Genomic DNA, 72,089 nt, shown 5'->3' with positions numbered 1-72,089 from the left:
TACTCAACACATATGATCTATTACATCACAAAACACTACTCAACCCGTATGATCTATTACATCATAAAACAATACTCAACCCGTATGATCTATTACATCATAAAACACTACTCAACCCGTATGATCTATTACATCATAAAACACTACTCAACCCATATGATCTATTACATCATAAAACACTACTCAACCCATATGATCTATTACATCATAAAACACTACTCAACCTATATAATCTATTACATCATAAAACACTACTCAACCCGTATGATCTATTACATCATAAAACACTACTCAAACCATATGATCTATTACATCATAAAACACTACTCAACACATATGATCCATTACATCATAAAACACTACTCAACCCGTATGATCTATTACATCATAAAACACTACCCAACCCGTATGATCTATTACATCATAAAACACTACTCAACCCGTATGATCTATTACATCATAAAACACTACTCAACCCGTATGATCTATTACATCATAAAACACTACTCAACCCGTATGAATCTATTACATCATAAAACACTACTCAACCCATATAATATATTGCATCATAAAACACTTTTCAACCCATATGATCTATTACATCATAAAACACTACTCAACCCATATGATCTATTACATCATAAAACACTACTCAACCCATATGATCTATTACTTTATAAAACACTTTTCAACCCATATGATCTATTACATCATAAAACACTTTTCAACCCATATGATCTATTACATCATAAAACACTACTCAACCCGTATGATCTATTACATCATAAAACACTACTCAAACCCGTATGATCTATTACATCATAAAACACTACTTAAACCAGTATGATCTATTACATCATAAAACACTACTTCAACCCGTATGATCTATTACATCATAAAACACTTTTCAACCCATATGATCTATTACATCATAAAACACTTTTCAACCCATATGATCTATTACATCATAAAACACTTACTCAACCCATATGATCCTATTACATCATAAAACACTACTCAACCCATATGATCTATTACATCATAAAACACTACTCAAACCATATGATCTATTACATCATAAAACACTACTCAACCCGTATGATCTATTACATCATAAAACACTACTCAACCCGTATGATCTATTACATCATAAAACACTACTCAACCCGTATGATCTATTACATCATAAAACACTACTCAACCCATATGATCTATTACATCATAAACACTACTCAACCCATATGATCTATTACATCATAAAACACTACTCAAACCCGTATGATCTATTACATCATAAAACACTACTCAACCCATATGATCTATTACATCATAAAACACTACTCAACCTATATAATCTATTACATCATAAAACACTACTCAACCCGTATGATCTATTACATCATAAAACACTACTCAAACCATATGATCTATTACATCATAAAACACTACTCAACACATATGATCTATTACATCATAAAACACTACTCAACCCGTATGATCTATTACATCATAAAACACTACTCAAACCATATGATCTATTACATCATAAAACACTACTCAAACCATATGATCTATTACATCATAAAACACTACTCAACACATATGATCTATTACATCATAAAACACTACTCAACCCGTATGATCTATTACATCATAAAACACTACTCAACCCGTATTATCTATTACATCATAAAACACTACTCAACCCGTATGATCTATTACATCATACAACACTACTCAACCCGTATGATCTATTACATCATAAAACACTACTCAACCCGTATGATCTATTACATCATAAAACACTACTCAACCCCTATGATCTATTACATCATAAAACACTTTTCAACCCATATGATCTATTACATCATAAAACACTTTTCAACCCATATGTTCTATTCATTCATAAAACACTTTTCAACCCATATGATCTATTACATCATAAAACACTTTTCAACCCATATGATCCATTACATCATAAAACACTACTCAACCCATATGATCTATTACATCATAAAACACTACTCAAACCATATGATCTATTACATCATAAAACACTACTCAAACCATATGATCTATTACATCATAAAACACTACTCAAACCATATGATCTATTACATCATAAAACACTACTCAACACATATGATCTATTACATCACAAAACACTACTCAACCCGTATGATCTATTACATCATAAAACAATACTCAACCCGTATGATCTATTACATCATAAAACACTACTCAACCCATATGATCTATTACATCATAAAACACTACTCAACCTATATAATCTATTACATCATAAAACACTACTCAACACATATGATCTATTACATCATAAAACACTACTCAACCCGTATGATCTATTACATCATAAAACACTACTCAACCCGTATGATCTATTACATCATAAAACACTACTCAACCCGTATGATCTATTACATCATACAACACTACTCAACCCGTATGATCTATTACATCATAAAACACTACTCAACCCAGTATGATCTATTACATCATAAAACACTACTCAACCCATATGATCTATTACATCATAAAACACTTTTCAACCCATATGATCTATTACATCATAAAACACTACTCAACCCATATGATCTATTACATTATAAAACACTTTTCAACCCATATGATCTATTACATCATAAAACACTTTTCAACCCATATGATCTATTACATCATAAAACACTACTCAACCCACATGATCTATTACATCATAAAACACTACTCAACCTATATGATCTATTACATCATAAAACACTACTCAAACCATATGATCTATTACATCATAAAACACTTTTCAACCCATATGATCCATTACATCATAAAACACTACTCAACCCATATGATCTATTACATCATAAAACACTACTCAAACCATATGATCTATTACATCATAAAACACTACTCAACCCATATGATCTATTACATCATAAAACACTACTCAACCCGTATGATCTATTACATCATAAAACACTACTCAACACGTATGATCTATTACATCATAAAACACTACTCAACCCGTATGATCTATTACATCATAAAACACTACTCAACCCGTATGATCTATTACATCATAAAACACTACTCAACCCGTATGATCTATTACATCATAAAACACTACTCAACCCGTATGATCTATTACATCATAAAACACTACTCAACCCGTATGATCTATTACATCATAAAACACTACTCAACCCGTATGATCAATTACATAATAAAACACTGTTCAACCCGTATGATCTATTACATAATAAAACACTTTTCAACCCATATGATCTATTACATCATAAAACCCTTTTCAACCCATATGATCTATTACGTTATAAAACACTTTTCAACCCATATGATCTATTACATCATAAAACACTTTTCAACCCATATGATCTATTACATCATAAAACACTACTCAACGCATATGATCTATTACGTTATAAAACACTTTTCAACCCATATGATCTATTACATCATAAAACACTTTTCAACCCATATGATCTATTACATCATAAAACACGACTCAACCCATATGATCTATTACGTCATAAGTCTAATAAAACGTATACACATATGATGTCACAGTGAATTCATGACATGTGGATGAACAAGCCTTTTCATACTGTATAATATGGCTATATATAGACTGAACAAAACATAAACGCAACAATTTCAACGATTTACAGTTCATATATGTCAGTCAATGTCAATACATTCATTAGGCCCTGATCTGCGGACTTCACATGACTGGGCATAGGCCCACCCACTGGGGAGCCAGGCCCAGCCAATCAGAATTAGTTTTCCCCCTCAAAATGGCTTTATTACAGAGAGACGTTCTACTCGGTTCCATCAGCTGTCCAGGTGGCTGGTCTCAGTCTCCCTCAGGTGAAGAAGCCGGATGTGGAGGTCCTGGGCGGGTGTGGTTACGCATGGTCCAGGTGGCTGGTCTCAGTCTCCTTCAGGTGAAGAAGCCGGATGTGGAGGTCCTGGGTGGGTGTGGTTACACGTGGTCTGCATTTGTGAAGCCGGTTGGACGTACTGCCAAATTCTCTAAAACGACGTTGGAGGCGGCTTATGGTAAAGGAATTTACAGTACCAGTCAAAAGTTTGGACACGCCTACTCATTCCAGGGTTTTTCTTTATTTTTACTATGTTCTACATTGTAGAATAATAGTGAAGACATCAACTATGAAATAACACATAAGGAATCATGTAGTAAACAAAAAAGTGTTCAACAAATAAATATATTTTATATTTGAGATTCTTCAAATTAGCCACCCTTTGCATCGATGACAGCTTTGCACACTCTTGGAATTCTCTCAACCAGCTTGATGAGGTAGGCTCGTAGAATGCATTTTAATTAACAGGTGTGCCTTCTTAAAAGTAAATTTGTGGAATTTATTTTCTTCTTAAGGCATTTGTGCCAATCAGTTGTGTTGTGACAAGGTAGCGGTGGTATACAGAAGATAGCCCTATTTGGTAAAAGACCAAGTCCACATTATGACAAGAACAGCTCAATTAAGCAAAGAGAAAAGACAGTCCATCATTACTTGAGGGTCAGTCAATCCGGAAAAGTTCAATAACTTTTTTAATGTTTCTTCAAGTACAGTCGCAAAAGAGCTATGATGAAACTTGCTCTCATGAGGACCACCACAGGAAAGGAAGACCCAGAGGAAAAGTTCATTACTCAAATTGCAGCCCAAATAACTGCTTCACAGAGTTCAAGTAACAGACACATCTCAACATCAACTGTTCAGAGGAGACTGCGTGAATCAGGCCTTCATTGTCAAATTGCTGCAAAGAAACAACTACTAAAGGACACCAATAAGAAGAAGAGACTTGCTTGGGCCAAGAAACACAAGCAATGGACATTAGATCTGTCCTTTGGTCTGATGAGTCCAAATTTAAGATTTTCGGGTCCAACCGGCGTGTCTTTGTGAGACACAGAGTAGGTGAACGGATGATCTCCACATGTGTGGTTCCCACCGTGAAGCATGGAGAAGGTGGAGTGGGGGTACTTTGTTGGTGACACTGTCTGTGATTTATTTAGAATTCAAGGCACACTTAACCAGCATGGCTACCACAGCATTCTGCAGTGATACACCATCCCATCTGGTTTGGGCTTAGTGGGCCTATCATTTGTTTTTCAACAAGACAATGACCCAACACACCTCCAGGCTGTGTAAGGGCTATTTGACCAAGAAGGAGAGTGATGGAGTGCTGCATAAGATGACCTGGCCTCCACAATCACCCGATGCTCAGCATATGTGGGAACTCCTACAAGACTGTTGGAAAAGCATTCCAGGTGAAGCTGGTTGAGAGAATGCCAAGCTGTCATCAAGGCAAAGGGTGGCTACTTTGAAGAATCGAATATATATTTAGATTTGTTTAACACTTTTTTTGGTTACAACATGATTCCATATGTGTTTTTCATAGTATTGATGTCTTCACTATTATTCCACAATGTAGAAAATAGTAAAAATGAAGAAAAACCCTTGAATGAGTAGGTGAGTCCTAACTTTTGACTGGTACTGTACATGAAATTCCCTGGCAACAGCTCCAGTGGACATTCCTGCAGTCAGCCAATTGCCCGCTCCCTCTGAGACATCTGTGGCATCGTGTTGTGTGACAAAACTGCACATTTTAGAGTGGCCTTTTATTGTCCCCGGCACAAGGTGCACCTGTGTAATGATAATGCTGTTTAATCAGCTTCTTGATATGCCACACCTGTCAGGTGGATGGATTATTTTGGCAAAGGAGAAATGTTCACTAACAGGGATGCAAAATTTGTGCCCAATTCAAGAGAAATAAGCATTTTGTACGTATGGGGGAAAATTCTGCTATCTTTTTTTTCAGCTCATGAAACATGGGACCAACACTTTACATGTTGCGTTTATATTTTTGTTCAGTATAGTTGCTATCAGTTTTAGAAACATATGATGTCATAGGTTATTCATCACATGAGAATGAACATGCCTTTTCAAACTCTATGATATGGCTGTATATAGACTTACTATATATAGTAACTATCAGTTTTAGGAACATCTACCCCAAATATTTCACCTTATTTTTTACTTTACCCAAAATATGACATCAACGATAGTCAACATGTTGAAAATCTGTGAATGTATAAATAAGAAATTGGTCCATTTAAACAGCATGTGTCGAACCCTTTCAACAACGGGGAGATGTTACTGATGTGCTTTGTGCCTTCGACGTAAAAACTAGTTTTGGACTTCCACACAAAAGGTCCCATTTACTTATTTTTTGTTTTTATTTTTTGTTTTATTTTTTGCATTCTGTATCATACATCTATGAAAGTTATATATTTAGAACCACCTGCTCGATTGGAATCCAGCGACGTCTGTGTCTTCAGTGTCCTAGAACTGTTTAGTTTTTTTGTGTTCTGACTTGTAAAACAGAATGAATAAAACAAGTAATGTAAACATATTATCAGTAATTACCAGGAAGCTCTACAATATTTGTTTTAAAATCACACTAAGATTGTTAAAACTGGCCTCAGGTTATTGAGGGATCTGATTAGGATTTACCCTCGTAGCAAGGCCGTTTTATCATGTGGAGGTTTCATTCAGGTCTCTATTTAAATGAACACTCTGTCTTTAGCAGGAGAAAGACCAGACTCAGAAGAACCAGAGCCAGGGACGTCCAAACCAGCAAGAAGACACCAGTGTTCCCACTGTGGAAAGAGTTTTAACCAGAAAGGACACCTGAACCAACACGAGAGAATACACACAGGGGAGAAGCCTTACCACTGCTCCCAGTGTGGAAAGGGTTTTAACCAGAAAAGCTACCTGAAAAAACACGAGAGAATACACATAGAGGAGAAGCCTTACCACTGCTCCCAGTGTGGAAAGAGTTTTACCCACTTGTGTAATCTGAAAACACATGAGAGAATACACACAGGAGAAAAGCTGTACCGCTGCTCCCAGTGTGGAAGGAGTTTTACCCACTTACGTAACCTGAAAACACATGAGAGAATACACACAGGGCAGAAGCCTTACCATTGCTCCCAGTGTGGAAAGAATTTTACTCACTTAAATAACCTGAAAACACATGAGCAATTACACACGGGGGAGAAGCCTTACTGCTGCTCCCAGTGTGGAAAGTGTTTTAACCAGAAAAGCTACCTGAAAAAACACGAGAGAATGCACACAGGAGAAAAGCCTTACCACTGCTCCCAGTGTGGGAAGGGTTGTAACCAGTTAGGTGACCTGAAACGACATGAGAGAATACACACAGGAGAAAATCTGTGCTATTGCTCCCAGTGTGGAAAGGGTTGTAACCACTTAGGTGACCTGAAACGACATGAGAGAATACACACAGGAGAAAATCTGTACTATTGCTCCCAGTGTGGAAAGGGTTGTAACCACTTAGGTGACCTGAAACGACATGAGAGAATACACACAGGAGAAAAGCTGTACCACTGCTCCCAGTGTGGAAAGAGTTTTACCCACTTACGTAACCTGAAAACACATGAGATAATACATACAGGGGAGAAGCCTTACCACTGCTCCCAGTGTGGAAAGAGTTTTATCCACTTATGTAACCTGAAAACACACAAGCAATTACACACAGGGGAGAAGCCTTACCACTGCTCCCAGTGTGGAAAGAGTTTTAATCAGAAAAGCTACCTTAAAAAACATGAGAGATCACACACAGGAGACAAGCCTTACCACTGCTCCCAGTGTGGTAAGGGTTGTAACCAGTTAGGGGACCTGAAACAACATGAGAGAGTACACACAGGAGAAAAGCTGTACCACTGCTCCCAGTGTGGAAAGGATTTTACCCAGTTAGGGGTCCTGAAACGGCATGAGAGAATACAGACAGGAGAGAAGCCTTACCACTGCTCCCAGTGTGGAAAGGATTTTACCCAGTTAGGGGACCTGAAACGGCATGAGAGAATACACACAGGAGAAAAGCTGTACCACTGCTCCCAGTGTGGAAAGAGTTTTACCCAGTTTTTAAACTTGAAAACACATGAGAGAATACACACACAGGGGAGAAGCCTTACCACTCCTCCCAGTGTGGAAATCGTTTTAATCAGTTAGGTAACATGAGAACACATGAGAATAAACACACAGTAGATAAGGATGTAGGCTACTGAACAGTAGGAAACAGGACAGATTTTAGGCTGCTGAACAGTAGGATAAATATATGCCTCTGAACAGTGGGACATAGGAGAGGTGCCCTATACGTGGTGGGAGGCTGCAGAGACTCGGGAAATTCGTGTTAGGTATTGACTTTCCAGTGTTTTCACTACTGCGTGTATGTTTATGTAAATAAACCGTTATCTCAGAATGATGTTGGGGATAATTAAGTACTGGTGCTATAATGTCTGGCGCCGCCTCCACTGGCCAATAGGGATGTGTGTCATAGTATCATAGGATATCATTGGGATGGGTATTATAGTATCATAGGGAATCATAGGGCCGTGTATCATAGTATCACAGGATATCATAGGGATGTGTATCATAGTATCATAGGATATCATAGGGAATCATAGGGCTGTGAATCATAGTATCACACGATATCATAGGGATGTGTATCATAGGGATGGGTATCATAGGATATCATAGGGAATAATAGGGCTGTGTAACATAGTAGTGTGCTGAATAACTGATGAATAAGTAGTGGTCCTATAATGTAAACTCTCAACAGGAAATAAATTCTAATGTATAACTTCAAGATCATTTTCACTCTGGTTTCAATTACATTTTCATCCAAACTAACAAGCAAATACTTTATGCATTTATTGTTACAAATCAACTTGCAAGGTTCCACAGATCAAAAGGGCAAAGCCTTGCAGATTGATGGCTGGGGTCCATCTGATGATAAGAGTCTGGGAAGATCAAAGCCTTGCAGATTGATGGCTGGGGTCCGTCTGATGATAAGAGTCTGGGAACATCAAAGCCTTGCAGATTGATGGCTGGGGTCCGTCTGATGATAAGAGTCTGGGAAGATCAAAGCCTTGCAGATTGATGGCTGGGGTCCGTCTGATGATAAGAGTTTGGGAAGATCAAAGCCTTGCAGATTGATGGCTGGGGTCCATCTGATGATAAGAGTCTGGGAAGATCAAAGCCTTGCAGATTGGTGGCTGGGGTCCATCCGATGATAAGAGTCTGGGAAGATCCAATAGCCGTATTTGCCAAATTTGTTAGAAGTAGTGTAAGATAGTAGTTAATAGTGTAAGAATTTGAGTTGTGTAATTTTGCCAAATCAAAATGTATTGGGGGTATGTGAGACAATGAAGATGTACCATAGTTGTTTATTATATTGTGATTGTCTTGTGTATATATATATATATATATATATATATATATATATATATATTAGGGATTGATTGTTTATATATTAAGGGTATGTTGTTTATTATATTGTGATTGTCTTGTGTATATATATATACATATATATATATATTAGGGATTGATTGTTTATATATTAAGGGTATGTTGTTTATTATATTGTGATTGTCTTGTGTATATATATACATATATATATATTAGGGATTGATTGTTTATATATTAAGGGTATGTTGTTTATTATGTTGTGATTGTCTTGTGTATATATATATATATATATATATATTAGGTATTGATTGTTTATATATTAAGGGTATGTGAGACAAGGAAGACGTACCATAGTTGTTAATTAGGAAAGGAAATTGTATTAATTATCGGATGTTGTGAAACAAACAACAATTGTGTCTGTCATTGTCTGTTGTCTTTACAATCGCCGCCTAACCTTGTTGTATTTCCCCTTCCCCTTTTGAAAAGGACCACCATGTAAATATCTGTTAAGCATTATTGTGTTATCCTTCATGATTTTCTTAAATTGTATGTGTATGCGTCACCAGCTGGAGCGCCCTTATTGTATGTATTTTATAAACTGTCAAATAAATTCAATCAATATACATGTTCATATTAAGCTTATACTTCTGTGTACAGGAAAGTATTATTTGTAAAATGGAAGAGAAAATATATCAGCTTATTGTTAAATTATTATGACGTTATTTCCAATACAAAAAGTGTAGTAACTGTTGTTTCCAATCTGCGTTACCCACTCCAGCCAGCAGATGGCGATATGCGTCTTTCAGCTGACTCTTCATGCGTGACGTATAATCTTGTGGACTGAACGCTTCTTCAGGAACAACAACACGGCTACTCTTTCAAACGCCTCGGTAGCTTGCTAGCTAATTTAAATGCGATACATTGACGCTTTAGACCATGTTTATGTACATTAGCTAATCTCAGTGTTTTAAACACAATTCTGTTGACGTTTCTACTGGTTAACTTTAAGCTAATTTGGTTGTTCAATTTGCAAACTTGTTAAAGATTGATACTGAGCCTAGCACTAGGCTAGTCGCTAATGTTAACTAGCTAGCTAACTAGCTAACATCCCGGACCATGAGCTCACTAAACTACTCGCCCCTTGCTAAAGAAGAGGAGGTCTACTGGACGGAGAAAGAAGCTCTGGGAATGAACATTGTCGTCAAAGAAGAAGAAGAAGAGGGTGTTACAGTGAAAGAAGAGAAATCTCCGTTTGGAGAGGAAGAGGGGATAGAGGCTGTCACAGTGGAAGAGGAGGAGGAAGAAGCTTTCAGATTGAAAAAGGAGGAAGAGGAGAATATCACACTGAAAGATGAGGGTATTACAGTGAAATATGAGAAAGAACATATTGTAGTGAAAGAGGAAGAGGGGATAGAGGCTGTCACAGTGGAAGAGGAGGAGCTAGACACTTTCAGAATGAAAGAGGAGGCAGAGGAGGCTGTTAAAGTGAAAGAAGAGGATGTTGCTGTGAAAAAAGATAAAGAACCTTTAGGAGTGGGAGAGGAGGTAGAAGATTTCAGAATGAAACAGGAGGATGTTATAGGGGAAAAAGAGGAAGAACCTTTTAGAGAGGAAGAGGAGGCTGTCTCAATAAAGGTGAAGAAGGAGGTCATTTTGGGAGTGAAAGAGGAGGAGACAGAAGATCAGATTAACAACAGTGAGTACTGTTTTAAACAGGGGCACAAACTCTGCCATTGTTGAACTAATGTGGGGTTTTAAAATTCAATATTGGTGCATAATTTATACTTAAAAGGAATGCAAAACTCACCCAATTCGTGGAACGACCCTTTTACATTTGCATCACAAAAAATATTTAATAAAATCATGATGGAAGTGTCCATTTTGGGCCCTTTTTAGACATATTAATGCCTCTTGTTAGACCCTATGATTGTAATAGAAGATCATAAGTTTACAATCTGTTTGATGTTCTCGTTCACACAGGAGAGAGACATGACTATCGTGGATCCTCTGGGGAGCCTCAACAACATCCTGATGCTGACGAGTCAGAGAAGAGTCTCTCCAGATCACAACACCAGATGGTACAGTTTGGTCTGGTCTAGCATACATCTTGCTCTATCCGGGGCTGGTTTTCTGTTAAGCACTTTATGACAACAGTGACATCAGCATCCATAATGGTCTGTGTCCCCTCTTTAGTGTTACCAGGACAACGCTAGCCCTTCCGTCCTCCCGGAGTCCCCGTGTTGTGCCTCTTCTGGTAGCGCCTTACTGCTGGGTATGAAGAGGTTGTCTGTGCTGCTGGTGGACTGCAGGAAAACAACGGGTCTGAGTGGAACTGTGAGAGGAGGAGGAGAGAAGAAAGGATCAGATTTGACTCATCAAAGTAAGTGCTGTAGTTTAGTTTGAACAAATAAAATAGATCTGGTATCTGTTACCAGGACAACCAGTCTTGAAGGAGTTCCCACATATGCTAAGCACATGTTGGCTACTTTTCCTTCACTCTGCGGTCCAACTCATCCCAAACCTTCTCAATTGGGTTGAGGTCGGTTGATTGTGGAGGCCAGGTCAACTGCTGCAGCACCACATCACTCTCCTAATTGGTCAAATAGCTCTGGGTGGCGGGTGCTCAGACGATGTGGAAGTCCTGGGCTGGCGTTGTTATACATGGTCTGCGGTTGTGAGACCGGTCGGATGTACTGCCAAATTCTCTAAAACAACGTTGGAGGCGGCTTATGGTAGAGAAATTAAATTAACATTCAATTATCTGGTAACAGCTCCAGTGGATATTCCTGCAGTCAGCATGCCAATTGCACGCTCCCTCAAAACTAGAGACATCTGTGGCATTGTGTTGTGTGACAAAACTGAACATTTTAGTGGCCTTTTATTGTCCCCAGCACAAGGTGCACCTGTGTAATGATCATGCTGTTTGATCAGCTTCTTGATATGGCACACCTGTCAGGTGAATGGATTATCTTGGCAAAGGAGAAATGTTCACTGACAGGGATGTTATCAAATTTGTGAACCAGATTTGAGAGAAATAATCTTTCATGCGTGTGGAAAAATTCTGGGATCTTTTATTTCAGCTCATGAAACATGGAACCAACACTTTACATATTTACATTTTTGGAACATCTACCCAAAATATTTCATTATTTTTTTACTTTACTCAAAATATCATGACATTAATGATAGTCAAAATGTTAAAAAAATGTGTGAACTTCTAAATAAATAAAAAATGCCTTTTTTTTCACCTTTATTTATCCAAGTTCTCATTTACAACTGCGACCTGGCCAAGATAAAGCAAAGCAGTGCTACAAAAACAACACAGAGTTACACATGGGATAAACAGATAAACAAACGTACAGTCAACAACACAATATAAAAGGTCTATGTACAGTGTGTTCAAATGTAGTAAGATTAGGGAGGTAAGGCAATAAATAGGCCATAGGCCAATTTAGCATTAACACTGGAGTGATAGATGTGCAGATGATGATGTGCAAGTAGAGATACTGGGGTGCAAAAAAATCTAAATAACAATATGGGGATGAGGTAGTTGGGTGTGCTATTTACAGAAGGGCTGTGTACAGGTAAGCTGCTCTGACAACTGATGCTTAAAGTTAGAGAGGGAGATATAAGTCTCCAGCTTCAGTGATTTTTGCAATTCGTTCCAGTCATTGGCAGCAGAGAACTGGAAGGAAAGGCGGCCAAAGTAGGTGTTGGCTTTGGGTGTGACCAGTGAAATATACCTGCTGGAGTGCGTGCTACTGGTGGGTAAGCTGATGGTGACCAGTGAGCTGAGATAAGGCGGGGCTTTACGTAGCAAAGACTTATAGATGACCTGGAGCCAGTGAGTTTGGCGACGAATATGTAGAGAGGGCCAACGAGAGCATACAGGTTGCAGTGGTGGGTAGTATATGGGGCTTTGGTGACAAAACGGATGGCACTGTGATAGACTACATCCAATTTGCTGAGTAGAGTGTTGGAGGCTATTTTGTAAATGACTTCGCCGATGTCAAGGATCGGTAGGATAGTCAGTTTTACAAGCATATGTTTGGCAGCATGAGTGAAGGAGGTTTTGTTGCGAAATAGGAAGCCGATTCAAGATATAATTTTGGATTGGAGATGCTTAATGTGAGTCTGGAAGGAGAGTTTACAGTCTAACCAGACACCTAGGTATTTGTAGTTGTCCACATATTCTAAGTCAGAACCGTCCAGAGTAGTGATGCTAGTCAGGCGGGCGGGTGCGGGCAGCAATCGGTTGAAGAGCATGCATTTAGTTTTACTAGCATTTAAAAGTAGTTAGAGGCCACGAAAGAGTGTTGTATGGCATTGAAGCTCGTTTGGAGGTTTGTTAAAACAGTGTCCAAAGAAGGGCCAGATGTATACAGAATGGTGTCGTCTGCGTAGAGGTGGATCAGAGAATCCCCAGCAGCAAGAGCGACATCATTGAAACAGTTGAAGTCGGAAGTTTACATGCACTTATGTTGGAGTCATTAAAACTCGTTTTTCAACCACTCCACAAATTTCTTGCTCACAAACTATAGTTTTGGCAAGTCGGTTAGGACATCTACTTTGTGCATGACACAAGTAATTTTTCCAACAATTGTTTACAGACAGATTATTTCACTTTTAATTCACTGTAGCACAATTCCAGTGGGTCAGAAGTTTACATACACTAAGTTGACTGTGCCTTTAAACAGTTTGGAAAATTCCAGAAAATGATGACATGGCTTTAGACGCCTCTGGTAGGCCAATTGACCTCATTTGAGTCAATTGGAGGTGTACCTGTGGATGTTTTTCAAGGCCTACCTTCAAACTCAGTGCCACTTTGCTTGACATCATGGGAGAATCAAAAGAAATCAGCCAAGACCTCAGAAAAAAATTTGTAGACCTCCACAAGTCTGGTTCATTGTTGGGAGTAATTTCCAAATGCCTGAAGGTACTACGTTCATCTGTATAAACAATAGTACGCAAGTATAAACACCATGGGACCACGCAGCCGTCATATTGGCTCATTCATCCCCCTCTTCTCCCCTGTAACTATTCCCCAGGTTGTTGCTGTAAATGAGAATGTGTTCTCAGTCAACATACCTGGTAAAATAAATAAATACAGCTACGGAAGGAGACGCGTTCTGTCTCCTAGAGATGAACGTACTTTGGTGCGAAAAGTGCAAATCAATCCCAGAACAACAACAAAGGACCTTGTGAAGATGCTGGAGGAAACAGGTACAAAATGACCTATATCCACAGTAAAACGAGTCCTATATCGACATAACCTGAAAGGTCGCTCAGCAAGGAAGAAGCCACTGCTCCAAAACTGCCATTAAAAAGCCAGACTCCGGTTTGCAACTGCACATGAGGACAAAGATCATACCTTTGGTCTGATGAAACAAAAATAGAACTGTATGGCCATCGTTATGTTTGGAGGAAAAAGGGAGATGCTTACAAGTCGAAGAACACCATCCCAACCATGAAACACGGGGGTGGGAGCATCATGTTTTCATCTTTCTTTCCAAGATGGCGTAGCAGTCGGACGTGTGTTTGTCTTGTCCCGTCTTGTCCCGCGTAAATAGTCCTCGTATTTTTCGTATATATTTTAATTTCACTTTCCATCTAGGAACTGAATATACATTCCTGCAACCCGCCTCACCCAATGTGGTACGGATCTGCTATTTTTTATACTTTAGAACCGTAACCCCAATCAGAAGCTAGCCAGATAACTAGCTACTAGCTAGTAGTCAGTTAGCCACTGCTGCGGTCTTCACCCTTAACTCGGACACCAGCCAGCTTCAGCTCGGGCCAATACCTGCCAGTCTGCAGGCGCGATATCAACCCAGAGCATATAGGACTGCTTTTTCTCTACCACATCACCGGATTCCTGACGCAAGCTCTGGACAATTACACCGGATCATCGTAGCTAGCTAGCTGCAACCGAGTGGCTACTACTGGCTAACACCTCTGTCCCGAAACAAGCACCAGTTAGCCTTGAGCTAGCCTCGAGCTAGGCCCATCTGCCGGCTAGCCGAAGAGGTCTACCAGCGAATTCTTGGGCTACAATACCTCTTTTGCCAATTGGACTGGACCCTTTATTGCCGACACGGAGCCCCGCCGATCCATCACGACTGGTCTGCCGACGTAATTGTCCGAGGTGGTTTCAACAGGCTTTTCCATTGCGACGTTTCTGAATACCCATCTGCTAATTATTAGCTGTCTTATCGGCTGCTATCTAAATAAGTATACCGGACAATTTTTTTCTTTTTTTTCTTGGGTCACTATATCTATTTTGCCAATTGGATCGATCCCCTCTACCACACGGAACCCCACTAATCTACCGACGGAAACGCACGAGGTGACAAAAAAAATAAATAAATAAATAAATACACCTCCATCCTATGTTATCTTGCTACCGATAGCCAGCTACCCGGCCAGCTGTCTGGATCGCCGTGACCCCAACCAACCTCTACTCACTGGACCCTTATGATCACTCGATTAAGCATGCCTCTCCTTAATGTAAATATGCCTTGTCCATTGCTGTTCTGGTTAGTGTTTATTGGCTTATTTCACTGTAGAGCCTCTAGCCCTGCTCACTATATATCCAACCTTTCAGTTCCACCACCCACATATGCGATGACATCACCTGGTTTCAATGATGTTTCTAGAGACAATATCTCTCTCATCATCATTCATTACCTAGGTTTACCTCCACTGTATTCACATCCTACCATACCTTTGTCTGTACATTATTCCTTGAAGCTATTTTATCGCCCCCAGAAACTTCCTTTTACTCTCTGTTCTAGACGTTCTAGACGACCAATTCTCATAGCTTTTAGCCGTACCCTTATCCTACTCCTCCTCTGTTCCTCTGGTGATGTAGAGGTGAATCCAGGCCCTGCAGTACCTAGCTCCACTCCTATTCCCCAGGCGCTCTCTTTTGATGACTTCTGTAACCGTAACAGCCTTGGTTTCATGCATGTTAACATTAGAAGCCTCCTCCCTAAGTTTGTTTTGTTCACTGCTTTAGCACACTCTGCCAACCCAGATGTTTTAGCCGTGTCTGAATCCTGGCTTAGGAAGACCACCAAAAATTCTGACATTTTCATCCCTAACTACAAGATTTTCAGACAAGATAGAACGGCCAAAGGGGGCGGTGTTGCAATCTACTGCAAGGATTGCCTGCAGAGTTCTGTTTTACTATCCAGGTCTGTTCCCAAACAATTTGAACTTCTACTATTAAAAATCCACCTCTCTAAAAACAAGTCTCTCACTGTTGCCGCCTGCTATAGACCACCCTCTGCCCCCAGCTGTGCTCTGGACACCATATGTGAACTGATTGCCCCCCATCTATCTTCAGAGCTTGTGCTGCTAGGCGACCTAAATTGGAACATGCTTAACACCCCAGCCATCCTACAATCTAAGCTTGATGCCCTCAATCTCACACAAATTATCAATGAACCTACCAGGTACCACCCCAATTCCGTAAACACGGGTACCCTCATAGATATCATCCTAACCAACTTGCCCTCCAAATACACCTCTGCTGTTTTCAACCAAGATCTCAGCGATCACTGCCTCATTGCCTGCATCCGTAATGGGTCAGCGATCAAACGACCTCCACTCATCACTGTCAAACGCTCCCTGAAACACTTCAGCGAGCAGGCCTTTCTAATCGACCTGGCCGAGGTATCCTGGAAGGATATTGATCTCATCCCGTCAGAGGACATTTTGCAGGGCTCTGGCAGTGCACCTCCTTGCACAAAGGCGGAGGTAGCGGTCCTGCTGCTGGGTTGTTGCCCTCCTACGGCCTCCTCCACGTCTCCTGATGTACTGGCCTGTCTCCTGGTAGCGCCTCCATGCTCTGGACACTACGCTGACAGACACAGCAAACCTTTTTGCCACAGCTCGCATTGATGTGCCATCCTGGATGAACTGCACTACCTGAGCCACTTGTGTGGGTTGTAGACTCCGTCTCATGCTACCACTAGAGTGAAAGCACCGCCAGCATTCAAAAGTGACCAAAACATCAGCCAGGAAGCATAGGAACTGAGAAGTGGTCTGTGGTCACCACCTGCAGAACCATTCCTTTTTTGGGGGTGTCTTACTAATTGCCTATAATTTCCACCTTTTGTCTATTCCATTTGCACAACAGCATGTGAAATTTATTGTCAATCAGTGTTGCTTCCTAAGTGGACAGTTTGATTTCACAGAAGTGTGATTGACTTGGAGTTACATTGTGTTGTTTAAGTGTTCCCTTTATTTTTTTGAGCAGTGTATTTAGAACCACCTGCTGATTGGAATCCAGTCTGTGTCTTCAGTGTTCTAGAACTGTTTAGTGTTTTGTGGTCTGACTTATATAACAGAAAGAATAATAAGTAATGTAAACATATTATCAGTTATTACCAGGAAGCTCTACATCATTTGTTTTAAATTATGAAATGTTTGAAAACTGGCATCAGGATATTGAGGGATGTGATTTGGATTAAACCTCAGCAAGGCAGTTTTATCATGTGGAGATTTCATTCTGGCATCTCTTAAAATTAACACTGTCTTTTGCAGGAGGAAAACCAACCTTGGAGGAACCAAAGACGTCCGAACCAGCAAGACGACACCTCTGCTCCCATTGTGGAAAGAGTTTTAACCAGTTAGTTAGCTTGAAAAGACATGAGAGGGTACACATAAGAACGAAGCCACACCATTGCTCTCAGTGTGGAAAGAGTTTTAAGCGGTTAGACACCCTCAAAGCTCATGAGCGAATACACACAGGGGAGAAGCCATGCCATTGCGCCCAGTGTGGAAAGAGTTTTACCCAATTAGGAAGCCTGAAAGAACACATGAGACTGCACACAGGGGAGAGGCCTTACCACTGCTCCCAGTGTGGAAAGAGTTTTAACCAGTCAGGAAGCCTGAAAGCTCATGAGCGAATACACGCAGGGGAGAAGCCTTACCACTGCTCACATTGTGCAAAGCGTTTTATCCAATTAGGAAGCCTGAAAGAACACATGAGAGTGCACACAGGGGAGAAGCCTTACCACTGCTCCCAGTGTGCAAAGCGTTTTACCCATTTAGGAAACCTGAAAGAACACAAGAGACTGCACACAGGGGAGAAGCCTTACCACTGCTCCCGGTGTTCAAAGCATTTTACCCATTTAGGAAACCTGAAAGCTCATGAGCGAATACACACAGGGGAGAAGCCTTACCATTGTTCCCACTGTGGAAAGCGTTTCAGGGAAGCTGAAGGAACACATGAGACTGCACACAGGGGAGAAGCCTTACAAATGCTCAGACTGTGGGAAGACATATTACTCATCACAGTCACTTAAACATCATGTGCGAATCCACACAGGAGAGAATAATTACCTCTCCTAGTGTGTAAATTTATATTTCACATCACATTAACTTAAAATTCATCAGAGGACATACACAGTGCTCCAATTGTCTTATATTGTTGCCTGAGAATGTGTTTACCTGTTTGTACCATATTAAATGAAATGGTTCAAAGTATACTCAAATATATGTTTTTGTAATAAAACATGAATTGAATATGGAGTATGTCAGTTTGAATATAGAGTAGATCAGATTCCATGTGTTTAAATGGTCATTTCTTAAACTCTGACTATGTGTGTGTTTATCTGTGTGTCATTCCTCCAGCACTACAGATAATACAGTGATATTTGGATGTGATGCATTTGTTCCGTTGTTTACATTTGCAATGTTGGCCCACTGATGATTTAATGAAATGAAAATGTTCACAGACTCTGTAATGCAAAATGTTAATTGTATGTGTCCACATATCTGCGTATGTGACTAACCTTGTGAAACTGTTCCTGGGAGTATCATCCTGTGTTGCAAACCAGCTGCACCTGTGTCCTTGTATGAATAAAGTCCCGCCCAGGAACAGGAAACTATAAAGATATGTGCTCATCACCCAATGCTTCAGGAATTCAGACTGTCTACACTGCGCTGTGTAACTCTGTTATTCTCTCTGAGCTCAGAAATAAAAAAATCTTGGTTTGACTTGGATTCCAGCAGATCCTTATTTTATAATATCCACCACAACTCTCCCACGGATTGCTGTTTATCATTGTCTCAATGATGAGTTCTTTGTTCCACTTTCCTGGGGGCATTTACAAGCCTCCCACTGGTTGAATAAATGTTGTTTCCACGTCATTTCAACAAAACAAATCCATGTGATGATGTTTGATCAATGCAGAAAACTGATTGGATTTGTAAAAAGCCGTCAACATCAGGAATCTTTATTTTTCACCCAACTTGTAAGCTAAATCCAATGACAGGTGACATTTTGTGTTGATTTCATGTTGAATTCACGACTCAAAGAAATGTAAATAGAAACTAGATGTTGAACTGACGTCTGTGCCCAGTGGGCTGGTTTGAATAAGCGGCAGGTGTTGGATCAATATCCACCTTAGTAGCTAAGTTTCCGTGCAATTTGCGACAGATTTTCATGTGAATATTCTCAAATATGTACATAACAATATATGCATTTTCCCACCAGAAATGTTTCTTTCAAACAGACTAATTGCAGACATAAGGCTTTGTGTGACAAATAAAACAACTTTTGCTGTTAAAATCCCATATACCGTATGAAAAATACAAGTTAAATGGGTTTCCATCACATTTTCAACTCTACTGAGGGTTTAAAAAGCTGTTGTATTATATAGCAAACGTGCTCTTGTCCCGTGTACTGTAGTCAGCAGCTCACAGATACAGTGCTGGTAGGCTACCTACATGATGAGATTATTATGGACGAGAGAGATATTATTTTATTTGTCAAATGGAAACCAAGCATCAATCATCATGTCACCAGAATAAGACCCTCAAATGTATTGGAAAGGAGCATCAAGCTCATCACATGCAGTTTCACCACCCTGTGAAGTTCATAACTTATTTCATCTGTAGCCTAATAAACTGCATGGGTTCCCAAGTCGTAGAGGGAGGACCACACAACATATCATCGCGTGACTCCAAGTTAACTGAGATGTGATGGTTATTATATAAATATTTGCACATAAAGGAGTTTCCATCGCCATTTCTCATTCATACATTTTTACTGACACAAAAAGACCCACCATGTAAAACAAACTAACAAATTGTCTGTCTGCATTAATAAAATTGTACAGGCATATCCTGTTTCCATCAGCCCGGTGATTACTTTTGAAATGGTTGGATCAATATCCACCTTCATGATATGGATGAAGCCTGATTTGGAATGTCTGAGTAGTTCTATATGATGTCATAATACACTCCTCTGATAATCAAGTGATATTTGGAATGTCTGAGTAGTTCTATATGATGTCATAATACACTCCTCTGATAATCAAGTGATATTTGGAATGTCTGAGTAGTTCTATCTGATGTCATAATACACCCCTCTGATAATCAAGTGATATTTGGAATGTCTGAGTAGTTCTATATGATGTCATAATACACCCCTCTGATAGTGATACATTTGCTCCATTGTTTCCATGTCAGTTGGTTTCCCACTCTGATGATTTATATCTGACAGAGGGGCTTTAAAGGTATAGTATGGTGACATCTTAGTGTGGCTTGAAATAAATAGTATGGTCACATTTACAGGTTGTGGCTCAGTATTCTTAGTATGATGTGAAAAAATAACAATCAACTATTTATTGATAATGTATATTCCTATTCAGCTTCTACATCTGCATAGAGGCAAACAGTATCTTAAAGTTGATTAAATAAATATATATATAAATTGTACACTTCTATTTTCACAATTTGAATTATTATTCATCAAAAACTATACCAACAATACACTGCAGCTTTGAGATCAAGAAGAGAATGGGCTGATGGGTGGTGGTGCTACTCTATAGGTAAGGCTGTCCAATATGAATATTCAATATAGGTTGATCGGTAGCCAGATAGCTAGCTGCTACAGTCCAATATGAATATTCAATACACACAATAGGTTGATCGGTAGCCAGATAGCTAGCTGCTACAGTCCAATATGAATATTCAATACACACAATAGGTTGATCGGTAGCCAGTTAGCTAGCTGCTACAGTCCAATATGAATGTTCAATACACACAATAGGTTGACTGTTGACCAATATGAATGTTCATAATGAGGGAAAAATAAAGGTGGGCTCTCCTGTCAACATGGGGCTCCTGCTGCAGGTAGCCTAGCGGTTACTAGTGTTGGGCCAGTAACCGAAAGATCTCTGGTTTGAATCCCAAAGACAACTAGGTGAAAGATATGTCATTTTGCCCTTGAGGACAGCAGCAGCAGGAGCCTCATGTTTCTCCCATTCTTCTCTGCAGATCCTCTCAAACTCTGTCAGGTTGGATGGGGAGTGTCACTACAAAGCTATTTTCAGGTCTCTCCAGAGATGTTAAATCGGGTTCAAATCCGGGCTCTGCCTGGGCCCCTCAAGGACATTCAGAGACATCTCCCAAAGCCACTCCTGCATTGTCTTGGCTTTGTGCGTAGGGTCGTTGTCCTATTGGAAGGTTAACCTTTGCCCCAGTCTGAGGTCCTGAGTGCTCTGGAGCAAGTTTAAAAAATTATCTCTCTGTATTTTGCTCCGTTCATCTTTCCCTCGATCCTGACGAGTCTCCCAGTCCATGCCGCTGAAAAACATCCCCACAGCATGATGCTGCCAACCCAATGCTCCACCGTAGGAATGGTGCCAGGTTTCCTCCAGACGTGATACTCATGGTCTGATAGTTGTTTAGGTGCCTTTTGGCAAACTGGCTTTCATGTGTCTTTTACTGAGGAGTGGCTTCCGTCTGGCAACTCTACCATATTGTCCTGCTTGGTGGAGTGATGCAGAGATGGTTGTCCTTCTGGAAGGTTCTCCCATCTCCACAGAGGAGCTCTGTCAGAGTGACCATTGGGTTCTTGGTCACCTCCCTGACCAAGGCCCTTCTCCCCCGATTGTTCAGTTTGGCCGGGCAGCCAGCAGTAGGAAGGGTTTTGGTGGTTTCAAATTTCTTCCTTTTAAGACGATGGGGACCTTCAATGCTGCAGAAATGTTTTGGTCCACTTCCCCAGATCTGTGCCGTGACACAATCCTGTCTCGAAAGGAGTATATCACATCAAATACAGGCTACTTAAAGTTCATGAGAGAACACACATATGCTCGTACACTTGTCTCATTTTTACAAAAATAGAATTGTGCTTTTGGTCATGCAATATTTTCTTTATATATATATGTACACTGATCATACCAAACATTTGGAGATAAATAAACGTCCTAATATGGACTAGGAACCTCCTCCTTTTCCCTCAGAAGAGTCTCAATTTGTCGGGGCATGAACTCTTCAAAGTGTCCAAAGCCTTCCACAGGGATGCTGGCACATGTTGACTCCAATGCTTCCCACAATTGTGTCATGTTGGCTGGATGTCCTTTGGGTGCAGTGAAGGCTCCTCAGAGAAGGATGGTCTTCCCCTTCCTCCTTTGAGAAGCCTCCACTGCACCCAAAGGACATCGAGCCAACATTACATAATTGTGGGAAGGGTTTTTCAGTGAGTTTCAGAAGAAAATAAATTGGTAAAACATTCAAATAAAATCATTTTTGGATAAAACTATACTAAATATAATCACATCACCAAATAATTGAATAAAACATACTATTTTGCGTCCTCCTCTGGGTACATTGACTTCAATACAAAACCTAGGAGGCTCATGGTTCTCAAGGCTTCCATAGACTTAAACAGTAATTATGACAACTTCCGGAGGACATCCTCCAACCTATCAGAGCTCTTTCAGCATGAACCTTCTCCGCTGTGCAATGTGGTTTTCCGAGCTGGTCATGGGTGCACCTCAACCCCGCTCAAGGTACTAAACGATATCATAACCGCCATCGAGAAGAGACAATACTGTGCAGCCGTATTCATGGGTTGGCACCCCCCATTGGGATGTGCCATGGCGAAGATCTTTGTGGGCTATACTCGGCCTTGTCTCAGGATGGTAAGTTGGTGGTTGAAGATATCCCTCTGGTGGTGTGGGGGCTGTGCTTTGGCAAAGTGGGTGGGGTTATATCCTGCCTGTTTGGCCCTGTCCGGGGGTATCATCGGATGGGGCCACAGTGTCTCCTGACTCATACTGTCTCAGCCTTGAGTATTTATGCTGCAGTAGTTTATGTGTCGGTGGGCTGGGGTCAGTCTGTTATATCTGGAGTATTTCTCCTGTCTTATCCGGTGTCCTGTGTGAATTTAAGTATGCTCTCTCGAATTCTCTCTTTCTCTCTTTCTTTCTTTCTCTCTCTCGGAGGACCTGAGCCCTAGGACCATGCCTCAGGACTACCTGGCATGATGACTCCTTGCTGTCCCCAGTCCAGCTGGCCGTGCTGCTGCTCCAGTTTCAACTGTTCTGCCTGCGGCTATGGAACCCTGACCTGTTCACCGGAGGTGCTACCTGTCCCAGACCTGCTGTTTTCAACTCTCTAGAGACAAACGTTTCTTAAACAGAAAAAAACGGGATAAACATACCTGAATTTGTCAAATAAAATCAAACTTTATTTGTCAAATGCGCCGAATACAACAAGTGTAGACCTTACAGTGAATTGCTTACTTACAAGCCCTTAACTAACAGTACAGTTCAAGAAGAGTTAAGAAAATGAGCAAATGACCAAAAGTAAAAAATAATAAAAAGTAACACAATAAAATAACAATAACAAGGCTATATACAGGGGGTACTGGTACCGAGTCAATGTGCGGGGGGTACAGGTTAGTTGAGGTAATTTGCACATTTAGGTAGGGGTGAAGTGACATTTCATAGATAATAAACAGCAACTAGCAGCTGTGTACAAAACAAATGGAGGTGGGGTCAATGTAAATAGTCCGGCTGGCCATTTGATTAATTGTTCAGCAGTCTTATGGCTTGGGGGTAGAAGCTGTTAAGGAGCCTTTTGTTTCTAGACTTGGTGCTCCGGTACCGCTTGACGTGCGGGAGCAGAGAAAACAGTCTATGACTTGGGTGACTGGAGCATCTGACAATTTTTTGGGCTTTCTTTATAATTGTCCTGGATGGCAGGAAGCTTGGCCCCAGTGATGTTCACTACCCTCTGTAGTGCATTACGGTCAGATGCCGAGCAGTTGCCATACCAGGCGGTGATGCAACCGGTCAGGATGCTCTCGATGGTGCAGCTGTGGTCTTTTTGAGGATCTGGAGACCCATGCCAAATCTTTTCAGTCTCCTGAGGTGGAAAAGTTGTTGTCGTGCCCTCTTAACGACTGTCTCGGTGTGTTTGGACCATGATAATTAGTTGGTGATGTCTTCAAGACTGTCTCTCACCTATAAAACATATCTCGACCTGTGTGCACCTACGTTCTAAACTTTCAGTCATAGCCTAGGTTATAGCAATCTCATGATGGGTATAGGGAAAATTCTAGTATCATGTAGTAGCCTAAACCTATTGCTGTTACATTGAACAGGGTGAATGGAATATGAATGACAGTCATCCAATATGCTGTAATAGAATTAAGGCCATGCTTATGAAAAAACAAATCGTTCTGCCTCATCTTAAACACCACTGTTTGGGTGGTGGATGATTCTTGGTACACATGGGAAACCGTTGATCTGGAAAACTCCAGCAGCGTTGCAGTTCTTGACACAAACCGGCGCCTGGGACCTACTACCATCCCCCGTTCAAAGACACTTAAATATTTTGTCTTCCCCATTCACCGTCTGAATGGCACACATACACAATCCATGTCTCATTTGTCTCAAGGCCTAAAATGCCTTATTTAACCTGTCTCCTCCCCTTCATCTACACTGATTGAAGGGGATTTAACTAGTGACAACTAGGGATCATAGCTTCCAGCCCCAACTAACACACCAGACTCCACTAATCACCTAATCATAATCTTCAGTTTAGAATGCAGTTTGATTAATCAGCTGTGTTTGCTAGGGAGGGAGAAAAAGTGTGACACCAATCAGGCCCCCGAGGACTGGAGTTGCCCACCCCTGGTTTACAGGATGATTTGTATCTTAAAGAGCGTAGCTTTAATGGAATAGTACCGTCACATCTAGATAAAAACGAATGTGAAAAATTAACAGAGCAAATGTTTATTAAAACACTACCTATTCATAGAAGTATGTATTCAGAATTTACAATTTATCAGCTCATTGTTAAATTATTATAACGTTTTTTTCCAATACAGAAAGTGTAGTAACTATTGTTTCCAAACTGCGTTACCCACTCCAGTCAGCAGATGGCGATATGCGTCTTTCAGGTGATGCTTCTTGTGTGACGTATAATGGGCTGGACCGGACGCTTCTTCAGGAACAACAACACGGCTACTCTTTCAACCGCCTCGGTAGCTTGCTAGCCAACATAAAACTGAAAGATTGACGCTTTCGACCATGTAAATGTACATTAGCTAATCTCAGTGTTGTAAACGCAGTTCAGTTGACGTATCAACTAGTTAACTTTAACCTAATTTGCTTGTTCAATTTGCAAAGTTGTTAAACATTGATACTGAGCCTAGCGTTAGGCTAGTCGCTAATTCTAACATCCCAGACCATGAGCTCACTAAACTACTCATCCCCCGTTAAAGAAGAGGTCTGCTGTATGCAGAAAGAAGCTCTGAGGCTGAACATTATCGTGAAAGAAGAAGAGGATGTTATAGAGGAAAAAGAGGAAGAACCTTTCAGAGAGGAAGAGGATGCTATCTCAGTAGAGGTGAAGAAGGAAGACGTCTTGGGAGTGAAAGAGGAGGAGACAGAATATCAGATTAACTCCAGTGAGTACTGTCTTAAAAACAGAGTCACACACTATGCCGTTAGTTTAACTAATGTGGGGATTTTAAGGGGCATTCTACTGAAGTTCTACACTTGAATATGTTGTTCAGTACTGTAGGAATTGTTAAAGGGGCCATCTGCCTTTGTTAGTTTTAATCTGCCATTGGTACATATATTTTGGGGACTTTTAAATTAGATTTATTAAATTATCCATGTGGTCTACATTAAAGTGCATCTCATCTAGTATAACAGGCTTTTAAAATGCAATGTTGGAGCATAATTTATACTTAAAATATCAAAGGGATGCAAAAGGCACCCATTTAGTGGAACGACCCTTTAACATTTGCATTTTAGGCTGTTTAGAGAGATTAATGCCTCTTGTAAGACCCTATGATTATAATAGACGGTCGTAAGTTCACTATCTGTTTGATGTTCTCATTCACACAGGAGAGAGACATGACTATTGTGGATCCTCTGGGGAGCCTCAACAACATCCTGATGCTGACGAGGAAGAGAAGAGTCTCTCCAGATCAGAACACCAGATGGTACAGCTTGGTCTGGTCTAACATACAGCTTGCTTTAACAGGGTCTGGGCTGGGTTTCTGTAAAGCACTTCATGACAACAGTGACATCAGCATCCATAATGATATGTGTCTGTGTCCCCTCTTTATGGTTACCAGGACAACGCTAGCCCTTCCTCCCTCCCGGAGTCCCCGTGTCATGCCTCTCCCGGTAGCACCTTACTGCTGGGTATGAAGAGGTTGTCTGTGCTGCTGGTGGACTGCAGGAAAACAACGGGGCTGAGTGGAACTGTGAGAGGAGGAGAAGAGAAGAAAGGATCAGATTTGACTCATCAAAGTAAGTGCTGTAGTTTAGTTTGAACAAATACAATAGATCTGCCCACTGGTATCTGTTACCAGGACAACCAGCAGAGTTCTGTTAGTTGACAGGAAGATGGACTGGTGGATATGGATGTTATGAATATCATAACACTGAAAAAGGATTCTGCCAATGAAAAGAAAGAAACCAATAGACCATATAAAACCTTAATGAAAGGTAGCTTTAGAGAGAAAGTTTCAAGATAATCTGATGTAAGGTGCATGTTTTACAAAACCTTTTCCTTAAAACATTATGGATGTTACATTGTCTGTCCCAGTCACCCCCCCCCCCCCCCCCCCCCCTTATCTTTACAAGACTGTAGAACACACAAACTAAACTCCAGACACTTCAATTTGGTCTGTATTGCTTCATTAACATCTGATCTACACAACTTGTTAAAGATGGCAAATATATATTATAAAACCAGCTCCTTTTTTTGTCTTGACCTCAGTCTCTGTAATGGACAAAGTTCATTTCATTTCCTACTTTAACAGGTCAAATAAAGCCTGAACTCCAACATATTGACCTTAAAGAACATGGTTCATTTGGAAATGGCTAATTTTATTAATAAAATGTGTAACTGACGCCAGTGTGCTTTTAACAGTTTAGTTTCCTTCACTGTCCCTGTCCCCATACCAGGCTCAAACCAGTGATCCTCTGCTTCTCAACACACGCGACCGCTCTCCTTGAGAATAAACTATATTCAGAGTTCTAGAGCCACACACTCACTATAGCACAATAATTACTATAGCACAGTGTATTTAACAGATGGTGAGATCAGAAACAAATCAGTCCCTTTGTTGCTCTGTTTCAGAGCTACTCTGCCTTCTGACGAAGGAAAGCCTTTTCAACTATAAATGTATATTTGGCTGCCATTTAGGCTGCAACAACTATACAGTGGAACACCCCCTGATCTGTTGTTTTATGAAGGGTCACCTACGCCCAGTACCCAAACAGCTAGTCCCATCCTGGGATTTTTATGTTTTGCTTGAGGCCATTTCTGCTGTTGGAGCCGCTGGAAAGAATAGAAATTAGATTTATCTTGTTTAAAAAACTGCTTTACTTAAGCCATTATATCCGTATAATGAGTTACACCCCCATACCTTCATGAGGTTCTATAGTAGCAAGGATCTGACACCTCCGGAGGGCTTGATGGCTCCATCCACCAGAGGTATGGCTACAACATAGGCATTGTTCAAAGGCATCTCTGTTCAAGAGATCTGTAATGCAGCATGTTGTGGTGATGTACCTTCATGAGGTTCTACTGACTGGACATCACTACACATACGGTGAGTAGAGTGGGGACCTCTGAGGGATGATCCTGTCTAGACTTGGCATCAGAGAGTATATGAGCTCTGTAGTAGTTGACTATATCCCCAAAGTGAGAGACTAACGAGTCACTGAAATAGAACTGAAGGTTCCCTAACAGAACCCTGATTCTATGATATTCACCAGGTTACCTAACAGAACCCTGATTCTATGATATTCACCAGATTACCTAACAGAACCCTGATTCTATGATATTCACCAGGTTACCTAACAGAACCCTGATTCTATGATATTCACCAGGTTACCTAACAGAACCCTGATTCTATGATATTCACCAGGTTACCTAACAGAACCCTGATTCTATGATATTCAACAGGTTACCTAACAGAACCCTGATTCTATGATATTCACCAGGTTACCTAACAGAACCCTGATTCTATAATATTCACCAGGTTACCTAACAGAACCCTGATTCTATGATATTCACCAGGTTACCTAACAGAACCCTGATTCTATGATATTCAACAGGTTACCTAACAGAACCCTGATTCTATGATATTCACCAGGTTACCTAACAGAACCCTGATTCTATAATATTCACCAGCTTACCTAACAGAACCCTGATTCTATGATATTCACCAGGTTACCGAACAGAACCCTGATTCTATGATATTCACCAGGTTACCTAACAGAACCCTGATTCTATGATATTCACCAGGTTACCTAACAGAACCCTGATTCTATGATATTCACCAGGTTACCTAATATAACCCTGATTCTATGATATTCACCAGGTTACCTAACAGAACCCTGATTCTATGATATTCACCAGGTTACCTAACAGAACCCTGATTCTATGATATTCACCAGGTTACCTAACAGAACCCTGATTCTATGATATTCACCAGGTTACCTTTCACACATGGAAGACACATGGAAGACGGGAGCGACTATGTCCCTGATACAGGAAGTGGTCTGCTATTGGCCGTTGCTATCGGAGAGTACAGTGCCTCCTGAAAGTATTCAGACCCCTTGACTTTTTCCACATTTTGTTACATGACAGCCTTTTTGTAAAAACACAATACCCCATACTGACAAAGCAAAAACATTTTTGTTTGATAATTTTGCTAATTTATCAAGAAATACAAAACTGAAAATTACATTTACTTAAGTATTCAGACCCTATACTCAGAACTCTGTTCAAGCAGCAGGTTCTGCTCTGGAGCAGGTTTTCATCAAAGATCTCTCTTAAAGGAGGACTGTAGCATCTAATGATGAAACATTATGGAGTCTTAAAGGAGGACTGTAGCATCTAATGATGAAACATTATGGAGTCTTAAAGGAGGACTGTAGCATCTAATGATGAAACATTATGGAGTCATAAAGGAGGACTGTAGCATCTAATGATGAAACATTATGGAGTCTTAAAGGAGGACTGGGATGGGAAAGGAAAGGGGATATCTAGTCAGTCACAACTGAATCCATTCACCCTAAATGTGTCTTCCGCATTGAACCCAACCCCTCTGAATCAGAGTGGTGCGGGGGCTGCCTTAATCGATGTCCACGTTATCGGCGCCCGGGGAGCAGTTGTTGGGGGTTAACTGCCTTGCTCAAGGGTAGAACGGCAGCTTTTTTCTACCTTGGGGGGCGTGCGGATTCGAACCAGCGACTTCTCGGTTAATGGCCCAACATTCTTAATCTCTAGTCTACAAATGTCACAAATGTTCCAACTTCAATTCATTATTTCTCAATGATGCTTTAAAACCTCTCTAGGGGGTGTGGGACGCTATCGTCCCACCTGGCCAACATCCAGTGAAATTACAGAGCGCCAAATTCAAAAACAGAAATACTCATTATAAAAATTCATGAAACATACAAGTGTTATACATCGGTTTAAAGATTAAGTTCTTGTTCATCCAACCACGGTGTCAGATTTCAAAAAATACTTTACGGCGAAAGCAAACCATGCGATTATCTGAGAACAGCGCCCAGCAGACAAATCATAACAAACAGTAACCGGCCATGTAGACGAGTAACATAAGTCAGAAATAGCGATAAAATTAATCACTTACCTTTGATGATCTTCATATGATTACACTCACAAAACTCCCAGTTACCCAATAAATGTTTGTTTTGTTCGATAAAGTCACTCTTTATGTCCAAAAACCTCAGTTTTCTTGGTGCGTTTTGTTCAGTAAAACACTGTCTCAAACAACATCCGGTGAAATTTCAGAGCTTGAAACTCAACAAAACAGAAATTCTCATAGTAAACATACATGAAAGACACAAATGTTATACACCAGCTTAAAGATAAACTTCTTGTTAATCCAACCGCTGTCAGATTTCAAAAAGGCTTTACGGCGAAAGCAAACCATGCGATTATCTGAGAACAGCGCCCAGCAGACAAATCATTACAAACAGTTAGCAGCCAAGAAGAAGAGTAACAAAAGCCAGAAATAGCGTTAAAATGTATCACTTACCTTTGATCTTCATATGGTTGCACTCCGAAGACTCCATGTTACACAATAAATGTTTGTTTTGTTCGATAAAGTCACTCTTTATGTCCAAAAACCTCAGTTTTCTTGGTGCGTTTTGTTCAGTAATACATTGGAACAAAGCGCGGTCACAGCAGTCAAAATATCTGAAAAGTACCATAAAATTTCGTAGAAACATGTCTAACAGTGTTTATAATCCAGCCTCATTGTTGTTTTTGTCATAAATAATCGATCATATTTCAACCGGACAAAAGCTTCGTCAATAGAAAAGGAGAAACAAGAAATGCGCCCTCCCGGTCATACGCTGGGCTCATGGCTGGAAATTTCCACTGTACACTCATTGAACGTGCTGTTTCTCCCTAATTTTTCAGAGTAAAAGCCTGAAACAATGCCTAAAGACTGGCCACATGTTGAGGAAGCAATAGAGATAGTGACCTGCGTCATAAGTCTTTGTATGGTGGATAGGCTTTCAATGGAAAAACAGGCATTTCAAAATAAAAGCATTTCCTGGATGGATTTTCCTCCGGTTCTCACCTGCCATTTCAGTTCTGTTATACTCACAGACATTATTTTAACAGTTTTAGAAACTTTGGAGTGGTTTCTATCCAAATCTACTAATTTGCATATCCTAGCTTCTGGGCCTGAGTAGCAGGCAGATTACTTTGGGCACGCTTTTCATCCAAAATTCCGAATGCTGCCCCCTACCCTAGTGAGGTTAAAGGAGAAGTTTACCCAAAATCCAGAAACTCTGAAGTGATTCCATACATTGAAACTAGTCCAGTGGAGTTTTCTCTCTCCCTGTAGTGCTGTACTGAAACAGCTGCAAAACGTGACTTGTGACGTTGCTGGATGCGGGCCTCGCTCTGCTGCTTTGCCAGTTTGTTATTGTATTACAGCTATGGCCTTTGGTTTTCACCTGGAATTGTTTATTTATGTCTGAGAAAAAAAACACTTTGTATTGATATAAATGTATATAAATATGATGATGTCATAGTGACTGAACAAGCCTTTTCATACTTCATAACATGGCTACATACAGTGCCTTCGGAAAGTATTCAGACCCCTTGACTTTTCCATATTTTGTTACGTTACAGCCTGATTCAATCTACACACAAATACCCCTTAAACCTGTCTAGGACATGCGTTCCGCTAGCGGAACCCCTCGACAACATTCCGCTGAAAAGGCAGCACGGGTAATTCAAAAATATTTTTTAGAAATATGTAACTTTAACACATTAAAAAGTCCAATACAGCAAATGAAAGATAAACATCTTGTTAATCTACCCATCGTGTCCGATTTCAAAAATGCTTTACAGCGAAAGCACAACATATGATTATGTTAGATCACCACCAAGTCAAAAAAACAGACATTTTTCCAGCCAAAGATAGGAGTCACAAAAAGCAGAAATAGAGATAAAATGAATCACTAACCTTTGATGATCTTCATCAGATGACCCTCATTGGACATCATGTTACGCAATACATGTATGTTTTGTTCGATAATGTGCATATTTATATCCAAAAATCTCAGTTTACATTGGCACCATGTTCAGAAATGCCTCCAAAATATCTGGAGAAATTGCAGAGAGCCACATCATATAACAGAAATACTCTGAAATTCACATTTACACAAGCATCGTTGAACATTTCCAAACTGATTGCAGATTTTTCTGACCAGGTTGCCAGTCTGGCATCCTCAACCATAGTGCCGTTTAGGCACACGCCCCCTATCAGAGGAGGTCGGTATGTGGCTGGTGAATCACCCAAGCCACACAGGAAAACCTCATGTTCGGTTAAGTTCCGAGTTGAACTCACCTTTACATAACTGGGCAGGGGCGCAGCCATTGGTGGGCCCTAGAGGACATATGCCCACCCATTGGCTGGGCCGCAATCCGCAATCAGAATTAGTTTTTCCCCACAAAAGGGCTTCATTACAAAGAGAAATACAACTCGGGTGGCTGGTCTCAGACGATGTGGAGGTCCTGGGCTGGCGTCGTTACATGTGGTCTGTGGTTGTGAGGCCAGTTGGATGTACTGCCAAATTCTCTAAAATGACGTTGGAGGCGGCTTCTGGTAGAGAATTTAACATTCAATTATCTGGTAACAGCTCCAGTGGATATTCCTGCTGTCAGCATGCCAATTGCACGCTCCCTCAAAACTTGAGACATCTGTGGCATTGTGTTGTGTGACAGAACTGCACATTTTAGAGGCCTTTTATTCTCCCCAGCACAAGGTGCACCTGTGTAATGATCATGCTGTTTAATCAGCATGATATGCCACACCTGTCAGGTGGATGGATTATCTTGACAAAGAATAAATGTTAACTAACAGGGATGTAAAAAATTCTGCTATCTTTTTTTTCAGCTCATGAAACATCCAACACTTTACATGTTGCGTTTATATTTTTGTTTATTGTAGTTACTCTCAGTTTTAGGAACATCTTGCCAAATATTTCACTTTATTTTTGACTTTACCCAAAATATGACATCAGCGATAGTCAAAATGTTGAAAATCTGTGAACGTCTAAATAAGAAATTGGGCCATTTAAACAGCATGTGTCGAACCCTTTCAACAACGGGGATATTTTACTGATGTGCTTTGTGTCTTCGACGTAAAAATACGTTTTGGACTTCCACTTAAAATTACTTATTTACTTATTTTATGTTTAAGGAAGTGTGTAAAGTTGTGGCCAAACGTTTTGAGAATGACACAAATATGAATTTTCACAGTCTGCTGCCTCAGTTTGTATGATGGCAATTTGCATATACTCCAGAATGGTATGAATAGTGATCAGATGAGTTGTAATTAATTGCAAAGTCCCTCTTTGCCATGCAAATGAACTGAATCCCCCCCAAAACTGGAAGCTTCAAAAGGAGGGTGGTGCTTAGAATCATTGTTCTTCCTCTGTCACCCATGGTTACCTGCAAGGAAACACGTGCCGTCATCATTGCTTTGCACAAAAAAGGCTTCACAGGCAAGGATATTGCTGCCAGTAAGATTGCACCTAAATCAACCCTTTATCGGATCATCGATAACTTCAAGGAGAGCGGTTCAATTGTTGTGAAGAAGGCTTCAGAGCGGTTTAATTGTTGTGAAGAAGGCTTCAGGGCACCCAAGAAAGTCCAGCAAGCGCCAGGACCGTCTCCTAAAGTTGATTCAGCAGCGGGATCGGGGCACCACCAGTACAGAGCTTGCTCAGGAATGGCAGCAGGCAGGTGTGAGTGCATCTGCACACACTGATATTCTGCAAAAGGTACAGGGATTGGACTGCTGAGGACTGGGGTAAAGTCATTTTCTCTGATGAATCCCCTTTTCGATTGTTTGAGGCATCTGGAAAAAAGCTTGTCCGGAGAAGACAAGGTGAGCGCTTCCATCAGTCCTGTGTCATGCCAACAGTAAAGCCTCCTGAGACCATTCATGTGTGGGGTTGCTTTCAGCCAAGGGTGTGGGCTCACTCACAATGTTGCCTAAGAACACAGCCATGAATAAGGAATGCCACCAACAATTCCTCCGAGAGCAACTTCTCCCAACCATCCAGTAACAGTTCGGTGACGAACAATGTCTTTTCCAGCATGATGGAGCACCTTGCCATAAGGCAAACGTGATAAGTGGCTCGGGGAACAAAACATCAATATTTTGGGTCCATGGCCAGGAATCTCCCCAGACCTTAATCCCATTGAGAACTTGTGGTCAATCCTCAAGAGGCGGGTGGACAAACAAAAACCCACAAATTCTGACAAACCCCAAGCATTGATTATGCAGGAATGGGCTGCCATCAGTCAGGATGTTTTAGCCCAGAAGTTAATTGACACCAGGGTGGATTGCAGAGGTCTTGAAAAAGAAGGGTCAACACTGCAAATATTGACTCTTTGCATCAACTTCATGTCATTGCCAATAAAAGCCTTTGACACTTATGAAATGCTTGTAATTATACTTCAGTATGTCATAGTAACATCTGACAAAAATATCTGAAGACACTGAAGCAGCAAACTTTGTGGAAATTAATATTTGTGTCATTCTCAAAACTTTTGGCCACGACTGTAGGTCGCATTCTGTATCATACAGCTATGAAAGTTATATATTTAGAACCACCTGCTCGATTGGAATTAAGCGACATCTGATTCTAAAACTGGCCTTAGCTTATTGAGCGATCTGATTAGGATTTACCCTCGTAGCAAGGCCTATTTATCATGTGGAGGTTTCATTCAGATCTCTTTTTTTTAAAACACACTGTCTTTGGCAGGAGAAAGACCAGACTCAGAGGAACCAGAGCCAGGGACGTCCAAACCAACAAGAAGACACCAGTGTTCCCACTGTGGAAAGTGTTTTAACCAGTTAAGGGACCTGTACCGACATGAGAGAATACACACAGGGGAGAAGCCTTACCACTGCTCCCAGTGTGGAAAGAGTTTTAACCATTTAAGGACCCTGATAGTTCATGAGATAATACACACAGGGGAGAAGCCTTACCACTGCTCCCAGTGTGGAAAGTGTTTCAACCGGTCATGGCATCTGAAAGAACATGAGATAATACACACAGGGGAGAAGCCTTACCACTGCTCCCAGTGTGGCAAGTGTTTTAACCGGTCAGGGAACCTGAAAGAACATGAGATAATACACACAGGGGAGAAGCCTTACCACTGCTCCCAGTGTGGAAAGAGTTTTAACCATTTAAGGACCCTGAAAGTTCATGAGATAATACACACAGGGGAGAAGCCTTACCACTGCTCCCAGTGTGGCAAGTGTTTTAACCAGTTAGGGAACCTGAAACAACACAAGAGAATACACACAGGTGAGAAGCCTTACCAATGCTCCCAGTGTGGAAAGTTTTTCAGCCAGTCAGGGGATCTGAAAAAACATGAGATAATACACACAGTGGAGAAGCCTTACCACTGCTCCCAGTGTGGAAAGTGTTTCAACCGGTCAGGGCATCTGAAAGAACATGAGATAATACACACAGGGGAGAAGCCTTACCACTGCTCCCAGTGTGGCAAGTGTTTTAACCGGTCAGGGAACCTGAAAAAACACGAGAGAATACACACAGGGGAGAAGCCTTACCACTGCTCCCAGTCTGGAAAGAGTTTTAACCAATTAAACAACCTGAAAGAACACATGAGACTGCACATAGAGGAGAAGGCTTACAAAAGCTCAGACTGTGGGAAAACCATATGAAATTGCTTCTTCCAATTATTGATAAACATGTACCTGTTAAGAAACTGACTGTTAGAACTGTTAAGGCTCCATGGATTGATGAGGAATTTAAAAACTGTATGTTTGAAAGAGTTGGGGCAAAAGGAGTGGCTAATAAGTCTGGCTGCACATCTGGCTGGCTTACGTACTGCAAATGGAGAAATGATGTGACCAAACTCAACAAAATAATACACTTTATTAGGAAGCCAAGATCAATGATATAAAGAATGATGGGAAAAAATCATAATGAAAGAAAAGCAGTGCAAGTATTGAATGTTGTAAAGTTAGTGTGAGAGAGGTGGAAAAATTGTTATCGATCAATAATGACATTGACAACTTAGATGGGAAGCTACTGAGGACAGTAGCTGACTCTATAGCCACTCCTATCTGTCATATTTTTAATCTGAGCCTAGAAGAAAGTCTTTGTCCTCAGGCCTGGAGGAAAGCCAAAGTAGTTCCACTACCCAAGAGTGGTAAACACGGCCTTTACTGGTTCTAACAGCAGACCTATAAGCTTGCTGCCAGCTCTTAGCAAACTGTTGGGACAAATTGTGTTTGACCAAATACAATGATATTTCTCTGTAAACAAATTAACAACAGACTTTCAGCATGCTTATAGAGAAGGGCACTCAACATGTGCTGCACTGACACAAATGACTGATGATTGGGTGAGAGAAATTGATAACAAGAAGATTGTGGGAGCTCTATTGTTAGATTTCAATGCAGCCTTTGATATTAGTGACCATAACCTCTTGTTGAAAAAACGTATGTGCTATGGCTTTTCAACCTCTGCCATAATGTTGATTCAGAGCTATCTATCTACTAGAACTCAGAGGGTTTTTAATGGAAGCTTCTCTAATGTCAAACATATAAAGCGTAATGTACCTCAGGGCAGCTCTCTAGGCCCTCTACTCTTTTCTATTCTTACCAATGACCTGCCACTGGCATTAAACAACGCATGTGTGTCCATGTATGCTGATTATTCAACCATATACGCATCAGCAACCACAGCTAATGATGTCACTGAAACACTTAACAAAGAGTTGCAGTCTGTTTTGGAATGGGTGGCCAGTAATAAACTGGTACTGAACATCTCTGAAACTAAGAGCATTGTATTTGGTACAAATCATTCCTTAAGTTCTAGACCTCAGCTGAATCTGGTAATGAATTGTGTTGCTGTTGAACAAGTTGAGCAGACTAAATTACTTGGCATTACCTTAGATTGTAAACTGTCATGGTCAAAACATATAGATTCAGTGGTTGTAAAGATGGGGAGAGGTCTAGCCTCAAAGAGATGGTCTGCTTTTTTGACACCACACTCCAAAAAGCAAGTTCTGCAGGCTCTAGTTTTGTCTAATCTTGATTATTGTCCAGTCGTGTGGTCCAGTGCTGCAAGGAAAGACCTAGTAAAGCTGCAGCTGGCCCAGAACAGAGCGGCACGTTTTGCTCTTAATTGTAATCAGAGGGCTGATATTAATACTATGCATGCCAGTCTCTCTTGGTTAAGAGTTGAGGAGAGACTGACTGCATCACTTATTCTTTTTATAAGAAACATGAATATGTTGAAAATCCCAAATTGTTTGCATAGTCTGTAAGGGAATTCTGCCCTATGTGCACAGAAGAGACCACAGGAAATCCGTATTTGATCAGAGCTTAGTTTGTTTAACCTTTTATGGCTGCAGGGCGGTGTCGGTACACTTATGACAACAGCCCGTCCAAGTGCAGGGCGCGAAATTCAAAATATATATTTTTTAAAATATTTAACTTTCACACATTAACAAGTCCAATACAGCTAATGAAAGATACACATCTTGTGAATCCAGCCAACATGTCCGATTTTTTTTATGTTTTACAGGGAAAACACCACGTATATTTATGTTAGCTCACCTCAAAATAGAAAAAAGCACAGACATTTTTCACAGCACAGGTAGCATGCACAAAACCAACCAAACTAACCTAGAACCAACCAAACTAACCAAGAAACAACTTCATCAGATGACAGTCTTATAACATGTTATACAATAAATCTATGTTTTGTTCGAAAAATGTGCATATTTCAGGTATAAATCATAGTTTACATTGCAGCTAAAATCTGAAATTGCACCGAAAGCAGCCGGAATAATTAGACACCAACGTGACATACCTAAATACTCATCATAAAACATTTCTGAAAAATACATAGTGTACAGCAAATGAAAGACAAACATCTTGTGAATCCAGCCAATATTTCCGATTTTTAAAGTGTTTTACTGCGAAAACACAATATAGTTTTATATTAGCTTACCACAATAGCCAGAAACACAAGCCATTTACCAGCAGCAACAGTTAGCGATCGTAACAAACCAGCAAAAGATATATCATTTTTGACTAACCTTGATAAGCTTCATCAGATGACAGTCCTGTAACATCAGGTTATACAATACACTTATTTTTTGTTCGAAAATGTGCATATTTAGAGCTGAAATACGTGGTTACACATTGTGCTAACGTAGCATCTTTTTCCCAGAATCTCCGTATATGTTTCTGAAACTCAGCTATTCTGACCAAATAACTATTCATAAACATGACTAAAAAATACATGTTGTATAGGAAATGATAGATAGTTCTTAATGCAATCGCCGTGTTAGAATTCTAAAAAATAACTTCATTACCACATCCAGCTTATGTTATAGCGACAGTGCCCAAAATCTGGGCGCTACCTAATAGTACACATGTTCGACAGATATATGAAATAGCATCATAAAATGGGTCTTACTTTTGATGATCTTCCATCAGAATGTTGTACAAGGGGTCCTTTGTCGGGAACATTCGTTGTTTGGTTTTAGAACGTCCTTTTCCCCTCTTGAATTAGCAAGCACACTGGCCAAGTAGCGCGAAGCTCTCCATCCTGAACAAAGGCACACAACGCAACACGCCTAACGTCCCGAAAAAAATTCAATTATCTAATAAAACTATATTGAAAAAACATACTTTACGATGATATTGTAACATGTATCAAATAAAATCAAAGCCGGAGATATCAGTCGTCTATAACGACAGCTTTACAGAAGGCAATACAAGGTCCCTTCTCGCGCGCTCCAGGAAACAGGAAATTGGGGTCACGTCATTCCAAGAGGATTAATTCCACCTCAGACCAAGATATTCACTCCATTTCTTCTCTCACTTCCTCTTGACATCTAGTGGAAGGTGTATGACGTGCATGCATAGTCATACATATCATGACCATTTATAGGCATGCCCCAGAACAGAGCATCGATTTCAGACTTTCCACTTCCTGGTCAGCAAGTTTGCTGCCAAAGGAGTTCTGTTTTACTCACAGATATAATTCAAACGGTTTTAGAAACTAGAGAGTGTTTTCTATCCAATAGTAATAATAATATGCATATTGTACGAGCAAGAATTGAGTACGAGGCCGTTTGAAATGGGCACCTTTTATCGGAGCTACTCAATACTGCCCCTGCAACCATAAGAAGTTAATAAGGATTGCAACCCGGAGTTTACACTTACATTAATTTGCAAGCAAGACACTCAGTTCAAAAGATGGTGTTTTCCCTTTTTATCCCCTACTGAGGATCACCCCGCCCAGAGTGATGTCCCTTAACTTTAATACCACATAAGCTCATAATTAATAGTTGCTAATACAAAGACACCTCGCGGCACAACCCCTCTCCCCTATTTGACCTAGGTAGTTTGTGTGTATGCATTGATATGTAGGCTACGTGTGCCTTTTACAAAATGTATGTAGTTCTGTCCTTGAGCTGTTCTTGTCTATTGATGTGCTGTATTCTGTGGCATGTTTTGTGTGGACCCCACGAAGAGTAGCTGCTGCTTTTGCAACACCTAATGGGGATCCTAATAAAATACCAAACTCTGTTATTCTCTCTGAGCTCAGAAATAAAGAATCTTGGTTTGACTTGGACTCCAGCAGATCCTTATTTTATAATATCCACCACAACTCTCCCACAGATTGCTGTTTATCATTGTCTCAATGAAGAGTTCTTTGTTTTACTTTCCAATAAACATTGATTATGCAAACTTTTGTTAATTTAATTATATTTCTCATTAAGATGAATGTTGTTTTAATTCTATATGGTTCACGCCTGGCTTTGGTCATGTGTTCTCTTATGGGTCAATAATTTTAATTAGAATATAGCAATGATGCTCTCTCCTCAATCACTTACAGTTTCTTTGGAAAGTATTCAGACCCCTTGACTTTTTTCACATTTTGTTACGTTACAGCCTTATTCTTAAATGGATTAATCAAACAATTTCCTCAGCAATCTACACACAATATCCCATAATGACAAAGCGGAAACAGGCTTTTTGTAAATTTCTGCAAATGTATTAATCACAAAAAAATTATTTACATAAGTATTCAAACCCTTTGCTATGAGACTCGTAATTGAGCTCTGTTGCATCCTGTTTCCATTGATCATCCTTGAGATGTTTCTACAAGTAGATTGGAGTCCACCTGTGGTAAATTCAATTGATTGGACATGATTTGGAAAGGCACACACCTGTCTATATAAGGTCCCACAGTTGACAGTGCATCTCAGAGCAAAAACCTAGCCATGAGGTTGAAGGAATTGTCCTTAGAGCTCCGAGACAGGATTGTGTTGAGGCACAGATCTGGGGAAGGGTACCAAAACATTTCTGCAGCATTGAAGGCCCCTGATTTAGCCCCCTGCAGTAAAAGGTTATTCATGGAGTAAAATTATCTGTTTAAGTCATTAGTAAAGGGCACATCGTTAAGAATACAGTTATCTTTTTTTGTTGTTTTGTGGTCTATATCCTGTCAATCATTTATTCCTTCATAAACAGAAAACATATGTGTACCTCAACACAACATGTGTTCAAGGGCCCCTCTAGGTTCACGACCTCTTGACCATTACATCTGGATAGCTGACAACTATTTTTAAAAGGGTAAAAGTGATCTGTTTAGGTCGTCAGTAAAGGAAGCATAGTTAAAGAGTACAATGAACCTTTCAAAGAGGATGGTGTGAGGCCTCTGGGGCTTATTTTGGGGGGGGTTGACTGAGACATCCCTCGGACATCTCCCCTAAACTATTTTTGAAAGTGTAAAAATGATCTTTTTAGGTGATTTGTAAAACATATGTTTTGAAAGACACCTGGGGGTCCAGGTTGTTAGTTATTTTGTGTACATATAGTTCCCCTGTGTGTAAGAGCCCCCCTAGATTCACATCTTCTTGACGTTTAACATTTCCAGCCAAGGGGAGAGACAGAGGGAGAGAGATTTAAATTCATTGAAAGTAAATGACATTTTATTTCAAACCTTTTATTTTATTCAAAAACTTTAGTACAGTCATTTAAACATACATATTACAATTATTAAAGTTTACTATGTAATATTAAATACAAAATTATGTCACTAATGTTTTTTTACTAAAGAACTTTATATAAATCATACATGTTATTATTACATGTAGCAACACCACATGACAACAACATGGTTGCAACCCCACATAACAACAACATGGTAGCAACACAACATGACAACATGGTAGCAACACCACATAACAACAACATGGTAGCAACACAACATGAGAACAACATGGCCCTAACACAAAATGGTAGCAACACAACATGGTAGCAACACAACATGGTAGCAAAACAACATGGTAGCAACACAACATGGTACCAACACAACATGGTAGCAACACAACATGTTAGCAACACCACATGACAACAACATGGTAGCAACACAACATGGTCCTAACACAACATGGTAGCAACACAACATGGTAGCAACACCACATAACAACAACATGGTAGCAACACCACATAACAACAACATGGTAGAAACACCACATGACAACAACATGGTAGCAACACCACATGACAACAATATGGTAGCAACACAACATGAAAACAACATGGTAGCAACACCACATGACAACAACATGGTTCTAACACAACATGGCAGCAACACAACATGGTAGCAACACCACATGACAACAACATGGTTGCAAAACCACATAACAACAACATGGTAGCAACACAACATGGTTGCAACACAACATGGTAGCAAAACAACATGGTAGCAACACAACATGGTACCAACACAACATGGTACCAACACAACATGGTTGCAACACCACATAACACCAACATGGTACCAACACCACATGACAACAACATGGTAGCAACACAACATGGTACCAACACAACATGGTACCAACATCACATGACAACAACATGGTAGCAACACAACATGGCAGCAACACAACATGGTAGCAGCACAACATGGTACAAACAGTATTGGGCACAGACAAGAGCACAAAGGCAAGAAGGTAGAGACAACAATACATCACGCGAAGCAGCCACAACTGTCAGTAAGAGTGTCCATGATTGAGTCCTTGAATGAAGAGATGGAGATAAAACTGTCCAGTTTAAGTGTTTTTTGCAGCTTGTTCCCGTCGCTAGCTGCAGCGAACTGAAAACAGGAGCGACCCAGGGATGTGTGTGCTTTGGGGACCTTTAACAGAATGTGACTGGCAGAACGGGTGTTGTATGTGGAGGATGAGGGCTGCAGTAGATATCTTAGCTAAGGGTGAGTGAGGCCTAAGAGGGTTTTATAAATAATCATTAAACCAGTGGGTCTTGCGACTGGTATACAGAGATAACCAGTTTACAGAGGAGTATAGAGTGCAGTGAGGTGTCCTATAAGGAGCATTGGTGGCAAATCTGATGGCCGAATGGTAAAGAACATCTTGCCGCCCAATGTATCCTACCATGACTATATCCAACCCAACTACATGTGTTTCCACTATCATGTATCCTACCATGACAATATCCAACCCAGTTCCATGTGTTGCCACTATCATGTATCCTACCATGACAATATCCAACCCAACTCCATGTGTTGCCACTATCATGTATCCTACTTGGCTGAAGCTTTGATCCAGTGGAAGAAGTATTGAGGAGCAGGGAGGTTAAAGGTCACTTCGGGATACAGCTGTTACTCTACACTATCCCTAGACAATCCAGTAATGAGAGAAACTGAATAGAATATTTAGGGCCCTATCAAATCCGTTTTCTTTTCTTTTTTTAACCTAATTCCATTTTCTCAGTTTTTCCAGGTTTCACATTTGTCCCTGTTTTTCTGTTTTTCTCTCTAAATCACACTGTTAATAGAAAAACAACAATATTGGATGTTCTAAGTCCACAACAATACTTAAACCACATCAAGAGACCACTTTTGAAGTCTGAGAAAAATCTAAGAAATTTTCATTTTTGTGTGTAGATACCCTTTAATGTTAGTGGCACCAGCAAGAGCCTTGCTTGGTTGGTGGTGTCTCTGTAGCACACATGTGATTGCAGAGTTTGCTGAACAAATCACAACAGGATTGATGCAAATAATCATGATATCATTATGCCAGGTAGGCATAGACTACTTTGTAGTTAACATTTAATTGACAAGGTTTTTGGGAAAGCTTTTCCATCAACCAGAAGATGGTTGTCATTAGCATAATCGCCCAACAGCTAAACATAATGGTAGACAAATGCACTCAGACAGGGGCATTTCAGGGCTTTTTCCTCTTCAGAAAGTTGAAGGAAAATACAAATCACTTAGGCTAATTTAGACGACTTGCATGCAGTGGGTTCAGAATAACTATGACATAAAAATGAAAACTCTTTAATCTGTCACCTAATCCTACCTAATGGGCAGGTCAGCCCTGGAGTAAAGTATTGGCTGTAAGAAGTAAGAGAAAACATAACATCTGTTTTTTTATTTCTTATTACCTCTCATGACATTGCTTGCAAGAATAAACATTGTAATTAATATTTTTCCAATCTGCGTTACCCACTCCAGTCAGCAGATGGCGATTTGAGTCTTTCAGGTGATGCTGCTTGCGTGACGTATAATCTAGTGGACGGAACTGGAGGCTTCTTCAACAGCGACAAAAGGCTTCTGATTCAACCAACGTGGTGATTTGCTAGCGAACCTAAAACCGAAAAATTGAAGCGCTTTAGACCAATCTTGTGTATTTTACTCTTAGTGTTTTGAATATAATTCTGTTTACTTATCTACTAGTTCATTTAAACGTAATTTGCTTGTTAAATTTGCAAATGTGTTAAATTGATAATGCACTAGGCTAATCGCCCGGAGCATGAGTTCACTAAGCTCGACGGAGAAAGAAGCTCTGATGAAAGGAGAGGAAGAAGCTTTCAGGATGAAAAAGGAGGAAGAGGAAGCTATCACATTGAAAGAAGAAGAGGATGATATTACAGTGAAAGGGGAAGATGGGAAAGAGGTTGTCAAAGTGGAAGAGGAGGAGGTAGAAGCTTTCAGAATCAAAAAGGAGGAAGATGCCATAACAATGAAAGAAGAGAATGTAGTGAAAGAGGAAGAACCTTTTAGAGTAAAAGAGGAAGAGGAGGCTATCTCAATAAAAGAGGAGGACGACGTTTTGGGAGTGAAAAAGGAGGAGGATGAAGATCAGATTACCAACAGTGAGTACTGTCTTAAAAACGGGCACTATGCAGTTCTTGAAATAATGTGTTGTTTTAACGGGGCATTCTACTTCTGTTCTACACTTGAATATGTTGTTCAGTACTGTGGGAATTGTTTAAGGGGCAATCTGCCATTGGTACATATGTTTTTGGGACTTTGATTATTGAATTCTCATTCTCCATGTGGTCTACATTAAAGTTCACCTCATCTAATATAACAGGCTTTTAAAATTCACTTAAAATATCAAAGGGATGTTAAAGGCACCCATTTTGTGGAAATGACCCTATGCATTTGCAACACAAACAATATTTGACAAAATCATGATGAAAGTGGCCATTTTAGACATATTCATGCCTCTTGATTGTCATAGATGGTCATAAGTTTACCGTCTGTTTGCTGTTCTCGTTCACACAGGAGAGAGACGTGACTATCGTGGATCCTTTGGGGAGCCTCAACAACATCCTGATGCTGACGAGTCAGAGAAGAGTCTCTCCAGAACAGAACACCAGATGGTACAGCTTGGTCTGGTCTAGCATACAGCTTGCTCTATCTGGGTCTGGGCTGGGTGTCTGTAATGCCCTTCATGTCAACAGTGACATCAGCATCCATAATGATATGTGTCTGTGTCCCCTCATTATGGTTACCAGGACAACGCTAGCCCTTCCTCCCTCCCGGAGTCCCCGTGTCGTGCCTGTCCCGGTAGCACCTTACTGCTGGGTATGAAGAGGTTGTCTGTGCTGCTGGTGGACTGCAGGAAAACAACGGGGCTGAGTGGAACTGTGAGAGGAGGAGAAGAGAAGAAAGGATCAGATTTGACACATAAAAGTAAGTGCTGTAGTTTAGTTTGAACAAATACAATAGATCTGCCCACTGGTATCTGTTACCAGGACAACCAGCAGAGTTCTGTTAGTTGACGGGAAGATGGACTGGTATCTGTTACCAGGACAACCAGCAGAGTTCTGTTAGTTGACAGGAAGATAGACTGGTGGATATGGATGTTATGAAAAACCTTGATGAAAGGTAGCTTTAGAGAGACAGTTATAAGATGATCCTATGTAAGGTGCTCGTTTTTCAAGAACATTTTCTCAAAATATTATGGATGTTACATTGCCTGTCCCAGTCAACCCCCCTATCTTTATAAGACTGTAGAACAGGAAAACTAAACTCCAGACACTGGCAATTAATTAACTAATACTGGAGGAAAGCTGTGATCAGGCTGCCCATTCAAGAGAAAGCTTCAAACTGTAACCAGTGCCGTCAACCTTGTTCAGGTTATCAATCAACCTACCAGGGTAGTTACAAACAGTACAGAAATTAAATCATCAACATATTTTGATCATATCTTTACTAATGCTGCAGAAATGTGTTTTAAAGCAGTTTCCAGATCCATCAGATCACAATATAGTAGCCATATCTAGGAAAACCACAGTTCCAAAGGCTGGGCCTAATATTGTGTAAAAGAGGTCATACAATACGTTTTGTAGTGATTCCTATGTTTTTGATGTAAATAATATTTGTTGGTCCGTGGTGTGTAATGATGAGCAACCAGACGCTGCCCTTGACACATTTGAAAATGCTTATCCCAGTTACTAATAAGCATGCACCCATTAAGAATATTACTGTAAACACTGTTAAATCCACGTGGATTGATGAGGAATTAAAAAATGGTATGGTGTATATGCAGTGGTTCCCAAACGTTTTATAGTCCGATACCCCTTCAAACATTCAACCTCCAGCTGTACCCCATCTAGCACCAGGGTCAGCGCACTCTCAAGTGTTGTATTTTGCCATCATTGTAAGCCGGTCACACACACACACTATACGATACATTTATTAAACATAAGAATGAGTGTGAGTTTGTCAAAACCCAGCTCTTCCTATAAGAGTTCTTATAGCACCAGCGCACAACTAATATAATAATAATAAATTATTTTGCTCTTTATTTAACAATCTTACATATTAAACCTTATATGTTCTTTGAAATTTGTAAGTAACTCACCACAGGTTAATGAGAAGGGTGTGCTTGAAAGGATGCACATAACTCTGCAATGTTGTATTGGAGAGAGTCTCAGTCTTAAATAATTTTCCACACAGTCTGTGTCTGTATTTAAAATGTGTCAATACTTTGCGCCCTTGATAACCAGCGCGTTCTGGGTCCTTTGTCCATCACAATCGTTGTTTGGTTTTAGAATGGCCTTTTTCCCTCGCGAATTAGCAAGCAAAACTAGCCAAGTGCCGCTAAGCTCTCCTTCGTGAACAAACGCAGTGAACGGAACACGCAAAAACGCCCGAAAAAAATTCAATAATCTGATTAAACTATATTGAAAAAACATACTTTACGATGATATTGTCACATTTATCAAATAAAATCAAAGCCGGAGATATTACACGTCTATAGGGAAAGCTTTTCAGAAGCTAACGCTGATGTCCAACCCGCGTCATCCTGAACAGAGGAAATTGGGGTCCTGTCATTCCAAGAGTCCTCTTTTCACCATAGAAAGAGCTAGAGATCCCATTTCACTTCTCACAGCCTATTGACATCTAGTGGAAGGTGTATGAAGTGCATGTATAGTCATAAATCTCAAGCAAAATGATAGGGAACAGAGCCTCGATTTGAGATTTTTCACTTTCTGACAGGAAGTTTGCTGCAAAATGAGTTCTGTTTTACTCACAGATATAATTCAAACGGTTTTAGAAACTTGAGTGTTTTCTATCCAATAGTAATAATAATATGCATATTGTACGAGCAAGAATAGAGTACGAGGCCGTTTAAATTGGGCACGATTTTCCCCCAAAGTGAAAATAGCGCCCTCTATCAATGCAACCGCTGTGTCAGATTTCAAAAAAGCTTTACGGAAAAAGCAAACCATGCAATAATCAGAGTACGGCGCTCAGACACAAGCCATGCAGATACCCGCCATGTTGTTGAGTCAGAAATAGCGTTTTAAATATTCACTTACCTTTGATGATCTTCATCAGAATGCACTCCCGGGAATCCCAGTTCAACAATAAATGTTTGTTTTGTTCGATAAAGTCCAACATTTATGTCCAAATACCTCCTTTTGTTAGCGCGTTTGGTAAACAAATCCAAACTCACGAGGCGCGGGCAAGTCCAGGCGAAAGTTCAGATGAAAAGTTCAAAAATGTATATTACATTTCGTAGAAACATGTCAAACGATGTATAGAATCAATCTTTAGGATGATTTTAACATAAATCTTCAATAATGTTCCAACCAGAGAATTCCTTTGTCTCACGTTTAGGCGCGTGATCAACTCATGCCACTGGCAGACCTCTGGTTGAAACAGCTCTCGTTCCCCCCTCCTTCACAGTAGAAGCCTCAAACAATGTTCTAAGACTGTTGACATCTAGTGGAAGCCTTAGGAAGGCTGCAATATGACCCCATAGACACTGTACATTCGATAGGCAATGAGTTGAAAACTACAAACCTCAGATTTCCCACTTCCTGGTTGGATTTTTCTCAGGTTTTCGCCTGCTATATGAGTTCTGTTATACTCACAGACATAATTCAAACAGTTTTAGAAACTTCAGAGTGTTTTCTATCCAATACTACTAATAATATGCATATATTATCTTCTGGGCCTGAGTAGCAGGAAGTTTACTCTGGGCACACTTCTCATCCGAACGTGAAAATGCTGCCCCCTTATCCCAAACAGGTTAAGTACTGCAGTGCATCTCCTCCTCATGGACTGCACCAGATTTGACAGTACTTGCTGTGAGATGTTACCCCACTCTTCCACTAAGGCACCTGCAAGTTCCCGGACATTTCTGGGGGGAATGGCCCTAGCTCTCACCCTCTGATCCAACAGGTCCCAGACGTGCGCAATGGGATTGAGATCCGGGCTCTTCGCTGGCCATGGCAGAACACTAACATTCCTGTCTTGCAGGAAATCATGCACAGAAGGAGCAGTATGGCTGGTGGCATTGTCATGCTGGAGGGTCATGTCAGGATGAGCCTGCAGGAAGGGTACCACATGAGGGAGGAGGATGTCTTCTCTGTAACGCAAACCGTTGAGATTGACTGCAATGACAACAAGCTCAGTCTGATGATGCTGTGACACACCGCCACCTACAAATCGATCCCGCTCCAAAGTGCAGGCCTCGGTGTAACGCTCATTCCTTCGACGATGAACGCGAATCCGACCATCACCCCTGGAGACAAAACCGCGACTTGTCAGTGAAAAGCACTTTTTGCCAGTCTTGTCTGGTCCAGTGACGGTGGGTTTGTGCCCAGAGGCGACGTTGTTGCCGGTGCTGTCTGGTGAGGACCTGCCTTTCAACCGGCCTACAAGCCCTTAGTCCAGCCTCTCTCATTCAATTGCGGACAGTCTGAGCTAGAGGTCGACCGATTAAGCGGAATGGCCGATTTAATTAGGGCCGATTTCAAGTTTTCATAATCGTAAATCGGTATTTTTGGGCGCCGAATTATTATTATTATTTTTATTATTATTTTTATACCTTTAATTAACTAGGCAAGTCAGTTAAGAACACATTCTTATTTTCAATGACGGCCTAGGAACGGTGAGTTAACTGCCTTGTTCAGGGGCAGAACAACAGATTTTCACCTTGTCAGCCCGGGGGATCCAACCTTGCAACATTACAGTTAACTAGTCCAACGCAATAACGACCTGCCTCTCTCTCGTTCCACTCCACAAGGAGACTGCCTGTTACGCAAATGCAGTAAGCCAAGGTAAGTTGCTAGCTAGCATTAAACTTATCTTATAAAAAACAATCAATCATAACCACTAGTTAACTACACATGGTTGATGATATTACTAGGTATTATCTAGCGTGTCCTGCGTTGCATATAATCTGACTGAGCATACAAGCATACAAGTATCTACGTTTCTGACTGAGCGGTGGTAGGCAGAAGCAGGCGCGTAAACATTCATTCAAAAAGCACTTTCGTGCGTTTTGCCAGCAGCTCTTCATTGTGCGTCAAGCATTGCGCTGTTTATGACTTCAAGCCTATCAACTCCCGAGATGAGGCTGGTGTAACCGAAGTGAAATGGCTAGCTAGTTAGCGCGCACTAATAGCGTTTCAAACGTCACTCGCTCTGAGCCTTCTAGTAGTTGTTCCCCTTGCTCTGCATGGGTAGCGCTGCTTCGATGGTGGCTGTTGTCGTTGTGTTGCTGGTTCGAGTCCAGGGAGGAGCGAGGAGAGGGACGGAAGCTATACTGTTACACTTGCAATACTAAAGTGCCTATAAGAACATCCAATAGTCAAAGGTTAATGAAATACAAATGGTATAGAGGGAAATAGTCCTATAATTCCTATAATAACTACAACCTAAACTTCTTACCTGGGAATATTGAAGACTCATGTTAAAAGGAACTACCAGCTTTCATATGTTCTCATGTTCTGAGCAAGGAACTGAAACGTTAGCTTTCTTTCATAGCACATATTGCACTTTTACTTTTTTCTCCAACACTTTTTTTTTGCATAATTTAAACCAAATTGAGCATGTTTCATTATTTACTTGAGGCTAAATTGATTTTATTGATGTATTGTATTAAGTTAAAATAAGTGTTCCTTCAGTATTGTTGTATTTTTCATTATTACAAGTTTGGAAAAAAATAATCGTCTGATTCATCGGTATCGGCTTTTTTTGGTCCTCCAATAATCGGTATCGGCGTTGAAAGATCATAATCGGTCGTCCTCTAGTCTGAGCACCAATGGAGGGATTGTGCGTTCCTGGTGTAACTTGGGCAGTTGTTGTTGCCATCCTGTAGGTACCTGTAGGTGTGATGTTCGGATGTACCGATCCTGTGCAGGTGTTGTTACACGTGGTCTGCCACTGCGAGGGTGATAAGCTGTCCGTCCTGTCTCCCTGTAGCGCTGTCTTAGGCGTCTCACAGTACGGACATTGCAATTTATTGCCCTGGCCACATCTGCAGTCCTCATGCCTCCTTGCAGAATGCCTAAGGCACGTTCACGCAGATGAGCAGGGACCCTGGGCATCTTTCTTTTGGTGTTTTTCAGAGTCAGTAGAAAGGCCTCTTTAGTGTCCTAAGTTTTCATAACTGTGACTTTAATTGCCTACCGTCTTGTAAGCTGTTTGTGTCTTAACAACCGTTCCACAGGTGCATGTTCATTAATTGTTCATGGTTCATTGAACAAGCATGGGAAACAGTGTTTCAACCCTTTACAATGAAGATCTGTGACGTTATTTGGATTTTTACGAATATTCTTTGAAAGACAGGGTCCTGAAAAAGACCCGTATTTTTTTTTGCTGAGTTTATTTTGTATATGTTTTATGTTAGTGTTTTTTTCTCAGAAATAAATGAACAACTCCAGGTGAAAGACAAAGGCCATAGCTGTAATAAAATAACAAATTAACTGGCAAAGCAGCAGAGCGAGGCCCGCATCCAGCAACGTCACGAGTCACGTTTTGCAGCTGTTTCAGTACAGCACTACAGGGAGAGAGAGGGGGAGAGGGAAAAAATCCACTGGACTAGTTTCAATGTATGGAATCACTTAGGAGGTTCTGGATTTTGGGTAAACTTCTCCTTTAAAGCATCAGACTCCATAGTAATTCATCATTAGATGCTACAGTCCTCCTTTAATGCAGCTGGTGGCCACACCAGATACTGACTGTTACTTTTGATTTTGACCCCCCCCCCCCCCCCCCACTTTGTTCAAGGACACATTATTCAATTTCAGTTAGTCACATGTCTGTGGAACTTGTTCAGTTTATGTCTGTTATTGAATCTTGTTATGTTCCAACAAATATTGACTCATGTTAAGTTTGCTGAAAATAAACGCAGTTGACAGTGAGAGGACGTTTCTTTTTTTTGCTGAGTTTAGATTGACGAGGGGGGGGGAAACAATTGAATCAATTTTAGAATAATGCTGAAATGTAACAAAATTTGGAAAAGGTGATGGGGTCTGAATACTTAAAACCTCTCTGGGATATGTGGGACGCTAGCCTCCCACCTGGCCAAAAGCCAGTAAAAATGCAGAGTGCCAAATTCAACTAAAATACTATAAATATCAAACTTTCATTAAATCACACATGCAATATACCAAATTAAAGCTACACTTGTTGTGAATCCAGCCAACGTGTCAGCTTTCAAATAGGCTTTTCGGTGAAAGCAAACGATGCTATTATCTGAGGATAGCACCATAGTAAACAAAGAGAGAGAAGCATATTTCAACCCTGCAGGCGCGACACAAAACGCAGAAATAGAAATATAATTCATGCCTTACCTTTGACGAGCTTCTTTTGTTGGCACTCCAATATGTCCCATAAACATCACAAATGGTCCTTTTGTTCGATTAATTCCGTCGATATATATCCAAAATGTCCATTTATTTGGCACGTTTGATCCATAAAAACACCGGTTCCAACTTGCGCAACGTGACTACAAAGTATCTCAAAAGTTACCTGTAAACTTTGCCAAAACATTTCAAACTACTTTTGTAATACAACTTTAGGTATTGTTTTACGTAAATAATCAATAAAATTAAAGACGGGATGATCTGTGTTCAATACAGGAGGAAAACAAACTGTAGCTAGCTTGCTGGTCACGCTCCTCTATCTAACAGTACACTTCAAGTTACCCTCGTTCTGGATGGCCGTACTTCTTCATTACACATAGGAAAAACCTCATCCAATTTCTAAAGACTGTTGACATCCAGTGGAAGCGGTAGGAACTGCAAGAAGGTCCCTTAGAAATCTGGATTCCCAATGAAAACTAATTGAAAAGAGAGTGACCTCAAAAAAAAGAATCTGAATGGTTTGTCCTCGGGTTTTCGCCTGCTAAATAAGTTCTGTTATACTCACAGACATGATTCAAACAGTTTTAGAAACTTCAGAGTGTTTTCCATCCAAATCTACTAATAATATACACATCTTATCTTCTGGGGATGAGTAGCTGGCAGTTGAATTTGGATATGCTTTTCATCCAAATGTGAAAATGCTGCCCCCTATCCTAGAGAAGTTTTTAACGAATGCACTGTGTGTGTGTATACTGAACCAAAATATAAACAACGATTTACAGTTTATATGAGTAAGTGATTGTAAATAAATAAATGAGGCCCTAATCTATGGACTTTACATAACTGGGCAGGGGCGCAGCCATTGGTGGGCCCTGGAGGGCTTACGCCCACCCATTGCGGAGCCAGGCCCAGCCAATCAGAATTAGTTTTTCCCCACAAAAGGGCTTCATTACAAAGAGAAATGCAACTCGGGTGGCTGGTCTCAGACAATGTGGAGGTCCTGGGCTGGCGTCGTTATATGTGGTCTGTGGTTGTGAGGCCAGTTGGATGTACTGCCAAATTCTCTAAAATGACGTTGGAGGCGGCTTCTGGTAGAGATTTTAACATTCAATTATCTGGTAACAGCTCCAGTGGATATTCCTGCTGTCAGCAAGGCAATTGCACGCTCCCTCAAAACTTGAGACATCTGTGGCATTGTGTTGTGTGACAGAACTGCACATTTTAGTGGCCTTTTATTCTCCCCAGCACAAGGTGCACCTGTGTAATGATCATGCTGTTTAATCAGCTTGATATGCCACACCTGTCAGGTGGATGGATTATCTTGGCAAAGAATAAATGTATGTAAAAAAATGTAAAACATTCTGCAATCTTTTTTTTCAGCTCATGAAACATCCAACACTTTACATGTTGCGTTTATATTTTTGTTTATTGTAGTTACTCTCAGTTTTAGGAACATCTTGCCAAATATTTCACTTTATTTTTTACTTTACCCAAAATATGACATCAACGATAGTCAAAATGTTGAAAATCTGTGAACGTCTAAATAAGAAACTGGGCCATTTAAACACCAGGTGTCGAACCCTTTCGACAACGGGGAGATTTTACTGATGTGCTTTGTGTCTTCGACGTAAAAACAAGTTTTGGACTTCCACTTAAAATTACTTATTTACGTATTTTATGTTTAAGGAAGTGTGTACAGTTGTGGCTAAAAGTTTTGAGAATGACAAATATTTTCACAGTCTGCTGCCTCAGTTTTTATGATGGCAATTTGCATATACTCCATAATGTTATGAAGAGTGATCAGATTAATTGTAATTATTTGCAAAGTCCCTCTTTGCCATGCAAATGAACTGAATCCCCCCCAAAACTGGAAGCTTCAAAAGGAGGGTGGTGCTTGGAATCATTGTTCTTCGTCTGTCACCCATGGTTACCTGCAAGGAAACACGTGCCGTCATCATTGCTTTGCACAAAAAAGGCTTCACAGGCAAGGATATTGCTGCCAGTAAGATTGCACCTAAATCAACCCTTTATCGGATCATCGATAACTTCAAGGAGAGCGGTTCAATTGTTGTGAAGAAGGCTTCAGAGCGGTTTAAGTGTTGTGAAGAAGGCTTCAGGGCACCCAAGAAAGTCCAGCAAGCGCCAGGACCGTCTCCTAAAGTTGATTCAGCAGCGGGATCGGGGCACCACCAGTACAGAGCTTGCTCAGGAATGGCAGCAGGCAGGTGTGAGTGCATCTGCACACAGACTGATATTCTGCAAAAGGTACAGGGATTGGACTGCTGAGGACTGGGGTAAAGTCATTTTCTCTGATGAATCCCCTTTTCGATTGTTTGAGGCATCTGGAAAAAAGCTTGTCCAGAGAAGACAAGGTCAGCGCTTCCAACAGTCCTGTGTCATGCCAACGGTAAAGCATCCTGAGACCATTCATGTGTGGGGTTGCTTTTCAGCCAAGGGTGTGTGCCCACTCACAATGTTGCCTAAGAACACAGCCATGAATAAGGAATGCTACCAACACATCCTCCGAGAGCAACTTCTCCCAACCATCCAGTAACAGTTCGGTGACGAACAATTTCTTTTCCAGCATGAAGGAGCACCTTGCCATAAGGCAAAAGTGATAAGTGGCTCGGGGAACAAAACATCAATATTTTGGGTCCATGGCCAGGAATCTCCCCAGACCTTAATCCCACTGAGAACTTGTGGTAAATCCTCAAGAGGCTGGTGGACAAACAAAAATCCACAAATTCTGACAAACTCCAAGCATTGATTATGCAAGAATGGGCTGCCATCAGTCAGGATGTTTTAGCCCAGAAGTTAATTGACACCAGGGTGGATTGCAGAGGTCTTGAAAAAGAAGGGTCAACACTGCAAATATTGACTCTTTGCATCAACTTCATGTCATTGCCAATAAAAGCCTTTGACACTTATGAAATGCTTGTAATTATACTTCAGTATTTCATAGTAACATCTGAAAAAAATATCTGAAGACACTGAAGCAGCAAACTTTGTGGAAATTAATATTTGTGACATTCTCAAAACTTTTGGCCACGACTGTAGGTTGCATTCTGTATCATACAGCTATGAAAGTTATATATTTAGAACCACTTGCTCAATTGGAATTAAGCGACGTCTGTGTCTTGAGTGTCCAAGAACGGTTTAGTTTTTTGTGTTCTGACTTGTAAAACAGAATGAATAACTAAGTAATGTAAACATTATCAGTAATTACCAAGAAACTCTACAACATTTGTTTTAAAATCACACCAAGATTGTTAAAACTGGCCTTAGCTTATTGAGCGATCTGATTAGGATTTACCCTCGTACCAAGGCCTATTTATCATGTGGAGGTTTCATTCAGGTCTCTTTTTTAAAAACACATTGTCTTTTGCAGGAGACAGACCAGACTCAGAGGAACCAGAGCCAGGCACGTCCAAACCAACAAGAAGACACCCGTGTTTCCACTGTGGAAAGTGTTTTAACCAGTTAAGGGACCTGTACCGACATGAGAGAATACACACAGGGGAGAAGCCTTACCACTGCTCCCAGTGTGGAAAGAGTTTTAACCATTTAAGTAACCTGAAACAACATGAGAGAATACATACAGTTGAAAAGCCTTACCACTGCTCCCAGTGTGGCAAGTGTTTTAACCAGTTAGGGAACCTGAAACAACATGAGAGAATACATACAGTTGAAAAGCCTTACCACTGCTCAGAGTGTGGAAAGTGTTTCAACCGGTCAGAGGATCTGAAAAGACATGAGAGTATACACACAGGGGAGAAGCCTTACCACTGCTCCCAGTGTGGCAAGTGTTTTAATCAGTTAGGGAACCTGAAACAACATGAGAGAATACATACAGTTGAAAAGCCTTACCACTGCTCAGAGTGTGGAAAGTGTTTCAACCGGTCAGAGGATCTGAAAAGACATGAGAGTATACACACAGGGGAGAAGCCTTACCACTGCTCCCAGTGTGGAAAGTGTTTCAACTGGTCAGGGGATCTGAAAAGACATGAGAGAATACACACAGGGGAGAAGCCTTACCACTGCTCCCAGTGTGGCAAGTGTTTTAATCAGTTATGGAACCTGAAACAACATGAGAGAATACACACAGGGGAGAAGCCTTACCACTGCTCCCAGTGTGGAAAGAGTTTTAACCAATTAAGCAGCCTGAAAAAACATGAGAGAATACATACAGTTGAAAAGCCTTACCACTGCTCAGAGTGTGGAAAGTGTTTCAACCGGTCAGAGGATCTGATAAAACACGAGAGAATACACACAGGGGAGAAGCCTTACCACTGCTCCCAGTGTGGCAAGTGTTTTAACCGGTCAGGGAACCTGAAAAAACACGAGAGAATACACACAGGGGAGAAGCCTTTCCACTGCTCCCAGTCTGGAAAGAGTTTGAACCAATTAAACAACCTGAAAGAACACATGAGACTGCACATAGAGGAGAAGGCTTACAAAAGCTCAGACTGTGGGAAAACCATATGAAATTGCTTCTTCCAATTATTGATAAACATGTTACTGTTAAGAAACTGACTGTTAGAACTGTTAAGGCTCCATGGATTGATGAGGAATTTAAAAACTGTATGTTAGAAAGAGTTGGGGCAAAAGGAGTGGCTAATAAGTCTGGCTGCACATCTGGCTGGCTTACGTACTGCAAATGGAGAAATGATGTGACCAAACTCAACAAAATAATACACTTTATTAGGAAGCCAAGATCAATGATATAAAGAATGATGGAAAAAAACTTGTAAAAAATCATAATGAAATAAAAGCAGTGCAAGTATTACATTTTGTAAAGTTAGTGTGGGAGAGGTGGAAAAATTGATATCGATCAATAATGACATTGACAACTTAGTTGGGAAGCTACTGAGGACAGTAGCTGACTCTATAGCCACTCCTATCTGTCATATTTCTAATCTGGGCCTAGAGGAAAGTCTTTGTCCTCAGGCCTGGAGGAAAGCCAAAGTAGTTCCACTACCCAAGAGTGGTAAACACGGCCTTTACTGGTTCTAACAGCAGACCTATAAGCTTGCTGCCAGCTCTTAGCAAACTGTTGGGACAAATTGTGTTTGACCAAATACAATGATATTTCTCTGTAAACAAATTAACAACAGACTTTCAGCATGCTTATAGAGAAGGGCACTCAACATGTGCTGCACTGACACAAATGACTGATGATTGGGTGAGAGAAATTGATAACAAGAAGATTGTGGGAGCTCTATTGTTAGATTTCAATGCAGCCTTTGATATTAGTGACCATAACCTCTTGTTGAAAAAACGTATGTGCTATGGCTTTTCAACCTCTGCCATAATGTTGATTCAGAGCTATCTATCTACTAGAACTCAGAGGGTTTTTAATGGAAGCTTCTCTAATGTCAAACATATAAAGCGTAATGTACCTCAGGGCAGCTCTCTAGGCCCTCTACTCTTTTCTATTCTTACCAATGACCTGCCACTGGCATTAAACAACGCATGTGTGTCCATGTATGCTGATTATTCAACCATATACGCATCAGCAACCACAGCTAATGATGTCACTGAAACACTTAACAAAGAGTTGCAGTCTGTTTTGGAATGGGTGGCCAGTAATAAACTGGTACTGAACATCTCTGAAACTAAGAGCATTGTATTTGGTACAAATCATTCCTTAAGTTCTAGACCTCAGCTGAATCTGGTAATGAATTGTGTTGCTGTTGAACAAGTTGAGCAGACTAAATTACTTGGCATTACCTTAGATTGTAAACTGTCATGGTCAAAACATATAGATTCAGTGGTTGTAAAGATGGGGAGAGGTCTAGCCTCAAAGAGATGGTCTGCTTTTTTGACACCACACTCCAAAAAGCAAGTTCTGCAGGCTCTAGTTTTGTCTAATCTTGATTATTGTCCAGTCGTGTGGTCCAGTGCTGCAAGGAAAGACCTAGTAAAGCTGCAGCTGGCCCAGAACAGAGCGGCACGTTTTGCTCTTAATTGTAATCAGAGGGCTGATATTAATACTATGCATGCCAGTCTCTCTTGGTTAAGAGTTGAGGAGAGACTGACTGCATCACTTATTCTTTTTATAAGAAACATGAATATGTTGAAAATCCCAAATTGTTTGCATAGTCTGTAAGGGAATTCTGCCCTATGTGCACAGAAGAGACCACAGGAAATCCGTATTTGATCAGAGCTTAGTTTGTTTAATAAGGATTGCAACCCGGAGTTTACACTTACATTAATTTGCAAGCAAGAAACTCAGTTCAAAATATGGTGTTTTCCCTTTTTATCCCCTACTGAGGATCACCCCACCCAGAGTGATGTCCCTTAACTTTAATACCACATAAGCTCATAATTAATAGTTGCTAATACAAAGACACCTCGCGGCACAACCCCTCTCCCCTATTTGACCTAGATAGTTTGTGTGTATGCATTGATATGTAGGCTACGTGTGCCTTTTACAAAATGTATGTAGTTCTGTCCTTGAGCTGTTCTTGTCTATTGATGTGCTGTATTATGTTTCATGTTTTGTGTGGACCCCACGAAGAGTAGCTGCTGCTTTTGCAACAGCTAATGGGGATCCTAATAAAATACCAAACTCTGTTATTCTCTCTGAGCTCAGAAATAAAGAATCTTGGTTTGACTTGGACTCCAGCAGATCCTTATTTTATAATATCCACCACAACTCTCCCACAGATTGCTGTTTATCATTGTCTCAATGAAGAGTTCTTTGTTTTACTTTCCAATAAACATTGATTATGCAAACTTTTGTTAATTTAATTATATTTCTCATTAAGATGAATGTTGTTTTAATTCTATATGGGTCACGACTTGCTTTGGTCATATGTTCTCTTATGGGTCAATAATTTTAATTAGAATATAGCAATGATGCTCTCTCCTCAATCACTTACAGTTTCTTTGGAAAGTATTCAGACCCCTTGACTTTTTTCACATTTTGTTACGTTACAGCCTTATTCTTAAATGGATTAATCAAACAATTTCCTCAGCAATCTACACACAATATCCCATAATGACAAAGCGGAAACAGGCTTTTTGTAAATTTCTGCAAATGTATTAATCACAAAAAAATTATTTACATAAGTATTCAGACCCTTTGCTATGAGACTCGTAATGGAGCTCTGTTGCATCCTGTTTCCATTGATCATCCTTGAGATGTTTCTACAAGTAGATTGGAGTCCACCTGTGGTAAATTCAATTGATTGGACATGATTTGGAAAGGCACACACCTGTCTATATAAGGTCCCACAGTTGACAGTGCATCTCAGAGCAAAAAACCTAGCCATGAGGTTGAAGGAATTGTCCTTAGAGCTCCGAGACAGGATTGTGTTGAGGCACAGATCTGGGGAAGGGTACCAAAACATTTCTGCAGCATTGAAGGCCCCTGATTTAGCCCCCTGCAGTAAAAGGTTATTCATGGAGTAAAATGATCTGTTTAAGTCATTAGTAAAGGGCACATCGTTAAGAATACAATTATCTTTTTTTTGTGGTCTATATCCTCTCAGTCATTTATTCCTTCATAAACAGAAAACATATGTGTACCTCAACACAACATGTGTGCAAGGGCCCCTCTAGGTTCACGACCTCTTGACCATTACATCTGGATAACTGACAACTATTTTTTAAAGGGTAAAAGTGATCTGTTTAGGTCGTCAGTAAAGGAAGCATAGTTAAAGAGTACAATGAACCTTTCAAAGAGGATGGTGTGAGGCCTCTGGGGCATTTTTGGTGGGGTTGACTGAGACATCCCTCGGACACTCTTTTATGGGGGGTAAGATGTATCTGTTTAGGTCATCAGTAAAGGGGACATCTTAATATTACAATGACCCTTTCAAAGACAGAGACATCCCTCGGACATCTCCCCTAAACTATTTTTGAAAGTGTAAAAATGATCTGTTTAGGTGATTTGTAAAACATATGTTTTGAAAGACACCTGGGGGTCCAGGTTGTTAGTTATTTTGTGTACATATAGTTCCCCTGTGTGCAAGAGCCCCCCTAGATTCACATCTTCTTGACGTTTAACATTCCCAGCCAAGGGGAGAGACAGAGGGAGAGAGATTTAAATTCATTGAAAGTAAATGACATTTTATTTCAAACCTTTCATTTTATTCAAAAACTTTAGTACAGTCATTTAAACATACATATTACAATTATTAAAGTTTACTATGTAATATTAAATACAAAATTATGTCACTAATGTTTTTTTACTAAAGAACTTTATATAAATCATACATGTTATTATTACATGTAGCAACACCACATGACAACAACATGGTTGCAACCCCACATGACAACAACATGGCAGCAGCACAACATGGTAGCATCACAACATGACAACAACATGGTTGCAACACCACATAACAACAACATGGTAGCAGCACCACATGAGAACAACATGGCCCTAACACAACATGGTAGCAACACAACATGGTAGCAACACAACATGGTAGCAAAACAACATGGTAGCAACACAACATGGTACCAACACAACATGGTACCAACACAACATGGTAGCAACACAACATGTTAGCAACACCACATGACAACAACATGGTAGCAACACAACATGGTCCTAACACAACATGGTAGCAACACAACATGGTAGCAACACCACATAACAACAACATGGCAGCAACACAACATGGTAGCAACACCACATAACAACAACATGGTAGCAACACAACATGGCAACAACATGGTAGCAACACCACATGACAACAATATGGTAGCAACACAACATGAAAACAACATGGTTCTAACACAACATGGTAGCAACATCACATGACAAAAACATGGTTGCAACACCACATAACAACAACATGGTAGCAACACAACATGGTTGCAACACAACATGGTTGCAACACCAACATGGTACCAACATCACATGACAACAACATGGTAGCAACACAACATGGTTGCAACACCACATAACACCAACATGGTACCAACACCACATGACAACAACATGGTAGCAACACAACATGGTACCAACACAACATGGTACCAACATCACATGACAACAACATGGTAGCAACACAACATGGCAGCAACACAACATGGTAGCAGCACAACATGGTACAAACATTATTTGGCACAGACAAGAGCACAAAGGCAAGAAGGTAGAGACAGCAATACATCACACGAAGCAGCCACAAATGTCAGTAAGAGTGTCCATGATTGAGTCCTTGAAAGAAGAGATGGAGATAAAACTGTCCAGTTTGAGTGTTTCTTGCAGCTTGTTCCCATCGCTAGCTGCAGTGAACTGAAAAGAGGAGCGACCCAGGGATGTGTGTGCTTTGGGGACCTTTAACAGAATGTGACTGGCAGAATGGATGTTGTATGTGGAGGATGAGGGCTGCAGTAGATATCTTAGCTAAGGGTGAGTGAGGCCTAAGAGGGTTTTATAAATAATCATTAAACCAGTGGGTCTTGCGACTGGTATACAGAGATAACCAGTTTACAGAGGAGTATAGAGTGCAGTGAGGTGTCCTATAAGGAGCATTGGTGGCAAATCTGATGGCCGAATGGTATAGAACATCTTGCCGCTCAATGTATCCTACCATGACTATATTCAACCCAGCTCCATGTATTGCCACTATCATGTATCCTACCATTACTATATCCAACCCAACTCCATGTGTTGCCACTATCATGTATCCTACTTGGCTGAAGCTTTGATCCAGTGGAAGAAGTATTGAGGTGCAGGGAGGTTAAAGGTCACTTCAGGATACAGCTGTTACTCTACACTATTCCTAGATAATCCAGTATTGAAGAGAAACTGAATAGAATATTTAGGGCCCTATAACATCTCTATCTATATATAACATCTGTATCAAATCCGTTTTCTTTTCTTTTTTTAACCTAATTCCATTTTCTCCGTTTTTCCAGGTTTCTGATTTGTCCATGTTTTTCTGTTTTTCTCTCTAAATCACACTGTTAATAGAAAAACAACAACATTGAATGTTCTAAGTCCACAACAAAACTTAAACCACATCAGGAGACCACTTTTGAAGTCTGAGAAAAATCTAAGACATTTTCATTTTTGGGTGTAGATACCCTTTAATGTTAGTGGCACCAGCAAGAGCCTTGCTTGGTTGGTGGTGTCTCTGTAGCACACATGTGATTGCAGAGTTTGCTGAACAAATCACAACAGGATTGATGCAAATAATCATGATATCATTATGCCAGGTAGGCATAGACTACTTTGTAGTTAACATTTAATTGACAAGGTTTGTGGGAAAGCTTTTCCATCAACCAGAAGATGGTTGTCATTAGCATCATCGCCCAACAGCTAAACATAGTGGTAGACAAATGCACTCAGACAGGGGCATTTCAGGGCTGTTTCCTCTTCAGAAAGTTGAAGGAAAATACAAATCACTTTGGCTAATTTAGACGACTTGCAGGCAGTGGGTTCAGAATAACTATGACATAGAAATGAGAACTCTTTAATCTGTCACCTAATCCTACCTAATGGGCAGGTCAGCCCTGGAGTAAAGTATTGGCTGTAAGAAGTAAGAGAAAACATAACATCTGTTTTTTTTATTTCTTATTACCTCTCATGACATTGCTTGCAAGAATAAACATTGTAATTAATATTTTTCCAATCTGCGTTACCCACTCCAGTCAGCAGATGGCGATTTGAGTCTTTCAGGTGATGCTGCTTGCGTGATGTATAATCTAGTGGACGGAACTGGAGGCTTCTTCAACAGCGACAAAAGGCTTCTGATTCAACCAACGTGGTGATTTGCTAGCGAACCTAAAACCGAAACATTGAAGCGCTTTAGACCAATCTTGTGTATTTTACTCTTAGTGTTTTGAATATAATTCTGTTTACTTGTCTACTAGTTCATTTAAACGTAATTTGCTTGTTAAATTTGCAAATGTGGTAAACTGATAATGCACTAGGCTAATCGACCGGAGCATGAGTTCACTAAGCTCGACGGAGAAAGAAGCTCTGATGAAAGGAGAGGAAGAAGCTTTCAGGATGAAAAAGGAGGAAGAGGAGGCTGATATTACAGTGAAAGAGGAAGATGGGAAAGAGGTTGTCAAAGTGGAAGAGGAGGAGGTAGAAGCTTTCAGAATCAAAAAGGAGGAAGATGCCATAACATTGAAAGAAGAGAATGTAGTGAAAGAAGAGGAAGAACCTTTTAGAGTAAAAGAGGAAGAGGAGGCTATCTCAATAAAAGAGGAGGAAGACGTTTTGGGAGTGAAAAAGGAGGAGGCTGAAGATCGGATTACAAACAGTGAGTACTGTCTTAAAAACAGGGGCACTATGAAGTTCTTGAAATAATGTATTGTTTTAACGGGGCATTCTAAATCAAATCAAATGTATTTATATAGCCCTTCGTACATCAGCTGATATCTCAAAGTGCTGTACAGAAACCCAGCCTAAAACCCCAAACAGCAAGCAATGCAGGTGTAGAAGCACTGTGGCTAGGAAAAACTCCCTAGAAAGGCCAAAACCTAGGAAGAAACCTAGAGAGGAACCAGGCTATGAGGGGTGGCCAGTCCTCTTCTGGCTGTGCCGGGTGGAGATTATAACAGAACATGGCCAAGATGTTCAAATGTTCATAAATGGCCAGCATGGTCAAATAATAATAACAGTAGTTGTCGAGGGTGCAGCACCTCAGGAGTAAATGTCAGTTGGCTTTTCATAGCCGATCATTAAGAGTATCTCTACCGCTCCTGCGGTCTCTAGAGAGTTGAAAACAGCAGGTCTGGGACAGGTAGCACGTCCGGTGAACAGGTCAGGGTTCCATAGCCGCAGGCAGAACAGTTGAAACTGGAGCAGCAGCACGGCCAGGTGGACTGGGGACAGCAAGGAGTCATCATGTCAGGTCGTCCTGAGGCATGGTCCTAGGGCTCAGGTCCTCCGAGAGAGAGAAAGAAAGAGATAATTAGAGAGCAGCATAAATACTGGAGGCTGAGAACGGAGGGGTTAGGAGACACTGTGGCCCCATCCGATGATAGCCCCGGACAGGGCCAAACAGGAAGGATATAACCCCACCCACTTTGCCAAGGCACAGCCCCCACACCACTAGAGGGATATCTTCAACCACCAACTTACCATCCTGAGACAAGGCCGAGTATAGCCTACAAAGATTTCCGCCACGGCACAACCCAAGGGGGGCCGGGCCGCCAACCCAGACAGGAAGATCACGTCAGTGACTCAACCCACTCAAGTGACGCACCCCTCCTAGGGACGGCATGAAAGAGCACCAGTAAGCCAGTGACTTAGCCCCTGTATTAGAGGCAGAGAATCCCAGTGGAGAGAATTGGAGTTGACCCTATACATTTGCAACACAAACAATATTTGACAAAATCATGATGAAAAAGGCCATTTTAGACATATTCATGCCTCTTGATTGTAATAGATGGTCATAAGTTTATGTCTGTTTGCTGTTCTCGTTCACACAGGAGAGAGACGTGACTATCGTGGATCCTTTGGGGAGCCTCAACAACATCCTGATGCTGACGAGTCAGAGAAGAATCTCTCCAGATCAGAACACCAGATGGTACAGCTTGGTCTGGTCTAGCATACAGTTTGCTCTATCAGGGTCTGGGCTGGGTTTCTGTAAAGCACTTCATGACAACAATGACATCAGCATCCATAATGATATGTGTCTGTGTCCCCTCTTTATGGTTACCAGGACAACGCTAGCCCTTCCTCCCTCCCGGAGTCCCCGTGTCATGCCTCTCCCGGTAGCGCAGTACTGCTGGGTATGAAGAGGTTGGCTGTGCTGCTGGTGGACTGCAGGAAAACAACGGGGCTGAGTGGAACTGTGAGAGGAGGAGAAGAGAAGAAAGGATCAGATTTGACACATCAAAGTAAGTGCTGTAGTTTAGTTTGAACAAATACAATAGATCTGCCCACTGGTATCTGTTACCAGGACAACCAGCAGAGTTCTGTTTGTTGACAGGAAGATAGACTGGTGGATATGGATGTTATGAATATCATAACACTGAAAAAGGATTCTGCCAATGAAAAGAGAGAAACCAATAGACCATATAATACCTTGATGAAAGTTAGCTTTAGAGAGAAAGTTAAAAGATGATCCAATGTAAGATGCTTGTTTTACAAAAACTTTTCCTTAAAACATGGATGTTACATTGCCTGTCCCAGTCAACCCCCCTATCTTTACAAGACTTTTGAACAGGCAAACTAAACTCCAGACACTGTTAATTAATTAACTAATACTGGAGGAAAGCTGTGATCAGGCTGCCCACTCAAGAGAAAGCTTCAAACTGTAACCAGTGCCGTCAACCTTGTTCGGGTTATCAGTCAACCTACCAGGGTAGTTACAAACAGTACAGAAATTTAATCATCAACATGTTTTGATCATATATTTACTAATGCTGCAGAAATGTGTTTGAAAGCAGTTTCCAGATCCATCAGATGTAGTGATCACAATATAGTAGCCATGTCTAGGAAAACCACAGTTCCAAAGGCTGGGCCTAATATTGTGTAAAAGAGTTCATACAATAAGTTTTGTAGTGATTCCTATGTTGTTGATGTAAATAATATTTTTTGGTCCGTGGTGTGTAATGATGAGCAACCAGACGCTGCCCTTGACACATTTGAAATTGCTTATCCCAGTTACTAATAAGCATGTACCCATTAAGAATATTACTGTAATCACTGTTAAATCCACGTGGATTGATGAGGAATTAAAAAATGGTATGATGAAGAGGCTAAAGAGATGGCAAATAGGTCTGGCTGTATAACTGATTGGCAAACGTATTGCAAATTGAGAAATCATGTGACTAAATAAAAATAAGAAGAAACTACACTATGAAACAGATAAATGACATGAAGAATGGTAGTAAAAAAAATGGAGCATCTTCAATTAAATTTTGGGCAAAAAAATCAACAATGACATGTCACCGGCGTCTGACAACGTGGATGGAAAATTGAGGATAATAGCGGCCGATATTGCCACTCCTATTTGCCTTGTCTTTAATGTAAGCCTACTAGAAAGTGTGTGCCCTCAGGCCTGGAGGGAAGCTAAAGTCATTCCACTACCCAAGAATAGTAAAGCTCCCTTTACTGGCTTAAATAGCCGACCAATCAGCGTATTACCAACCCTTACATTTTTTGGAAAAAATAGTTTGGCCAGATACAATGCTATTTTACAGTAAACAAATTGAGACTTTCAGCTTATAGGGAAGGACATTCAATAAGCATAGCACTTACAAATGACTGATTGGCTGAGAGAAGTTGATGACGATAGAAATATTGTTGGGGCTGTTTTGTTAGACTTCATTGCGACTTTTGACAGTATCGATCATAGTCTGCTGCTGAAAAAAACGTATGGCTTTACACCCCCTGCTATATTGTGGATAAAGAGCTTTAAAAAAAAAATGTAACCTTTATTTAACTAGGCAAGTTGGTTAAGAACAAATTCTTATTTTCAATGACGGCCTAGGAACAGTGGGTTAACTGTCTTGTTCAGGGACAGAACGACGGAGTTTTACCTTGTCAGCTCGGGGATTCGATCCAGCAACCTTTTGGTTACTGGCCTAACGCTCTAACCACTAGGCTACCTGCCGCCCCAGAGCTACCTGTCTAACAGAACACAGAGAGTGTTCTTTAATGGAAGCCTGTACAACAAAATCAGTAGAATCAGGAATTCAGGAATTCCACAGGGCAGCTGTTTGGCACCTGCTTGTTTCAATCTTTACCAACGACATGCCAACGACATTTGAGTAAAGCCAGTGTGTCTATGTATGAGGATGACTCAACACTGTACACGTCAGCTACTACAGCGACTGAAATGACAACAACACTTAACAAAGAGCTGCAGTGAGTTTCAGAATGGGTGGCAAGGAATAGTTAGTTAGTCCTAAATATTTCAGATTACCTTAAATTACATGGCCTACTATGCTAATTCTGTAGCGGTATTGTTAGAGGGGGGTAAAGATACAGATTTTGTTGGGGAGCCAGGCAGGTATTAACCCTAGTTATTAAAGTTAGTTATTACGTATTATAACATTATTATTCTTATTAAATATTATTCAAACCGAATGGATGAGAGTAGGATAGATAGAGTAGCGCTTCCAGACACATTCTAAACATGATAGGGTCTTAAAGGAGGATTTTAGCATCTAATGATGAAACATGATGGAGTCTTAAAACTTCTTATGGCTGCAATCCCGGTAACGGGATGATATGACAACAGCCAGTGAAAGTGCAGGGCGCCAAATTAAAAAAACAGAAATCTCATAATTAAAATTCCTCAGACATTCATGTGTCTTATATCATTTTAAAGGTAATCTTGTTGTTAATCCCACCAAAGTGTCCGATTTCAAATAGGCTTTTCAGCGAAAGCACTACAAATGATTATGTTAGGTCACCACAAAACCACAATAATCACAGCCATTTTTTCCAGCTAAAGATAGCTTCACAAAATCCTGAATAAGGATAAAATGAATCACTAACCTTCGATTATTTTCATCAGATGACACTCATAGGACTTCATGTTACACAATACATGCATGTTTTGTTTGATTAAATTCATATTTATATAAAAAAATCTGAGTTTACATTGAGGCGACTAGATTCACTAGTTGCAAAAACATCAAGTGACTTTGCATAGCCACATCGTTTCAACAGAAATACTCATCATAAATAGATGATAATACAAGTTTTACACATGGAATTATAGATATACCTCTCCTTAATGCAGTACAGTTCCCGCTCAGCCCAGTCAAAACTGTTCGCTGCTCTGGCACCCCAATGGTGGAACAAACTCCCTCACGACGCCAGGTCAGCGGAGTCAATCACCACCTTCCGGAGACACCTGAAACCCCACCTCTTTAAGGAATACCTAGGATAGGATAAAGTAATCCTTCTAACCCCCCCCCCCCCCCCCCCCTTAAAAGAGTTAGATGCACTATTGTAAAGTGGTTGTTCCACTGGATATCATAAGGTGAATGCACCAATTTGTAAGTCGCTCTGGATAAGAGCGTCTGCTAAATGACTTAAATGTAATGTAAATGTAAATGCAACCGCTGTGTCAGATTTTTAAAAAACTTTACGGAAAAAGAAACCCACGCTATAATCTGAGACGGCGCTCAAAAGTAAAACACCAGAGCCGCAAAGATGGCGTCAACATAAACAAGAAAATATATGATAAATATTCCCTTACCTTTGATGATCTACATCAGAAAGCACACCAGGAATCCCAGGTCCACAATAAATGTTTGTTTTGTTCGAAAAAAATCTGTTATTTATGTCTAAATACCTTCTTTTGTTAGCGCGTCTGGTTTACATATCCAAGCACTAATTCTGGTCAGCGTTATATCGGACAAAAAGTGATATTACTGGTCGAAGAAACATTTCAAACTAAGTACACAATCAATCATTAGGATGTTTTTAACATATAGCTTCAATAAAGTTCCAACCGGAGTATTCTTTCTTGTCTTCGTGATAAATGGAACGCAAGTGACTCCCATGAGGAAAAAGCATGATCAGAAAATGGCTGCTTGATGGACACCTGACTGATTCTGCTCTCATTCTCTCCCATAACATCATAGAAGTCTCATTATAATTTATATTGATGGTTGACATCTAGTGGAACCCATAGGCAGTGCAAACTCATATCTCAAGGGAATTTCTTTAGGGACTTTGGTGAATACATACAAGCTCAGATTTCTGACTTCCTGTTTTGATTTCAACTCAGGATTTTGCCTGCCAATATGAGTTCTGTTAATCTCACAGACATAATTCAAACAGTTTTAGAAACTTTAGAGTGTTTTCTATCCAATACTAATAATAATATGCAAATATTCGCAACTATGACTGAGGAGCAGGCCGTTTGATATGGGCACCTTTCATCCAAGCTACTCAATACTGCCCCTTCAGCCATAAGAAGTTAAAGGAGGACTGTAGCATCTAATGATGAAACATTATGGAGTCTTAAAGGAGGACTGTAGCATCTAATGATGAAACATTATGGAGTCTTAAAACTTCTTATGGCTAGTGGAACCCTTCGACAACATTCCGCTGAAAAGGCAGAGCGCTAAATTCACAAATATTTTTTAGAAATATGTAACTTTGATGCATTCACAAGTGCAATACACCAAATTAAATCTTAACTTCTTGTTAATCTACCCATCGTGTCCGATTTCAAAAAAGCTTTACAGCGAAAGCACACCATATAATTATGTTAGGTCAGAGCCTAGTCACAAAAACACACACGGCCATTTTCCAGCCAAAGAGAGGAGTCACAAAAAGCAGAAATATAGATTCAATTAAATTTATCACGAACCTTTGATGATCTTCATCAGATGGCACTTATAGGACTTCATGTTACACAATACATGTATGTTTTGTTTGATAAAGTGCATATTTATTTCCAAAAATCTCAGTTTACATTGGCGAATTATGGTCAGTAATGTTGTGCATCGAAAACATCCTGCAAATTTTCAGAGGCACATCAATTTACAGAAATACTCATAATAAACTTATAAAAGTTGATACAAGTATTATGCACAGAATTATAGAGATACTTCTCCTTAATGCAACCGCTGTGTCAGATTTCAAAAAAGCTTTACGGAAAAAGCAAACCATGCAATAATCCGAGTACGGCGCTCAGACACAAGCCATGCAGATACCCGCCATGTTGTTGAGTCAGAAATAGCGTTTTAAATATTCACTTTGATGATCTTCATCAGAATGCACTCCCAGGAATCCTAGTTCAACAATAAATGTTTGTTTTGTTCGATAAAGTCCAACATTTATGTCCAAATACCTCCTTTTGTTAGCGCGTTTCAAAAATGTATATTAAAGTTCGTAGAAAAATGTCAAATGATGTATAGAATCAATCTTTAGGATGTTTTTAACATAAATCTTCAATAATGTTCCAACCAGAGAATTCCTTTGTCTTTAGAAATGCAATGGAATGCTGGTCGCTCTCACTTGTAGGCGCGTGATCAGCTCATGCCACTCTGGCAGATCTCTGGTTGAAACAGCTCTCATTCCCCCCTCCTTCACAGTAGAAGCATCAAACAATGTTCTAAGACTGTTGACATCTAGTGGAAGCCTTAGGAAGGCTGCAATATGACCCCATAGACACTGTACATTCGATAGGCAATGAGTTGAAAACTACAAACCTCAGATTTCCCACTTCCTGGTTGGATTTTTCTCAGGTTTTCGCCTGCCATTTGAGTTTTGTTATACTCACAGACATAATTCAAACAGTTTTAGAAACTTCAGAGTGTTTTCTATCCAATATTACTAATAATATGCATATATTAGCTTCTGGGCCTGAGTAGCAGGAAGTTTGCTCTGGGCACGCTTTTCATCCGAACGTGAAAATGCTCCCCCCTTATCCCAAACAGGTTAATTACTGCAGTGCATCTCCTCCTCATGGACTGCACCAGATTTGACAGTACTTGCTGTGAGATGTTACCCCACTCTTCCACTAAGGCACCTGCAAGTTCCCGGACATTTCTGGGGGGAATGGCCCTAGCTCTCACCCTCTGATCCAACAGGTCCCAGACGTGCGCAATGGGATTGAGATCCGGGCTCTTCGCTGGCCATGGCAGAACACTAACATTCCTGTCTTGCAGGAAATCATGCACAGAAGGAGCAGTATGGCTGGTGGCATTGTCATGCTGGAGGGTCATGTCAGGATGAGCCTGCAGGAAGGGTACCACATGAGGGAGGAGGATGTCTTCTCTGTAACGCAAACCGTTGAGATTGACTGCAATGACAACAAGCTCAGTCTGTTGATGCTGTGACACACCGCCCCAGACCATGACGGCCCCTCCACCTACAAATCGATCCCGCTCCAAAGTGCAGGCCTCGGTGTAACGCTCATTCCTTCAACGATAAACGCAAATCCGACGATAAACGTGAATCCGACCATCACCCCTAGAGACAGAACCGCGACTTGTTAGTGAAAGTAACTTTTTGCCAGTCCTGTCTGGTCCAATGACGGTGGGTTTGTGCCCAGAGGCGACGTTGTTGCCGGTGATGTCTGGTGAGGACCTGCCTTTCAACAGGCCTACAAGCCCTTAGTCCAGCCTCTCTCATTCAATTGCGGACAGTCTGAGCTAGAGGTCGACCGATTAATCGGAACGGTCAATTAATTAGGGCCGATTTCAAGTTTTCATAATCGTAAATCGGTATTTTTGGGCGCCGATTTGCCTTTTTTTTTTTTTTGCTACCTTTAATTAACTAGGCAAGTCAGTTAAGAACACATTCTTATTTTCAATGACGGCCTAGGAACGGTGAGTTAACTGCCTTGTTCAGGGGCAGAACGACAGATTTTCACCTTGTCAGCCCGGGGTTTCCAATCTTGCAACATTACAGTTAACTAGTCCAACGCAATAACGACCTGCCTCTATCTCGTTCCACTCCACAAGGAGACTGCCTGTTACGCAAATGCAGTAAGCCAAGGTAAGTTGCTAGCTAGCATTAAACTTATCTTATAAAAAACAATCAATCATAACCACTAGTTAACTACACATGGTTGATGATATTACTAGGTATTATCTAGCGTGTCCTGCGTTGCATATAATCTGACTGAGCATACAAGCATACAAGTATCTACGTTTCTGACTGAACGGTGGTAGGCAGAAGCAGGCGCGTAAACATTCATTCAAAAAGCACTTTCGTGCGTTTTGCCAGCTGCTCTTTGTTGTGCGTCAAGCATTGCGCTGTTTATGACTTCAAGCCTATCAACTCTCGAGATGAGGCTGGTGTAACCGAAGAGAAATGGCTAGCTAGTTAGCGCGCGCTAATAGCGTTTTAAACGTCACTCGCTCTGAGCCTTCTAGTAGTTGTTCCCTTGCTCTGCATGGGTAGCGCTGCTTCGATGGTGGCTGTTGTCGTTGTGTTGCTGGTTCGAGTCCAGGGAGGAGCGAGGAGAGGGACGGAAGCTATACTGTTACACTTGCAATACTAAAGTGCCTATAAGAACATCCAATAGTCAAAGGTTAATGAAATACAAATGGTATAGAGGGAAATATCTTTCATATGTTCTCATGTTCTGAGCAAGGAACTGAAACGTTAGCTTTCTTACATAGCACATATTGCACATTTACTTTCTTCTCCAACACTTTGTTTTTGCATAATTTAAACCAAATTGAACACGTTTCATTATTTATAGATTTTATTGATGTATTATATTAAGTTAAAATAAGTGTTCATTCAGTATTGTTGTAATTTTCATTATTACAAATAAAATAAAAATAATCGGCCGATTAATCGGTATCGGCTTTTTTTGGTCCTCCAATAATCGGTATCGGCGTTGAAAAATCATAATCGGTCGACCTCTAGTCTGAGCACCAATGTAGGGATTGTGCGTTCCTGGTGTAACTTGGGCAGTTGTTGTTGCCATCCTGTACCTGTAGGTGTGATGTTCGGATGTACCGGTCCTGTGCGGGTGTTGTTACACGTGGTCTGCCACTGCGAGGACGATACGCTGTCCGTCCTGTCTCCCTGTAGCGCTGTCTTAGGCGTCTCACAGTACGGACATGGCAATTTATTGCCCTGG

The 72,089-nt window shown here is 40.6% G+C and overlaps 2 protein-coding genes across 2 annotated transcripts; both read left to right on the top strand.

The window, feature by feature from the left end:
* Positions 1-18,109: 18,109 nt before the first annotated feature.
* LOC120041230 (zinc finger protein 79-like) lies at positions 18,110-18,903 on the top strand (the record flags this gene model as incomplete). Its single annotated transcript, XM_038986167.1, has 2 exons — positions 18,110-18,478; positions 18,555-18,903. Coding segments are annotated over 2 exons (498 nt in total), but the record flags the coding sequence as incomplete, so codon positions are not given.
* Positions 18,904-35,310: 16,407 nt separating this feature from the next.
* On the top strand, positions 35,311-55,791 carry LOC120041232 (zinc finger protein 135-like; the record flags this gene model as incomplete). Its single annotated transcript, XM_038986169.1, has 2 exons — positions 35,311-35,805; positions 55,126-55,791. Coding segments are annotated over 2 exons (1,161 nt in total), but the record flags the coding sequence as incomplete, so codon positions are not given.
* Between the last annotated feature and the right edge of the window lie 16,298 nt (positions 55,792-72,089).

Source organism: Salvelinus namaycush, unplaced genomic scaffold (genome assembly GCF_016432855.1).
Source record: "Salvelinus namaycush isolate Seneca unplaced genomic scaffold, SaNama_1.0 Scaffold420, whole genome shotgun sequence".
NCBI lineage: Eukaryota > Metazoa > Chordata > Actinopteri > Salmoniformes > Salmonidae > Salvelinus > Salvelinus namaycush.
The sequence above is the reverse complement of the archived record's forward strand: the minus strand, read 5'-3'. Positions and strand labels throughout refer to the sequence as shown.